Source organism: Protopterus annectens, chromosome 8.part1 (genome assembly GCF_019279795.1).
Source record: "Protopterus annectens isolate FY-2018-M chromosome 8.part1, PAN1.0, whole genome shotgun sequence".
NCBI classification, from domain to species: Eukaryota; Metazoa; Chordata; order Ceratodontiformes; family Protopteridae; genus Protopterus; species Protopterus annectens.
The window spans coordinates 448,844,535-448,916,623 of record NC_056742.1 but is presented as its reverse complement, the minus strand read 5'-3'; the positions used below and the strand labels follow the sequence as shown (position 1 = coordinate 448,916,623).

Genomic DNA, 72,089 nt, shown 5'->3' with positions numbered 1-72,089 from the left:
TACATGGGCTTATTAAAACCATTCTGTTCCTGGCTTATATCACTATACCAGGCCTCTCTTTCAGTCCACAGGTATGCATGGGCTTATTAAAACCATTCTGTTCCTGGCTTATATCGCTATACTAGGCCTTTCTTTCAGTCCATGGGTTGTGATGCATGGGCTTATTAAAGCCATTCTCTTCCTGGTGTATATAGCTATACCAGGCCTTTCTTTCAGTCCACAGGTTGTGATACATGGGCTTATTAAAACCATTCTGTTCCTGGCTTATATCACTATACCAGGCCTCTCTTTCAGTCCACAGGTATGCATGGGCTTATTAAAACCATTCTGTTCCTGGCTTATATCGCTATACTAGGCCTTTCTTTCAGTCCATGGGTTGTGATGCATGGGCTTATTTGTCTTGGCCTGCCATGTGTTCCCCTTCCTAGTATTCATGCAGTGCTATGCACTCCTCCTGTTGTTGTTTATCGATGTTTTCCATAGATAGCTTTTGTCCATTCTGCTAGTAGTGATTTTACAAAGCCTTTACAGTCCCATCCTTCTTTATTTTCTGGTATTCCAACCAGTCTAAAATGCTTCTTAACTGCTCTGTCTTCTTGCTCAGTTTGGGCAGTGTGTAGCAGTTTCATCCTTACCTCTGGAACTTCAACTTTTGGTTTTAGGATTTTATTTTCATTTATAAGTGTTTGGATAACTTCTGTCTGTTTGTTTACAGCTCATGTTCTCTCTCTACATCCCATTGTGACTTTTTATCTAGTATTCTAATATACTGCTCATTTTCTATATCTTCGTTATGATATTTTTATGCTGCGATTTGTTCACGTTGGACGCCGCTGTGTTGCTCCCCGTTGCCATTTCTTTCATCTCTTCTCTTTGCTTTCTCAGTTTTTTTTTTTCGTTTACTGGTATGCCTTGTGTGCCTTTCTTTTTTAACCTTGTTCTGCAACACTTTGTATCTCCATTTTAGCAATCTCCTTGCAGTTTTCATCTGATTTCCTTTGTTATTGAATGGAGCCACGAATGTTTGTGTCTTTACACAATTCATGCCAGATCGGAAGTTCTTATCTTTTGCATATGCTTAGTTTTTGATGTATTTATCAGCATATTATTCTCATGTGCCTAAACAGTCTATTTAGTCAAGTAATTTTGCAGACATAGCCTATCAGTAACAGATGCAATTAGTTTGCCCATTTTAAGTCATCTGCATACAGACTACAGAGCACCTCAGAAGAAAAAAAAGCTGAACGATGCTGCCTAAACATGTATGGGTCTGGGACAGAGCCCTGTGGGACACTCTGACTGTAACCTCAAATTTCACCTGTCCATTTGCTGTATGATACTTGCCATGTCCTATCTGTAAACAATACATCTATCCATCTTATCAATATTACACCAGTACCTTGTTGTTCTAATTTATTGATCAATATTTTGTGTATGACTCTATCAAATGCTTAAATTATCTATATAAATTACATCATAGCACAATTTTTTCATTTATACCTCTTATTATATTATAAAACATCATGTCATGGGTAGTTATAGATCTAATTTCAACATACGCATGCCGATGTATGGTTTCAATTCACAACCTTTCCTGTTCTGACAATGATTTACCAAAACAAAATTTTCAATTATTTTCCATAACAAGAAACCAGACTTATGGTCACATGACTTTGGCATTGTCCAGTTCCCCTTTTCCTTAAAAATGGGTTTAACAAATTGATGTCTCCGATCTTGAAGAATCTTCCCTTACCTTAGTGAATATTAAATATAATGATACTGTAAGTACATGCTGAAGTGTTCTCAGCACATTATTACTAATTCTCTGTTGTCTTTGTGCTTTGAGTACAGTTTGTATAATTATTTTTAATATAAACTTTAGTATCTGAAGTTACTTGGATGTTGCTTGCAGAAATTATCACCTGATTTGAGGATCCAAACTGTTTTGGATAAGATTTTTTAAGTATCTATAATTTTGGGAAATATTTAAGCAATATCACTACCTTTCCTCTTTATACAGTCATTATGAATCATATTATAGCCAGGAGGTATAACTCCAGAGTCTTTTATGCTGTGTTTAAGCCAAGTTTCAGTTGCAGCGAGAGCTTCAGTCTTATGTGGGGTAATCCAGGCATGCAGGTCAACAGTTTTATTTCTTATGCTTCTAATATTTATAGCGGCAAAAATTAGATCACCAGGGTTGTGGATTTGCTGTTGTTGGGTTAGAAAATTGTGTGGGAGAGAATTACCTTTGTGTTCGTTGTGATAGACAGTGCCAGGATTATGGTGTATATCTCCTTCTAGAAGGACTTTCGTATATTGGGGGAATTAAGCATACTTTTTTTTTATAGGGGATTCTTGCAATTAAGTTTGTTTTGGTTTGAGTTGAGGTGCAATTCATCAGCCTATATTTGGAATAAAGGTGAGGGACAGTACATGAAATAGGTTTGGTGCAAGGTGTGGAGAGTGTGAAGTTGAAGTATGGATACGTGGTTGGGATACAGTTGGAGAGATACTACAAGACATTATTGAGTCATGGTAGGATGAAAGCTGGAGGAAAATAATAAAGGATAAGCAGAAGGTTAGCCTAACTAGTACAGGAATCTGTATTTTATAGATGTCGGGTTATGAGGAAGTAGCACTGAAGAAGAAAACAGGAAGTCGCAGGGCAGTATGAGATTCAGTGATGGCGGATTCTGAAAAGGGAAGAGGACAGGTAAGGAGAGAAGTGTTTTCTGTAAAAGAAGAGATGTACGTTGTCCTGATATCTTCTCTGGAATGTAAGGAATAGAGGGGTATTAATGCTAGACTATAATAATGAAGTCAAAATAAGAAAAAATGAGGATTTATTCAGGAAAAGAAAAAGATGCAATGTGGCAATAAATAGGTACTATTAGGGAGGGTTGTGATTATAAACTGATATAGTCCAAAGCAGTATGAGAGGGAAAAAGATAGTAGGGAATGGGTCTAAAAATTAAATAGAGATAGGAAAACAGGAAACAAGAAACAGAAATGTATGCATAGAAGTAGTAAGGTCATTTGGCGAGGGTTTTGGAATAAGAGTCACAAGTGAAATATGTACGTAGGAAGTATAATATTAGAGTAAGAGGGGTTGGAATAAGAGTCACAAGTGAAATATGTACGTAGGAAGTATAATATTAGGGTAAGAGGGGAACTAGAAATTGGGTGCAGGCTAGGGGAGTGAAGTGAAGTCAAGCAAGCTTCCCATCCTCAGGTCAATTTATAAGTGAGAACAATTATTTTTAGTCGGAACACAGCAATTAACAAAGAGTTGCAAGAAAAACAGGTTGTCTCTCATTTCCTGAATCTCAATAGCTAATATACGCAGTATAGTCTACTGGTCAAGCAAAAGGGTGCAATGATCAGCTTAGTTAGAGGTCCTTAGAGTGCACTGACTATTTTACAGAGACTTTCAATCATAGAGCAAACATGCATTTAACTGATTAAAGGTAATACACAGCAATATTTTTCATGATAGACATGTTTACATTAAAGATGACAAAATTCTCAGTAAACTTGTAGGTGTAGCGCCTTGTGGCAGAGCTAGTGCAATATCGAGGTCAGATGTACTAACCACAAGCTATTAAGCAGTGACAGAATTCTCAGTAAATGTGTAGGTGTAGAGTCTTGTGGCAGAGCTTCTGCAATATTGAGGTAAGATGTACTAACCACAGACTATTAAACACTGAAAAAATTCTCAGTAAACTTGTAGTTGTAGGCCCTTTTGGCACAGCTCCTGAAATATCGATGTCTGATGTGGTGACTGCAGGCTCTGCTCTATGAACTAATATAGTGACTGAGTTTAAGAGGAGACAACAGAATCAGAAAGCCTACTTTACATAATGAATGCACAATTATAGCAAAACGACGTAGTTAAAAAATAAACTTTGCATATGATCATTGTCTTTCAGTCCTAAGAAAGTGAGATATTTCTGAGTTAACTCATTAGAAAATTATGCTCTGTGAGCCATTTGATATGTAATAGTCAACACAAATGTTGAGAAATGATACGTGTATGGTAGGGTAGATATCATACATGCACCCATATTTTACATTCAAAAGTGTTTTAATTTTTATTATAGCATACTAATTGTAAATGTCATTAGATTCAGTTCACAAAAATATACATTTTCCGTAGGTTTCATAGGTTTATACTAGGCTAATGACCACCAGAGTCTTTACAAGCCTAGCTATGCAACCCAACACACTTTTATCCCTGAGTTCCCTCGACGCCTATATGGTAGGGTATGTTAGCAAGGAGGTAGCTAAAGGTTATGTCTGGTGCGTACTTCTCAACATCTTAGTGCAAGAAATCTGGATATAGCCTGACAAATTGGGGAGACAAAGGTCCAAAAATAGGGACAGATTTTAAATATTGCTTTTATAAACTTAGAAAGTTGCTAGAGTAACAGGTATTGTGTTAATGTAGATTTTCTGATGATTCTGAAACTCAAATGTATGTCATTATTTGGTGACTTCATTCCTTAGATAATCCCAGTGATTTGCCAAAAAGCCATAACTTTTGTGGGGGACAGACCAAAAATATGAGACAAAAATCTGGACATTCTGTGAAAATCTGGACAGTTGAGAGGTATGGTAAGGGGGGGATATGTTAGCTGGATATTAATTTACTTACTGTCAACCTCTGTCCTTCAAAGACATGGGGCCGAGACTGGGTGTGAATTTGCAATTTCCCATCCAATGATCAAGGTTTCATTTGAAGAGGGTCAGGAATGAGCTCTGCTTCATGTAGATGGGGAGCTTAATCTACAGTCTGAGGATCCTCTGAGATACATATTAGTCTCTCCAGCATGTTCTATTTATGTCTCAGGCAAAGTTCAGGGCCTTGGCTGTAGTGTTTCTGATTATGTTTGTTTTACGGATGTGCAAGAGATGCATCACAGCTGGATCTGAGGATGCCTTACATACTAGGCATAGATTGCTCTCAGTAACCTGAAGGAAACTGAGTACAGAGATTGGGCTTTAAAGTGATCTGTATAGGACAGGGTATTTATACCCTGGATTCCCCTGGTGAGGAACCTTTGAGGGTATTCTAGCTGTTGCAAGTGCCTGGCTAGGTACATGCCAAAGAGAGCATTGTACTCAATGACTGGTCTTATAAGAGCTTAGCAGAGTGGTACTATAATGTCCCCAGTGATGGACGCCATACCCTTGCTTATGAGATGGATACCATAGGATGATTTTCTTCCTATCTTGGCTACATGTTGATTGAAGGCCAGATTACTGTCTACATATGTTCCTGGATCCCTCACTACTGAGTCAGCTCTTAGATGTGATTTATTGATGGAGTAATTAGCACTGGTGATAGAGTTCCCAAACGGCACTGTAATGCATGTATTTAAACTGAGTTTTAATCCATGGCATTTGTTTTTGTAAACCCTTTTTGAAGGATGTTGGTGTCATGGAGGAATCTATGATACCTCCCAACTTACAGTCATCTGCGAACCTGACTAACCAGTGGCCTTTGACATTAGCCTTGACGTCTGAGAAGAAGATGCCGAAGAGGTGCGGGCCCAACATGGAACCCTTGGATGCTCTGCTGGTGACCAGTCTTTTGTTGGAGGTGAACTCATTGATTCTGAATTCTTGGCTCCCATGTGTTAGCCAGCCAGCAATCCATTGAGTTATGTATAGATTTATGCTTAGTTCTGAGAGTTTGTCAGTAATACCAGGTTAGCCTACTAGGCGTTCAATACCCTATCATTCTTAAAAACACTGTCTAGAATTTTCCATCTGAGTAAAAATGTAATAATTTGTTTGTGTATCTGTTTTTGTGTTTGTTTACATCTGTGTAAAAATCCTTTTATTTGTGTTTTATTTTGTGTTATAAAGTGTAAAAATTTAACAGTTTTTTGAATGTCTTTTTGGAGCTTTTCTCCCTAGACCTCCGATGAAAATGGACATGTATTCAGTCGGACTATCCCGGTAAACAAATGTAAAATAAATAAATAAATAACTACATAAATACCTGAGTTGAATATTGTATTGAATGCCTTGGCCAGGTCAAGGTAGGCAGTATGCATTATTTTCCCCTCATTCATAGCCTTAGTGACCCTCTCAAAGAAGTCTATCAGGTTGAGTAGGCAAGACTTCTCCTAACAAAGCCAAACTAGGATGGGTCCCAGTGTCTTTAGGTTGCCAATGTCCCTGTTGATCACTTTCATCACAATTCATTTTATGGCTTTGCATATTATACTTTTCAGGCTGAGGGGTCTGTAGTTCCCCAGGTTAGTTGATGGTCCACCCTTATAAATAGGGATGACCATTGCATCCCTCCATTCACCTGACAGATAACCTGTTTTGAAGCTGCAGTTGTGGATTCTTTCAAGTGGTCCTGCTAGGTCATATTTTAGGCTATTTAGTAGACAAACATGGATGTTTTAGAGGCCCAGAGAAGCAATGTTTTTGGCCTTAGTGAGTGCCACCAGGACCTGCTTCCAGTTGATAGTTGGGGGGACATGCTAGAAGGGATTTTAGAGCAGATAGTTGGGGGGGATGGAAGGTGATGTTACAGCTAAATTTATCAGCCAGTAGGTTCACAATATCGCCATGGTCAGTGAAGGTTGTGCCATTTACCACCAGTTCTGCACACTGCTGAGTGTTATGTTTAAGGTTCCTGACACAGCTAAAGAAGGTCTTGCGACTATCCTGAACCTGGGAGGCTATCCTGACCTTGTAATTAGCCTTTTTAGACTAAGCCCTCTTACTTTCTTATTTAGTTGAATCAGAGAGCTCCTGTTTCGATGAGAGTTGCTCTTTTTGATTTTGGCCATGATTATTTTTTCTTTTTTCATATACTCTTTTAAGGTAAGGATTCCACCAGTGTAGTTTGCTTCTGGTGTTAGATCTGGGCTTTCTTCTGGTAGGTACAGCAGTCTCAATATTTCTGTAAATGATTATCGATAGGTAGCTGTATTCTCAGGGCTGGGGAGCAGTGACTTTTGACAAACACTTTTCTCTTAATAGGGATTAGGAAGTACTTTGTTTTAGAATAGCTCCTAACTGTAATGAGTTTAGTTGAGTTTTCTGGATTCATTTTTTATTTCAAGGGAGACAGCTTTGTGGTCTAACCTCACCAATGATGTTGTGATAGGGAGGGGGGTTCAACATTCTCCTATGTTGGTGACACCTAGGTCCAATGTTTGAGCTTCTGTTTGGAGTGCGAGTTATCTGGTCCAGGGAGTTTGTTTTGATAAAGTCCAGGAAACTTGCCTATGCGTTAGAGGCCGTATACATTTCCAGTTATTTAGGGGGTAGTTAAAGTCTTCCATGAACAGAGTATTGGGTTGGATGGCGAGCACCTCTAGTAGGTCTAAGTAAGAATTGTGAGCTATGTGGGTCATAGAGGGTGACCTGTAGCTGGCCAGTACATGTTATGGAACCTTGACTATGGAGACTTGGATGTGGATGAACTCCAGACTTCATCTTGTTTAACCAACCTTGAGTTATATTTCTTGCTATTGTAGATTGAAGCACCTGTGCATTTAGCCCCTGTCTGTGCTGCTGTTGTTCTAAATGCGTGGAATGTACTGTAGCCTTCCACTGCCAGAGTACATTCTGCTGCTTCAAACAATGTCTCATTAACAGCACAGATGTCTACATTCTCCAGAGTGAGGAGAGCTTGTAAAGTGTGAAGCTTCTTGTTTAGACTCTCAGAGTTGAGCACTAGCATCTGAAATAGTCAGACAGAAATAAAACAGAAAACATAATGGGCAAATCTAAATTAGCATTTTACAATCTGTAATGTACAGGAAGTAGGTTATGTTGTACCAGCCTTCAGGATTACATCTGGGGTCTAACAAGGTAATTTCCTCTAGTAAAGTTGAGGTGGGGAATGTCATACATACCGCAGTTAGATCTAGTTTGAATTATAACTGCATGTACTCTGTTACTTTAACAATTTTTTCTTTTTTTTTCTTTTTTACATTTTACATATGCCATGATTATTGCTCAGTGTATAACTAGTAGTCAATCAGCATTCACCCCAACAGAGGTCATTTGCCCACCCCTTACAGAAAATGAATATAATGCAGTTTGTCATAATGTAATGGTGACTGTGGCCTGTCAATGGTTCTTATCAATAAAGGTAATATCTCAGAAACAACTGTGACATGCTTATGTAGCATAATTGTTGAACAACAAATTTGGATATTCAGTTATAAACTGTTCCTAGTTTGTGATTTTAAGTGAAAAGCTATTGGAACAGCTGCATATTAAAATACTATTATGTTGCATACTTAAATTGGAAAATTATCTAGCAATACTTTACCAGTGCATTACATACTGTGTTCTGGGTGGATTTACTTTGAGCATTCAGATGTCTGAAGGACAAGGTCCTGGGTACAACTCTTAGTTATCACTTCTTTCACTTAACTTAATATCTATGAATGACAACTTAAGTTTGGAAACTGATGAACCTATTCCCAGTTTTAAAAGTAATTTTTTCTCTACTAGAGTGACAATTGAAAATAACTCTCTACTGAGATAAAGGTAGCCAGTTCCCAGCATACATTTAAAACACAGCTGGACTGTTTATTTGGGAAAGAAATGCCATTAAGCCAAAATCAGTAGGATATAGCTTCCTTGAAGGTTTCTTACAAAGTCATGCTTTTGAAACAGACACTGAAGTGTTTAGACACAGACCTGAGGTACAGGAAATAAAATCTGGCTGAAATGATCAATTATTGTTGTCTTGTAGAGAGAGAGCGGTGGAGAGGAACTCTTGAATATTCTGATTACTGATGACCAGGGGGGGGGGGGGGCAATAAAATCTGCATCCAACCTAAGACATTCTGAGGGCTATGTATGAAAGACAGGATAAGGGGGGGGGATTAGTTTCTTAAAACCTTTCCAGACAAGATGAAAAGGGTCAATGTAGAATTTTAACTTAAGGAAGAAGTACTCTGGCTGTTAGGCAGACACTTGAAGGGAATGAGAGATAGAGAGAGAATGAGAGAGAGAGAGAGAGGGAGCGAGAGAGAGAGAGAGAGACAGAGAGAGAGTGAGAGAGAGAGAGAGAGAGAGAGACAGAGAGAGAGAGAGAGAGAGAGAGAGAGAGAGAGAGACAGAGAGAGAGAGAGAGAGAGAGAGAGAGACAGAGACAGAGAGAGAGCGAGACAGAGAGAGAGAGAGAGAGAGACAGAGAGAGAGAGAGAGAGAGAGAGAGAGAGAGAGAGACAGAGAGACAGAGAGACATATCTGGACAAAAACTGTCAGAATTAATTGGCTATGTTGGCAGTAGTCGAGTGATGTAAACTGCTAGTTTCTCAACATTAAGCAGGAATGGCATATTATTAGAAATGTGGTTTATAATTTTTATGACAGAATGCAAGTAATGGAATTCATCTAAATTCTTTTACTGTTGCACAGGCAGGATTTTAATTTCTTAGTGTTCAAAACTTTTCAATGTTGTTGGGAGTTGTCTCCATATAATATACCATTGGGCTTTGTTATGTTAGGGCATGAGATATTTGACATCACAAGTAACCCACAAGTGAGATGAGAACACTGGGTCCATGTGACGGACAGGAGCAATTGAGTTGAAATGAAAGAACATATTGGTAAAGAATTTCAAAGCAACATCCAGTCCAGCTAAAAACTCAATGTATATAATGTATGTAAATGAAACAACAAAAGAAGCCAGCTTAATATCTATCTATCTATCTATCTATCTATCTATCTATCTATCTATCTATCTATCTATCTATCTATCTATCTATCTGTCTATCTATCTATCTATCTATCTATCTATCTATCTATCTATCTATCTATCTATCTATCTATCTATCTATCTATCTATCTATCTATCTATCTATCTATCTATCTTTCTGTCTATCTATCTATCTATCTATCTATCTATCTATCTATCTATCTATCTCTTTATCTATCTCTAGTTATTTATCTCTAGTCATTGTGAAGCCAGAATGCAAAGCCTAGCAAATGATCCCTAAATTTGTCACTCATAACTCTTACATGTCTAGGAAGGAGATAACCTTTCAAAGCAGAATACTTTCTTTATAGAAACTTTCTCAGTTCTGCAAGGTAAAATGATTAGCTGAACTAACCCTTAACAATTCATGGGTGGGAAATGGAATATGTGTCATAAAACTGATTGGAGTAAATATTTAAGTCACCCAAGACAAGGAACTTTAATTAAATAATAATAATAATAATAATTAATAGGAGCATTAATTGATCCTTCCTCCATCACCTCCCTCTCAATGAGGCAGTAAATTCCTTCAATAAGATTTTCCTTGACACACTTGATTCTGTTGCTCCTTCCAGAAAAATCTGAATCAAATCCAACTATGCCCCCTGGCTAACGAAACAAACCCGCTCAATCATGCACAAAAGAGATTCTTCCTGGAAAGCCTGGGTTAAAAACAGATCCCCTCTCTAACTGCAGACATACAGAGAGCTCAGAAACTTGGCTAAAAAACTTGTCAACAAAGGCAATAGAGCTTTTTTTCCTCTAACCAAATAGCTCACACAAAAATCCACAAAAATTCTGGACCACCATCAACAACCTACTCTACCCAGGTAACCCCAGTACTCCCAACCCTTTTCCAAACAGCACTGCTTCTGAAACTGCCTCCCTCCTTAACAACTATTTTATAGATGTTATTCAAAACCTCACACTTAATACATATAACAGTACGTCTCACTCAACACCTCCACTACCCCATAACAAAACTCTCCCCAATGCTTTTTCTTTCCAACCAGTCCCAATTACTACAGTTAAATCTCTCCTTAATATACTTAAACTCTGTTCTCCCTCAGCAGACCAACTACCTCCTCATTTCCTACACAATCCATCGGCTACCTTGTGTCTGTTCTTATTAACCATTCCATCTCAGAAGCCTTGGTCCCAGACATTTGGAAATCCTTCTATACTATCCCTCTTCACAAAGGCAACAACTCTACAGATCCCTCTAACTTTAGACCACTTGTTATTCTGTCCCCCCTATACAAAATCTTGGAAAAGTGCATCCATGTTCAGCTACTCAAACACCTTATAACCACAAAAAGGTGCTACGAAAGTGCAGTCCACAAAATAAACACTAAAACCAAAACAGAATGAACTGCACATAATGGAGGATGAATTGGTTTTAATACCACACTTAAATAAACAAACAAATTAAGTGCTTTCATACATGACAAACAGGCGACTTCATCAGAATCTACTAAAACATGTTAAAAATGGTTTAAATAATTAAAAAACTTTTCCCATTGGTTAGACCGCTACCGGTAGAGAACAATCTTAACTGATCACATGGTCCATTTGTCAATCTTTTCCATATTTTACCTGAAGGGAAAACCCCCCCATGGAAATACAAATGAAAATAAAAATAAGATAAATTGGGTTTATATTATAAAATCGAAGTAGTAAAATGTAGAATGCTATAATATCGAACCCAAAACAGTGAACGCTGAAAATAGCAAAGCTGCACAACATCAAATTCTTTCCCAGGGAAAGAATTTGGTGGGCTGTTTCTGCCGCTTTGCTATTTTCTCCACTGTGGTGAGAAGGATATGGACCAGGTTAAGGTAAGTGTGTGAACGGACCGGGTTAAAGTGAGTGTGGGAATGGGATAGTTAAGGACCTTAGGGTTAGGGAGCGGGTAAGGTGAGTATGTGATAGTTAGGGACATTAGGGTTAGGGAGCGGGTAAGGTGAGTGTGCGATAGTTAGGGACCTTAGGGTTAGGGAGCGGGTAAGGTGAGTGTGCCATAGTTAGGGACCTTAGGGTTAGGGAGCGGGTAAGTTGAGTGTGCGATAGTTATGGACCTTAGGGTTAGGGAGCGGGTAAAGTGAGTGTGCCATAGTTAGGGACATTAGGGTTAGGGAGCGGGTAAGGTGAGTGTGTGATAGTTAGGGACCTTAGGGTTAGGGAGCGGGTAAGGTGAGTGTGCCATAGTTAGGGACCTTAGGGTTAGGGAGCGGGTAAGTTGAGTGTGCGATAGTTATGGACCTTAGGGTTAGGGAGCAGGTAAGGTGAATGTGCAATAGTTATGGACCTTAGGGTTAGGGTTTAGGTTAAGGTAAGGATAGATAGTAGTGCATGTACAGTTTAGTGTAGGGTTAGAAGTAGGAATTTAAGTGTATATGTGTGGATTACTTTTTTTGGTGTGCTTGTGTGTGTGTGTGTGTGTGTGTGTGTGTGTGTGTGTGTGTGTGTGTGTGTGTGTGTGTGTGTGTTTCTTGGAACAGCAAATGTTTTCCCTGGGAAAAAATTCACTGTTCTGAGCTTTTGATTATATCACATTTCAACATTCCAAGTTCGAGCTTATGGTGTTCAATATTTTGGGATTACGATTATGTGGCATACACCCGATAAATGGAATACCACTGTTTACTTGTGACCATTATAAAACTGTTAGTTTAACACATTCCAAATAAAATCTTTGTCCCTCCACTACCCCTACTATAGCCTGTCTGCTTTTTCCTTTAGAACAGGAATTATTGAAATAAATTCATTTAAACCTGGTGGGAAATTTGCAGGTGGTCTCAATTGCCACTGTGTTTCCCCTTTATTTAGCAAGGTTTGCCAATCCCCACCACTAGGATTTATCAACATCTGTTTGATAATGCCAAAAGTGATTTTTTTTAAATGCTTAGCGAATGTTTGTATAAAGCATTAGTCTCTTTTTTATGTTTGAGATCATACAAATGTTCGTAAATCCTATTTCTAAGTGCTCACTCAGTCTTCCCAACATAAAATGCTGCACAGGTGTCACAATTTGCCAAATACACTATTTTGGTGTGTGTTTAAAATTCTAAATTAATCTCCACATTCTTATGGATGTAGCCACACTAGTTGCATGAGCCATAAGGTCTTGCACCTACCCCACTGGCCCCAATAACAGTACTTCTATTTTCCAAAACCTCTTAATGTTTATACTGTTTTTTGTAATGAAGAAAGGCTGGTCACCTACAATACTATTCACTTTTGGATCGACTCTAAAGATGTTCCAGTTCCTGTTTATGATGTCCTTTATCCCCCTTGATACATGATTATATTGAATGAGACATGCCTTCACATACTTTTTACCAAAGCCCATACTCTCGTTGTCATGGTGGACTTCACTAAGTGGACCTTTCCCTAGAAGCAGCTAATACCTAACCCCCTACTTTTTTAAAACCTAATCAACAATGTCTTCTACCAAATTTCTTGGGGAGCTCCTCTCACAAAACATTTCTATAACTTTGAATAATTCTTCCTTGAGGTCTTCAAAGTGTGAGGTCATTCTTGCCACCTGTATGGCTTGTCGTTTGACCAGACTTGTCTTTTGCCTGATGGAGTGACTAATAGAAAAATACAAGTAAGAGTTACAACATGTACTCATACAGTATACATTTGATTTAAATTCATCGTTGGTATGTGTAATTCTAGTATCTAAATACTCTAGCTCACTCTCATGACATCTATAGAGGAATTCTAAAAAAATTGATACTCTGGTTCAAAAATCTTATAAAATTGTCCACTCTCTCCCTTTTACCTTTCCATAATAAATATGTTGTCCAAATATCTAATGTACAGATGTATGTGACACCAAAACTTGCTGTTAAAAACATTTCTCCTCTCCTAGCCCAGAAGAGACATGTTGGCATATACAGGGGTGCAAGCTGCCCCCATAGCTACTCCCTTAGCATGTTGAAAATATTTCCCTTTAAACAATATATAGTTTTCTAAAATTAGGGCCATTATTTCACAAATTAGGGTTATTTGCTCATGGGTCATTCTGGAACATGAAAAAGAGTTTCCTCAAATAATTCTAATCTTTCCACCTTAGGTATACTGGTGAAGACATCCTTGACATTCATGGTCAAAAATAACAAGTCTGCAGACTGAAGCTCTTTTTTGAGTTGCTCCAGAAATTTCCAGGAATCCTTCACCAAAATGTGGAGCATTCTCAACCACATGCTTGACCTGTTGGTCAACATATACTGCTACTGGATGGGTTTTAGAACTATTACCTGATACAATAGGCCTGAAAGGTGGTGCAGTGATACTTTTATGCACCTTAGGTATTCCAAAAATTACAGGCACAATGGGGTTACTATGAAATAAAAATGCATAGATGTCCAAACTAATGCATTGACTTGTGACGTATTCTTCTAAATAGGAATCATTCCTACTATGAGATATATTGATTTGATTTTTAGAAACCTGTGCATAGGTATCTTCATCAAAAAAAATGCTGTTCATGATGTTGGATGAGTCCTCTGTATTGTAGAGGACCATCCCTCCCCCCTTGTTGGGTGCCATGATACGTATAGTTGGATCCCCCCTCAGCTGGTTCAGTAAGGAATTTTTCTCCTTAGTTAAATTACTGGGGAAATTTTCTTTACCTACCCAAAGATTATAGATGTTCTCAGTTACTATTTTCTCAAAGGTACCCAATAATGGGTGAAGGGGTGGATTAAAAGTACTTCTCTTCCTAAGTGTTCCTGGACCACTGTTTATAATCATCTCTGTTCCATTCCCCTGCTATGAGAAAAAGATACTGAGGTTCAATTTCTAGTATATAGCTTGATTTCCTTTAAGATATCTGCTATGTCAACCCTTCTCCTGGGTACAAATTTGAATTGTTTTAAAAATAAGGTAAAAAAATTCTTAAGCGATGATCTTATCGCTGTAATTGTAAATTTTGTACCCGTTTTGGGTGTGTAAAATTGGGTCCCCACTGTTGATTAGTTCCTGTTCTTCCCCTTCCCCCAATGAAAATGTCATTTCTATAGTGAAATGGTGAAACTGAGATAATAATTCTCTTTCTTTGCTCTCCTGTTTGCTAGCCTTCCCAAGCACCTGGGTAGTGGAAAATCCTGATGGATATCATCAGAATTGGTACCGTCTTGTAAACCAGGATAGGGACTGCCTATGGCCTCCTACCCATTTACTTCCAAATCTCCTGTGCTGATGTATTCATGGTGCACCATATCCATTTGGCGTTTATAACCTGCAGGTCAGGATAGCATCCAGGAAACGGAATATGTTGTATTGTTTTTATACTGTTGAATATCCCTATCTAACTTACGCTTCTTTTTATGAAATAGTGCATTACATCTTTTCTCTACTTTATCAAGGACCCTCTCATAAAGCCCCTTGTACTGGTCAAACAGTAGATCTGTTACAATCTTACTGTTTAACTCCTCTCTCTCCTGACTGAGAGTATCCCTCATTTTTTCATTATAGTGTATGCCTTTTTGTAAATATTCTAAACCCCACTGATCAAACATCCCAACAAAATCTTTTATGATATCTTCATTATAAATCAAACCAAAAGGAAATTTATAAACCCCCAAGCCCTGTGGGATAACTTTCAAATTTATACACTCTTTTAAATATGAAATCTCAATTTGTACACTATTGAACTTAAATAGTCTTTTTTCTAAATGAAACACCATATTTCTTAAGGATTTGAAATGCTTCTTACATTCACAATGTAAAAAAAATCAGCATTCAGCCTTTCCAAACTCTCCTGTACTTGAAAGGAATACATTTTTTTGATGATGTTCCAAAGTCTGAAATTGTTAGCAATTTCCCTGATTAACTCATGGCCATTGTCATTTGTGACTGTAACCTGCATAGAAGTAGTTATGTTATTCAAAGTCTTAGGTCTCACATCAGGCCCCGAATAAAAAAAAGAGTACCTGTAGTTTCTTTATCACTGTGGTGTCTGAATTTTCTTGTTTCTCTCGGGGCCATTACTCGAGGGATATAATCCATTTTGGTTAATTAAATCCACTGGAGACAAATTTCTCCCATGTCTGCTATTGTTTCCTTCCTCATCACCACTGGTCACATGACAAAACACCTTCCCAATTACAATCTCCTCACTCCTACCCAAAATGGCTTTAGGCCCCACCATAGCACTTCTACTGTATTAGTCATTTACCCAAATAATAGCTGAAGCCCGTGACAATAACCTCCTCGTCCCGTCTTTTCCTCGATCGTTGAAAGGCCTTTGATACTGTCTCTCATTCAAAACTTCTAACTAAACTCTCAGACCTACATCTCTGTACCTCCTCCATCAACTGGTTCTCTAGCTGTCTCTCCAGCAGGCAGCAATCTGTCCACTGGCAAACTGTCCTCTCTCCATTCCTCCCTGTTAGTACTGGCATTCCCCAAGGATCAATTCTGGGCCCCCTCCTGTTTAATATAGTCACTAATAAACTTAACTCTGCTACTTACCTCTGTATACTTCTACAGTACGCTGAAAACTCCACCCTCATTACATCTGCCCAGAACATGCCTGATCTACTAACTCTCACTCAACATACCTTTTCCTCTGTTGAAACCTGGCTCTCTGATAACCAACTCATATTAAATCCAAAAAACCCAAACTCCTTCTCTTCCTCCATAAAGCATTTGCTCAGCACAAAGCCTCTTTCTCTATATCCTCTCTCAACAACACCATTATTAAACATGAACCCCATACTAAACTACTTGGAGTTATCATTCAGGATGAATTAAAATTTGATTTTCATATTCAACAAAGTATAAAAAAGACCCACCAGAAACCTGGACTTCTCTTTCATAATCAAAAATTTTTGTCACCCTTCTCCAAACCCTCCCTCCCTCAGGCCTACTCCTACCATGCCCTCTTATGCTGCCCCTGTCCTTACTCATGTTCAAACATCTATCACTAAACTAGAGCAAACTTACAACAAAATTGCCAGATTTGCTGCCAAACTTCCTTACATATCTCACCACTGTCTTGCCCTTAAGTCACTCCAATGGCCTGAATTCTCCAAACAGCTATTTATACCCCAGGTTCGTACTGCACACTCTATCCTATATGAACCCTCATTCTGTCCCTCCATCTCCAATTTAGTCCCTTTTATAAACCCCCCCCTCGTCACCTGCCAGTAAACACCTCCTTCAGTTATACAAACCCAGCAAAAACATTCGTAAGACCCTTTACAAATGCTCTGTAGCCCATGTTTGGATCTCAGTCCCGCTCAACATAAAAACATTCAGCATAAATACCTGTTTAAGAAAGAACATGACTTTTTCTCCTGAAGACTCGGTCATGCCCTTGTCCCCCCCCCACTTGAGCCAGTCTCCTCTCGTCTCATCACAGCTGCTTTTCCCTACCAACTCTTCATCCTCCTTGTACTTGCTCTAGCAAACTGTATTCATACTGTACTCCTTTGTGTAATATTCTTTAAACCTTTTAATTGTTATTTGGCCTATGCTATGTTGTTCTCAAATTTTGGAACTTGTACTTCACTGTTATTTTACCTGTGCATTGTACTTTTGTGCACACATTTTTGACTTGTACTATATTTCTGTGACCCTACTTTACTATTTTGTAAATATCATAATTACTTGTATTATTTCTGAAGTTTTTCTTCTCAGGTCTCCAATAAAAATGGGCCCCTGGCTCAGCTGGACTAACTCGGTTAACAAATGTCAATAAAATAAATAAATAAACTTATGTTTTGCATTTGAAATGAACCAGGAAAATGTTTGGTTAGTTCCATTATTTGGAGAATTGGATAGTATATTTATACATATAAATGTTAAGGATTTTGCTTTACTATCACCTTATTGAGGACTGGCATATCATGTCCAATATAGTACAAGATCCTCATGCCATCACACTACAATACTGGGGTTTGAAACACAACCGCCGTACACTGAATATCAAACCTTCTTGTGGGCGTGAGCCATGAGGAAGTGCTGATATGGTTCCTGCAAGGGAAAGGGGCAGATCCATGACTTCACGATATCAATGCTGTTAGCCCAGCTATTGTGCTTTTATGGTGTGCTGGTCTGTAGTAAATTGATACTAAATGAGGGAGTTTGCTTTGTAAATGCTCATGACTACAGTAGGTTTATTGCAAATTAGGCTGTTAGTTCACACTTTTTATAGTACTGGAAGCAATGCAGTAAAGGTAATAAGGCTGATATCAATCATTGTTTCATTGGAATGCAATAAAAAGGTGAGTCTGTAAGAGTAATCCCTCCCCCCTCAACAAACAGAAATCTCCTTTTTCCCCACTTTCAGAGCACAACTTAAAAGACACCTCCATCAAAAATCTTTCTGCAGCTACTTTTTCACTGGACACATTACCTAACACCCCTCCCCACATGACTTCTATTTTGATCTTCTGTTTTCACCCACTACTTACCTTCCATATTTACTACTAACATGAAATCACATTTGTTTATCTACTGTCTTAATAATATTTTTCTGTTGTTTCAACTATCTATAGGATTCTCTGCCTTCTGTGATTTTGTGAATTAATTCTGTTTTATTTTTTGTAATTTTTTTACCTAGGTTGTACCTGCAAATGGTCTATTGTAAGCAGTGTGCTACTTTGGAAACAGATTAAAGTAAAATGAAATGAATAAACATTGCCAAAGGACTTGCATTTTCACTTATTCTAATGATTCCCAAATCAATGATAAGTCCTTCTTCTTCTTTCGGCTTTTCCTGGTTAGGGGTCGCCACAGCGGATCACCTGTTGCTCATGATTGGCAGTGGAGTTTTACAGTGTTGAGTTGCCAGCCCGGCACCCAACCTTCCATAACAGGCACACACACACTCTCATGCCTAGGGCCAATTTAGAGTGTCCAATCCACCTACAGCATGTCTTTGGGATGTGGGAGGAAACTGGAGCACCTGGAGGAAACCCATGCGACCACAGGGAGGACATGCAGACTCCACACAGAAGGCACCCCAGCCGAGGATCGAACAGGGGAACCCCTTGCTGTGAGGCATCCCAAATCAATGATACCAGCAACATATATTTCAGTATATTCTTTCTACTCCCAGCACTAAACATGAAAAGACAGAACTACAAAATGACTGAAAATTAACTGACCTCACGCAGCCTTAGGTGTTTGACATAGGGTTAGAATATTTAATTAGGAAGAGTTGAAATAGTGCAGCTCCAGGACTTGACCCTCTAGAGAAGTAGGTTTTAGTTTTCATTTGTTTTAGATTGTAAAGATTCATATTGTGTGGCTCAGACATTTGTGTATGGCATTTTGAATGAGATTTGAATATATCTGCACTCATTACAGAAGTCACAAACAAAACTGAACAAACAACCTGTCATATGAAGTATCATCTTCATGAGTTTTGAGGAATGAATGTTTCAGCTGGTATTTGTCAAGTGTTAGAAAAATATGTATTAATGTGTGTATGCTTAATACCAATTAATAGCCAAGTGATTTAATACGCTTTTCATTCTATTTTTCATGCTGTGTTATATATAAATTGAGTTTCATATGAGACTGAAAAAGATGCCTTTTGAAAACTGCAGTATGCTTTCTGAAACTTGCAAGATGCCCTCTGACCTAGTAACTGCTAGCACAGCAATATTCATGTTTATGCCTTTTGGAAATGTACTTGAGAAGCAGGTGCTTATCTGCTAGGTCAGGAACGAATGAATGAACAATACTATATTCAGTAAATGTAATGATTTTAAACAATCAGCTCTGTTTGAAGCATGAGAACATGTGCAGCTGCAGTAGCTTAGAGATAAAATAGACAAAGGATTATTAGAGAAATGAACTGTTAGCTTTGTGCTTGAATTAGCCATAGTGCCTTGAATGGTAACATAACATGTATTTAACTGGTAGTAATCAAGGCCATGTTGTTTTCCTCAGGAAGTTTCTCACAAAAATTGTTAAATCAGCAGAAATTCATGGGAATGATGGTCAACAGATGATGATGAAAAAGGTGGTAATCTGTTACGTCAGCTTAGTAGGCCATGACAAGTTAGAGAATGTATAAAAATGAAAGTATTTCCTGTTTCTAGTTAGACAAACTCTGTAATAGCACGTTTTTGTCTCCTTGCTGCAAGATTAAAGTGCCTTAACCTGAACCTACCGTGTTTTGATCATTTTTAAAGTATATTTCTTCCTTTGACAGTTTGGTCTTTTGGACCGGAAAGTACCTCTCATTCTAGGCCTAGGTCAGAATTGGGCCCGGTGGCATGCATCCGTATGGAGAAGAGGCCAAATCGGCTCTTCTCTTTTAAAAGACCTCCGACTGAATTGTCGTTCAAAAGAGGCCAGCCACTGTTTCTGATCTGGGATTGGAGGACGAGTCAACGATCCGATGAATCAACTCACGGAGGGTCAGGTAAGGAGGAATTACCTTATTTCTGTTCTATGATCAGGGACTAGTTACAGAACTGTTTTTGTCAGGAAGATTTGCATGTGCAGATCAGGGACAAAAAAGGGGTTACTGTTTTTGTCATAGATCAGCGAAACAGAATAGGTAGGCAGTTACTCTAGATAAACTGTGAAAAGGTATAGAACTGTGGTACCACGTGATAAGAAGGGTTACGTAACAATTTACAACTTAGCTAAGGCAACGATGGGAAACCGGTGCACGAAAAGTTCCCGGGACCCGCCCCTAACTAAAGATGCGAAATATATGCAATTACATCGTGCCGACAATGTTAAGTATTATAAAAAATGGATTGATAAGTATAAATTCGATGGTAATTTAGATAAACTCGCACTTATTAAACTTGTCAGGCAACTTAAAACAGACACAAAAGGTCAATTAAAAAGCAATGACAATTAGGAGTCCCTCAGGCGCATAGGTGGCTTGAGGAAGAAAATCGCAGGGAACAAAAGATGAAAAATTCAAAAACGATGTTTTTAGACAAAGAAGATAATAACTTGGTAATAGCAACAGCCCCTCCTTCGCCCCCTCCGCTGCCCTTACCAGAATATGAAGCGAGTGGACAAGCTGATCCACCTCCGCTATACCCAGCTGTTTCAACAGCATCAAAACCATTTGTCAGGGATCCTATCGAGACAAGGTCTCAAACACGCGACTTGAGAAGGGAGATTGAACTATGTGAAATAAATAGGAAATCACAAGCTATGAGTGAGGAAGAAATATGTCCACTCATAGAAGTACCAAATCCTCAGGCAGGACAGGCAGGACAGGATCCGACTCTTTTAGTTTATAGACTGTGGACACCGGAAGATATCCGGAAAGCCACGGAGGGAATTCTCCATCCGAAAGTGAATTTTCGAACATTTTTAGAAGACTTACAGGGCATGAGATTAAGTTACCATTTGAATGGAGAAGAAGTAGAAAAAGTAGTTAGACAAATTGTAGGTCCAGATTGGCACATGATCAGTGGCGACTGGAATCCTCATGACGCACAGCTTAAACCACTCCCACATACTAATGTAGAATTGGATGGCAGAGTGAAAGGTCTGACAGACCGAATCTCTGAAAAGTGGAAGCCTAGGGCTGATTGGACTTGCATTAATCAGTGCATTCAACAAGAAGGTGAAACAATTGATAGATATTATGCTAGATTATTAGAGTGCTTCAATAATCAAAGCGGAATGCAGGTACCAGAAAATCAGACACAGGATTCCCCTTATGAGCAGCAGTTGAAGAATGCATTCTTGAAGGGTAGTATAACTCCCATTAGCAGCTTTATTACAAAGCACATGGTAGATCATCGTACGAGTAGATTGCAGCCATTACTCGAATATGCAAGACATGCAGAGAGACATTTTAATAGTAAAAAGAAAAAGAAAACTCAAGTATTCTCAGCAGAAGATGGGTCAGAAGTATTTGTAGTACAGACTGGGAGAAAGGGTAAGAAAAATACCCAGGGAAATAAACAATCTGACAAGCGATCAGAAGATTTTGAAGAAAGGAAAAAAAAGGTGAATGTTTTAAATGCGGAAAAAAAGGAAATTTAGCGAGGGATTGCAGGCTAAATAAGAAAGTGACTACAGAAAATAAGGAGGATAAGGAATGACTATATGATAGTCAGGATTCATCAAATGAAAATGAACAAGAAAAGACAAGCACAAATGTGATAGCAAGGGTAAAGGATGTGATAGAAGGAGAAGAGAATGTACATGAATTTGTAGACATTGAGGAAAGTGAAATTTTGGACCTAGCCTTATTGAGCCTAGAGCTTTACTTAGCAGATACAAAACCGGAAGTGACGCTTCTAATAGAAGGGAAGGAAGTCAAATTTTTTGTGTGACTCAGGGGCTTCACAAACCCTGATAGACCCTTCCAAATTACCAGAAGATTCAGAATCACCAGATTATATACTAGCGAAAGCAGCGAATGGACAGCTGTATCCGGAGCCACTCTCCCATGACATAGCAATAACAGACCCCGTTTCAGGAATGACTCAGAGAAGTAAAATTGTAGTTTCTGCAAAATGCCCAGTAAATCTTTTGGGTAGAGACTTAATGCAGATATTTGGCATAGCCATAGTTCCAACCATGCAGGGTATGGAAGCACAGCGACAAATGGATACTTTTGTAGTGCGACTGGAGGGTGAGACATATTATTGGTGCAGCCAGGACTTGGTTACGACTGGTCCAGGGGCAGTAACCAAAGAACTGATGAACGTAGCCATCAGTAAATCCCCCTCCCTCGACATTGACAAACAGCATTTGTTGCATTGTACTCTATATTACTGTAATAGACCAGGACCTGATAAAGAGTATGAGCAAGAATTGTTTCAGAACCACGCAAACAGACTAGTGTTGTGAAACTTGTACTGGGATGCAGAAGGAAACAGTGTAGTAAGCTGTTCATTGCCCCAGGAATTTTTAGGACTTTACAAATCTAATCGATTGCCATATATTACCTTAACTAAGAATAGAAATTTGAAATGGGCAGACTTAGGAGAAAAAGTTACAAGGTGGGAAAAGCAGACAGAATTAGAACTCTCCGAACAAGGAGTACAGAAACAGAAATTGAACTGGATAACACAGACACACCCAGCTGTGCACTCACAGGCTAGTGAGAATAGCTGAGAATTACTCTTACTGAAGGAAGAGGAAAAAGCCTTGCAAAACATACCAGAGACTCTTTGGTCAACAGGGAAATCAGATGTAGGACTTATTCGTACAGCAGGACCAGTTACTATTACGCCAAAGTCAGTATTTAGACCTCAGAGAAGACAGTATCCCTTAAGAAAGGATGCAGAGATAGGGATCAAACCTATAATAGCAGCCTTACTTAAGGAAGGAGTCTTAATAGAATCTCCTGACTCACCGTGTAATACACCCTTATTTCCTGTTAGGAAAGCAAACGGGGAGTGGCGTATGGTCCAAGATTTACAAGCTGTAAATAATGCAGTTATACCCAGGGTACCAACGGTGTCAGATCCACACACCTTACTGAATGATTTAAAACCTCAGCAAAAGTATTTTTCTGTGGTAGATATTAGTAATGCATTTTTCTCAATACTGATACACCCCGAAATTTACATTTCAGGGGAAACGGTATACATACACGAGATTACCACAGGGATATTGTGAAAGTCCAACAATATTTGCACAAGAAATGGCAAGCAACCCGGTGGGATTTATCCCACCGAAAGGTAGTCAGATTCTACTTTATGTAGAAGACATTTTGCTGGCAGCCCCCACCCAGCAAAAATGTAAAGAAGACACAATAGCATTATTACAGGTTTTAGCTACTCAAGGACACAAAGTAAACAAAAACAAACTACAACTTTGGAGAAAACAAGTTAAGTACTTGGGATATGTAATATCCAAGGAAGGTAGAATATTAGATGAAGATAGAAAAACAGCAATATTACAAGCACCTAGACCAACTACCAAGAAGGAAATTATGTCCTTCCTGGGAACTACTAATTTTTGTCGGAGTTGGATACCAAATTATGCTTTGGAATCTGCTCCACTGGCCAATTTAATATTTGAAAAGCCAATGGCAGCACAGGATTTATTACAATGGACACCAGAAGCAGAAGCAGCTTTCTGCAAGATGAAACAACTGATCGCATCATCCTTAGATTTAGGATTACCGAACTATCATAAGCAATTTTTTCAAACTGTAGACTGTAAGCAGGGTTATACGACATCAGTATTGACACAGCAGCATGGGGACAAGCAGCACCCCATAGCTTACTATTCATCACAATTAGACCCAGTGGCGCGGTCCCTGCCCCACTGTGTACAAGCAGTAGTTGCAGCTGCAATGGCAGTGCAGGCTTTGACCTCAGTAGTGTTATTCCACCCTCTCACATTGAGAGTGCCTCATGCAGTTGCAATTATTTTACTGCAAGAAAAAGTAGCATATCTTTCTCCTACTAGACATCTTTCCTGTATGACTATACTGTTGAGCCAACCTCATATGACAATTGAATGATGCACAACTTTGAATCCATCAACCTTGCTCCCAACCCCTGCAGATGGCAAACCACACTGCTGCCTGCAGGAGATTGAGCAAAAGACATTACCCAGACAAGATCTTACAGATGTTCCCTTGGATGATGCCGAGGTGACATACTATGTGGACGGCTCGTGCAGGAGGGGTCCTACAGGACAGATCCTAGTGGGGTATGCAGTTGTTTCTGATACTGAAACTTTAGAAGCAAAATCTTTGCCACACCATTTATCTGCACAAGCAGCAGAGTTGATTGCCTTGACAAGGGCATGCACCTTAGCAGAAGGTAAGAAAGTGAATATTTATACTGACAGTCAGTATGCGTTTTCTACTGTACATGTTTTTTGCGCAGCAGTGGAAAAATAGAGGAATAATCACATCAACTGGTAAACCAATTAATCATGCGCAATTCATTTTAGATTTGTTAGACTCTATTCAGTTACCTCAAAAAATAGCTATTTGCAAATGCGTAGCACACACTAAGCAACAGAATAGGATTTCAAAAGGTAATGCGCGGCTGATACAGCTGCGAAACAGGCAGCTTCGGCCTCAGAAGCTTTTCTTTTGAGTGAGGAATTACAACCCTCTGAGACTTTAGATTTAGAAATGTTAAAAACAATGCAGACACTTACTACAAATGTAGAAAAACAAAAGTGGATAAAACGAGGAGCAATCCTTGAAAAGGGAATGTACATCTCCAAGGAAAAGAAACCAATTTTGCCATCTAACTTGTTTAGATATGCAGCTTTGTTGAGTCATGGGCAGAGCCATGTCTCAACAGGGGGGATGGTACAGTTAGTAAATCGAGTATTTACAACCTATGGATTTACAAATTATACAAAAAATGTGCAGCATGCCATGTTTGTAACAAGCATCACGCACAAGGGGCATTAAAATCTAAGCAAGGGAGTTTCCCTACATCACCGTATCCATTTCATACTATTTGTATGGATTTCATAGAACTGAATAAATGCGAGAATAAAAAGTATTGCCTTATCATTATAGATATGTTTTCCAAATGGGTGGAAGCTTTTCCAACTAAAAATCCAGATGCAGCTACTGTTGCAAAGGTCCTTGTTAAAGAAATTATACCCAGATTTGGCATACCGGAAAAGATTTATAGTGATAACGGTACACATTTCGTGAACCAAACAGTACAGCAACTTAGTTGTTATTTTGGGATATTGTTAAAAAATCACTGCGCTTACCACCCCCAATCTGCAGGGTTAGTAGAGAAGCATAATGGGGTGTTGAAGGGTAAGCTTAGGAAGTTGATGAGCGATACACGAAAGAACTGGGTACACTGTTTGCCTTTAGCACTGTTGAGCATGAGAACTGTTCCAAATGCAAAGGAATTAACTCCTTTTTAAACTTTGTTTGGGAGGGCATATTATACACCTCAGTGGAAACCTCTCATGTCTGCAGAGCAGGAGGCTGACAGCTCACTTTCAAGGTATATGAGACGATTTTTGAATAACAAACTTTTGCAGTTAAATTCTGTTTCAGATAAAGAACAACTGAAATTGGAAGCACCAGTAGCCCCAGGCACCTGGGGCTGGGTGAAGATTGTGAAGAAAAAGAACTGGAGTGCTCTGAAGTGGGAAGGACCATACCAGGTACTGCTCTCGACACCCACTGCAGTCAAGATCGCAGAGCGAGCTTCCTGGATTCATTTGACACACTGCAAATTGGTCAAGAACTTTGAATTGGACAAAAACTTTGTTACTGTTAAACAACGAGGACATAATGACCAGGTACAGAGTAAACAGAGACACTGAACAACCTCAGAAAACTTGTATGATCATTTTGATAGCTATGCTAATCACATTGTTCTTTTTGTTGTGGCCACTCCTTTTTCCTGCCACAAAGGTTGAACTGATTAAACGTAATGAGTCAAACATAGACTGGCATCTGAACTTTAACACTTATCAGGCAATTACACGTGTGTATGCTGAGACTTTTAATGTTTCGAACTGTTGGGTCTGCATGGCCATACCAACAGCATACGGGGGTTTATTGATGACTGCTATCCCCCTGGGGGTCAATGAGACCTGGGAAAATCCATTTTTTGACACAGCTGCTATTAAAGCATATGATAAGGTAGCACTGTATTTGCCTGTAACACAAAAAGGTATTGTATGTTTTTACAAAAATGATACCATCCAAGTGGGATGGAGTAAGTGTAACGTTACTGTACAGTATGTGTTATACAAAAGCAAATGGTTTAGGTGGAACTTGTAATACAGATTATGATTCATTTTTAAAATCTATGCATAAGACTCCTGATCAGGTACAACGTAATCCTGTACTTTTTAAACAGTTATCTGTAATAGATAGGAAAATGTTTCATGCAGGGCAGTCATTTCGTAACAAAGTAACAACTAAAGTAGAAGACTGTTATTTTGTGTGTGGTAAAAAGGCATATAAATGGTTACCTGAGAATTGGTCTGGCAGTTGTTTTTTGGGATACCTGGTCCTGGCCATACGACACACTGCAGTTTTGCCTCAGGGAAATATTCGGAATACCCGAGATGTGACCAAAAAGACTGTTAAGAAACCTGAGAATCCAGTGGGACAGATCAAAGCAGGCTGGAAAGACCATCGCAATGTGGGAGCCAAACTTGTGCACATGGACTTGAGTGATGCTGTCATATCATGGGCAGGCATATTACAAGCATACAGTGCAGTTAAATCAATTTGGGAACTGCAGAAACTGTCTAAGCTTCTCAAAGTAATGAGCAATGTGACTTTTTCTGCTCTTGAACTGATAACTGATGAACTGAATGTCATGAGAACTGTAGTACTCCAAAACCGAATGGCTCTTGACTTCACCCTAGCGGCGAGGGGTGGGACGTGTGCTTTAATCAAAGAAGAATGCTGTACATTTATTCCTGATCATCAGCATGAGATTAACGATCTTCTCGAGGTAATTCAGCAAGTGTCAGCCATGACCAAACTAGGCCCAAACCCTCTGGCAGACTTTTTCCAGAAAGTATTTGGGGGGGTGGGGTTCCATCCTAATGAACATATTGATTGCCATTGGGGTAGGATTACTCCTAATAGGAGTTTGTGTTTGTTGTGGAATCCCCTGCATGAAGAAATTAATCAAAGAATTCATAGATATAGCAGTATCTGAGACTATGTATCAAAGTACTGAATTTGAAGAACTGCTAGAATGTGAAACACTTTCATAAAAGTTTAAACTGAATGACTTTCTTAACTGCAAATCCTAATTGGAAGAGGTTAGGAAAAGAAGCAAACTGTTTATTTTTTTTTGAAAATTGAATTAAAAAGTATTAACAGGAGGGAAATGTTAGAAAAATATGTATTAATGTGTGTATGCTTAATACCAATTAATAACCAAGTGATTTTAATACGCTTTTCATTCTATTTTTCATGCACTGTGTTATATATAAATTGAGTTTCATATGAGACTGAAAAAGATGCCTTTTGAAAACTGCAGTATGCTTTCTGAAACTTGCAAGATGCCCTCTGACCTAGTAATTGCTAGCACAGCAATATTCATGTTTATGCCTTTTGGAAATGTACTTGAGAAGCAGGTGTTCATCTGCTAGGTCAGGAACGAATGAATGAACAATACTATTTTCTGTAAATGTAATGCTTTTAAACAATCAGCTCTGTTCGAAGCATGAGAACATGTGCAGCTGCAGTAGCTTAGAGATAAAGAAGACAAAGGATTATTAGAGAAACGAACTCTTAGCATTGTGTTTGAATTAGCCGTAGTACCTTGAATGGTAACATAACATGTATCTAACTGGTAGTAATCAAGGCCATGTTGTTTTCCTCAGGAAGTTTCACATAGAAACTGATAAATCAGCAGAAATTCATGGGAATGATGGACAACAGATGATGATGAAAAAGGTGGTAATCTGTTACGTCAGCTTGGTAGGCCATGTCTAGTTAGAGAATGTATAAAAATGAAAGTATTTCCTGTTTCTAGTTAGACAAACTCTGTAATAGCATGTTTTTGTCTCCTTGCTGCAAGATTAAAGTGCCTTAACCTGAACCTACCGTGTTTTGATAATTTTTAAAGTATATTTTTTCCTTTGACATCAAGCATGAGTTGAACAAGAATATGGCAAATATTACATATTGCGTAATGAAATATTTGCAAAATCAACATTTTTGTTTAGAGAGAGATTGAAATGTATTTATTTGTTTATTTATTGCTTTTGTTTACTGGGAATGTCCAACTGGGCACAAGTCTCATTTTCAGTGAAGGCCCATGGAAAATGCTTCATTTTACAGAATGAGTAAGAAGCAGCTATACAAGATTTACATAATAAATGTACATACTGCTTTACACTGAACTCAGTATAGAATATCGCAGCCGCGTGTAATGAGGCATATCCTTCCACATTCCTTTTTCATTGTTTTCCTTCACGCTAGAGTACCACCAGAGTCTTCAGAACCAGTAACTCCAAAATGCACAATGCCCAACAGTGAGTAAAACTTGTAAAACTCAAAATAAAGAGCACACAATATCTCTACTGAAGCTATTGTTTATTTAGCACTTTCATTGTAAGAGCACAATAGACTTCTTCAGAATCTAAAAACAATCCATACACACTCTCTCTCTCATATATGTGTCAAATAATTATGTGATCAAATAAATTTTAGCAAATTAAAATGCTGACGCTGAAAATCCATACTGATCGGCTAAGCGAGCAGTTGCAATAACAAAGAGCAATACATCAGAGAAACTCTACCAGCTTCTGGAAAGTGACTCAGCAGATGGCACGAAGAAACTGTATCAGGTTGTAAGACAAAGACAGAAGGGTAAAGAGATAGCCATCTGACACCACTCATAAAGGATTCCAGCAACAATTGTTTCTCCACTTCACAGGACATCAAAGACAGGCAGAAGGACTACTTCCAGCAGCTTCTGAATGAAGGAAACCCCATAGAAGCTTTATTGGCCTACAATGATAATGAAGAAGCATTCATCCCAGAACAAGTAAGAACAGCAAAGGAAACATGACGTTGGGGAAAGCACCAGACTTGGATGAGGTCACTGCAGTTATGATCAAGATAATGCGTGCATTAGAAGAGAAATGGATTCCTGGGGTTATTCATAGCATTTTAGAGAGAAAGGTATGTCCCATGTGACTGCAAAATAAGCATTCCATTGCCAGTGTACAAGAAAAAAAAAGAGTACGTTCACAACTGTGGGCAGAATAGATGTATCTGACTCCTGTCACACTGTATGAAAGTCCTGGAGAGGGTGAATAAATAGACAGAGTAGTAGAAATTAAGATGGGAAATGAGCAGTTTTGATTCAGATCAGGATGCAGCACAACTGATTCAATGTTTGCAAAGAGACAGTCTGATAGTGGAGAAGAAGCTAAGGATGAGGAGTCCAACTGGGCATTTTTAGACTTGGAGAAAGTATATGATAAGGTCCCAGAAAAGCTGATTTGCACAGTCCTTTGCTGGTTTGCAGTCCTAGAAATATTAATAGAATTAGTGCAAGCAATGTATAAGGACCCAATAACACAGCTATGAACAGTGTTTGGACTCCCATACTGGTGATAGACTACATTAGCAAATTGGTCGGAGTGGAGATAAACAAAGCTGCTGTCTGCAGACAGTGTGACATTATAGAATATGAACGGGAACTTCAGCAAATGATAGGGGAATGGAATGAAAAAGTGAAGGCACATAGGGGCAAACGTTTCGTCTTGGCAGCAAATGAGAGCAATCAGAAGAATCTGAAAACTGAGAAGGGAAAATAATGGAATGAATTAACAAGTTCAAGTATCTGGGAAGAGTGTTTGAGGAAAAGGGAAGTCTGAATGAAGAGGTCAAAGCTAGAATCAGAGGTGTTGTAGAGAACTGAAAAAGGGTGTTAGGGGTAGTATGTGACTGAAGAATGCCAAAGAAGATGAAGAGAAAGTTGTACAAATCAGTGATGCGACCACTGCGTCTGTATGATACAGAAACCTGGGTAGTGAAGGCAGAGAAGCTGAGGAAGTTAGAGGTGTAAGAGACAAACTGCCTGAGACAGGTGTTAGGATGCACACTGCAACAGACAGATAAATGATGGCCTCAGAGCAGAAGCCAAAATAGGACCACTTGCGCAGAAGGTCAAAGCACAGATTACAGTTGTATGGACACAAGTGCAGGCTAGCTAAAGATGATTTGGGGAAGAAAATTTGGGAGCGAGAGGAAGAAAGAAATAGGAAACAAGAACATCCAGCAAAAAGATGGATGGACTGCATGAGAGAAGACCTGTGACAGTCAGGCATGACTGTCGATGAAAGTAGGAATGTGGCATTGAATCAAGTGAGGAGTCAACAGTTGCAGCAACATCCTGACCTCATGAAGAAAAAATGGGAATGGCTGTTGATGATGATGATGATGAAGTCTCTAAATTCAAATTTAACTGAATTACTCAAGTAACTGACACAGCAAGTATTCATGCAAGCAAACTCTATTTTCACCTGGATAAATGCATTAACTTGGCAGTACAAACAAAATACAAAGTTTAAAAGTAACCATCCTGGTGATTCCTATGTTAGAACTGCAATAAAAGAAAAAAAGTTTCTTAAACTACATAACAAAATAAAAACCCTCAAATAAAGATTAACATTAAAAAGCTATCAGGAAATCAAAGGCATCCAGTGAACCAAGATTAGCAACAGAAGCTAAAGATGATTAAAAATCCTTCTTTAGCTATGTTATAAAACTAAGGAATAATATCCAACAGTTCTCGGAACAACCAAAATGAAACTATCTGCTTGGATCCATTAGATATAACCAACCAAGGATAGATAATTCTCTTGCCTTTGACAAACAAACAAAAACATTCTCTGCAAATATCACCCTAACCATATTGTCCATTGATCATGCATCAAACTGGCTAAGGCTTTTCACACCATACCACATGCTAAGAGAGCTACAAACTGAACCATGTGTAGTTAGGTGGATAGCAACTTGGTTGAGGGCTAGAACCCATGTAGTGAAGGTGACAGGTGCTTTTCAGGTATGAAGCTAACCAGTCATATTCCTGAGGGTGCTGTACTGGAACCTCTGTTATTCTGCATATACTTCACAGATCTTCAAATTATAAATGGGGGTATCTGGCTAACTGAGTTTGCAGACAAATGCAAACTTTGTGTCATCCATAATTCCCTCTCTCATACACAGGTGTTCCATTTTGAACTCACATATCATCCACGGTGGTGCAGCGGTAGTATTGTTGCCTCACAGAAAGAGGTTCTCCCATTCGATTTTCGGCTGGAGTGCGGGGAGTGCCTTCTGTGTGGAGTCTGCATGTCCTCCCCATGGTTGGGTGGGCGTTCAAAAGACATGCGTAAATGGGCGTGCCTTCGTTGAAGGTTGAACGTTGAGCTGGCACCTCGGCATTTGTGAAAAAGATGGGAAAAGCCGAAAGACAACAACAACAACAACAATGTATGTCAATAACTGGAGCTTAAAAAACAGGTTAAAACTAAATGCTAAAAAAGTATAACATCATTATATTCGATATACAATCCTTTCATCCATCTTATAGTATAGATAACACCCTGCTACAAAATGAAAGTATGGTGAGAGACCTTAGAACAAGGATAGATAATTCTCTTGCCTTTGAACATCATGTTGCAACAGTGGCTAGGAGGTCTTTTTAGCTGGTGCAGCTAATTGCAAAAGGTATTTCATGTAGATCTCTGGAAGTTTTAACCCATTATATTACACACTGATCAGACCTGTTATCAAATGCAGAGCCCTATTTGGGATGTACCTTACTAGGCGTATCAAGCAACTGGAAAGATCGTAGAGGTTCCTATATAAAAAGATCACAGAATTAAAAGACAATAAATGCCAGGAGAGGCTGGAAGTACTGTCCTTATATACTCCTTAGGAGAGATCTGTGCCTTTTCTTTCAGGACATTATAGATCTAGTAGTCTAAGACCTTTTCTATCTCCATAAATCAAACAATCCCACTTACACTAGAACTGGTGATCTAAATTTGCTTCAGCAAATAAACAAAACATAGAGAGACAGATTTCTTACTCAATGCATATCCTTTCTCTGGAACAAACTTCCATTCTCTCCAAATATGCCATGTGGCACACTTTCCCCCTTGAAAAAGGAGTTAGACAACTGGATGAGTGTCCACAAACACATCCCTATCATGACTGGCCAGTTACTTCTTGAAAAAGGAGGAGATGTCTAAGGGTGGGTGCTGGCAAGGTAGTAATGGCCCTTGGGGCGCAGTTGCCTTGTATATTCTGTGATTCTATGATTCTGTGATATATGTGGTCAGTATAAAGTAGTTGTTGTTACTCTCATTGTCATTCTAACCAAGAACATTCTGTGTTTAATTTAATTTGCTAAACAATTCATTGTACTGGGTATTTTTCAAGTCCTCTCCCCTCTCACTTTTCATGACATTCTCCAAAATAAAACAATGAAATCAGTGTATAGTATTGCAGTCTGCCCAAAACCCATGTTGTTTTTGAAAATGAAATTGGTATTGTTGGATGTATTTTGACAACTGTGAATACATTATTTTACCCTGGGGTGGGTATTATTGAAATGGAACAAAAGTAGTAGTTGTTTTGAGGATTGGGTTGCTTTGGTAGTGGTTTATTTCGAACAGTTTTCCAGATGTGGAACATGGTGTTTTTACAGAGACAAAGGTCTCTACAGTGGTAAATGAGCCATGGTTTGAGATAGTCAGAGATGGGGCATTGCTTATTGAGATGTTTAATAAGATGAGGATTTTTTGGACTTTATGTGTTTAAAGAAGAATGCAGTGATAAGTGGAGGAGGTGAAGGGAGTTGGGGAGAAAATAATTTTAATGCGTCCATTTGCAGACAACTAGAACATTTGCTTTATGTGATCATTATGCAGAATAGGTTCTTTTTAAAAGCACATGTGGATGCCAAACATTAACTAATCCATTCAATAACTTAACATTTTAATAGACCCAGTGATTTAAACTGAAGCTGTAATACCCTGGTCTTGATCAGTTAATGTAAGACAAGACAGTGCACAGTCTGAGCTGATCTCCTACCATATATCCTCTGCTTCCATTCCTTTTCTGAGCACGTGTGTCTGGAAACATCCCCCTTTCCCTTCTTTTGGTTGATTTATAGTTGCATCAATCTGAGTAGTTATATTTAGCTGGTTTCATTGAGCCAGTATTTATTATGTTATATTAAAACACCTGAAGACATAGCCAACAAATTTAACAATCATTTTATAAACTCAAAAACCTCCATAATAAATTCTCCACCCCCCCAGAAACAACACTAACACCCCCACAAACTCTATACTTCTTCCAAACCCCCCTAACTCCTTCTCTCTAAAAGCAGTATCAACTAACTATGTAAAGTCATTACTCTCTAAACTTAAACCTTGCTCCCCATCTGTTGACAAGCTACCCTCTTATTTCCTGCAGATTGCCTCTGAACCTCTTGCTTATCCTGTATCCATCTTAATCAACCGATCCCTTTCTGAATTCTATGTCCCCACTGCATGGAAGAATTTCTTTACTCTACCCATTCACAAAGGGGGCAACTCCTCAGACATATCCAACTTCAGACTGATTGCCATACTCTCTCCACTCTCAAAAATCCTAGAGAAATGCATTCACAAGCAGGTAATGCATTACTCTCACCAGGAAAACCTTCTCACACCCACACAGCATGATTTCCATCCCAAGCATAGTACAACTACTGCACTCATATCATTCATCAGCATAGTCTCCCTAGCGTGTAATAACAATAAACTTGTCTCATGCCTATTCCTTGACCTTTCTAAAGCCTTTGACACTGTCTGTCACCCACTCCTTCTAGATAAACTCACTAACTTACATTTCTCTTCTGGTTTTCCAGCTATCTCTACCCACCAGCAATCAGTTAAATGTCTCTCTGTACTATCTTCCCCTCTCACTGTACAAATGGGAGTCCACCAAGGGTCCATACTTGGACCACTACTCTTTAATATTTTCACCAACTTGCTCTACTCCTCTTGTCCCCAGTCATCTCTTGTGCAATATACTGATGACTCAGCTGTTATAACCATTGCTGGCAACCCATCTGACCTCCACTCAACTACCCAGGCATCCTTCCACACCATTGAGACTTGGCTTAGTGATAACAAACTAATACTTAATCCAAAAAAACTAAGCTCCTACTCTTCCTCCCTAAAAACATCACCACACTCAAAAGTACATTTACCATCTTATCCTGCAACAACACAATCATCTCAGCTGAATCTAGTACTAAATTGCTAGGTGTTACAATAGATGATTAGCTTAAGTTTGATCTCCATATTACTAACTCAGTAAAAAGAACTCATCAGAAACTTGGACACCTTTTCCGTAGCAACAAATACTTAACTAACACTGCCCGAATAACTCTCTCCCAAGCTTTATTACTCCCAATACTTCTGTACAGCTGCCACATATTCACAAACCTAAATTCTACACTTATTTCCAAGCTTGAAACTACCTATAATAAGATCACCAGATTTGCAGCTAACCAAACCTACAAGTCACACCACTGCTTAGCACTACAGCAACTAGACTGGCTAGAATTCCCTCAGCTGCTCCAACTATACCAACTACAAATCATCCACTCTATCCTCTATCTACCCTCCTTCTGCCCCAGCCTCTCCACTATCATATCCAAATATTCCCCTGCTGGAATGCTACACAGCTGAAATCAAGAATTATTAGATATCTACAAACCCAAAACCAAAATAGGCTGCATTCACTATAACTATAATCCAGCTACATCCTGGAACCAACTCCCCTTGGAAATAAAATCCCTCCAGCATAGCAAAAGTTTCAAATTAGCCACAAGGAAATACCTAAAAACAAAGTGGTCTTGCCACTGTAGCCAACCACCCTGAAACCACCATCCTTTCACCTATTTCACCACCTCACTCTTAATGTATCTCTAACACTATTCCCCTGCCTCTTCTACCTCTTCCCTTCCTCTGTCTCCAACCACTTTTACTTCTTACAATCTCAAAATAACCTACCTGTCTAGTCTGTCTCCTATACTCTATCTCGCCTACATCTCCTACAAGCCATTCTTACTTTCCTTTCTTGTTTCCAAACTCCTATACAACTTGATCCTACCCACTTTTAATAAGCATCTGCCTAACTATTAATTCATTTTGCTCTAAGCAGCTTAAATAACATTGTAACTAGTCACATTTTCTTCTGCTAATTGTTTAAAATCTTGTTTGTAACAACTCACATACCTGTCTGCCAATTGTTAATACTCTGTATAATTGAATTGCCTGAGTATGTTTTTTTCTCTCCAGGTCTCTGCTTGTAAGATCCTATAGCTGATTGTTACTACTGTGTTACTAAAATGTAATAAAATGTTTTCTAGTCTTGAGAAGCTTTTCTCCCCGAGTCTCTGCTGAAAATGAGCCAAAAGCTCAGCCAGACTAACCTGGTTAACAAATATAAAATAAATAAATAAAATAAAATAATAAAAACATAGGCCACTGCTTTTACAGCAAAAATGTTGCAGTAAGTGGAGTATTAATGCAAAAGGCAAAAATATTCAAAACACATAAAGCAGATGTTTTCATATGTAGTCAAATCTTATGACTGTGCAGAAATTTACTAGACACGGTTCAAGGGCATGGTTTGCAAACAACTTTCTGCAAACATTTTAATGCAGAACTCATTTTTAGTGTACTTTCTAAATGCTTCCAAGTTCTTCATCAAATTAGGGTATTTTACCAGTAAGAACATTATTCTTAAATGTGTCAAAAGGTGCAGAAATGAATACTGTGCTGTCAGAACCACTAGCTCAAATCACTTGGAGTGGATCACACAATCAGGGCCAGATTCCAAAAGATCAATGCAACCCTGCAGAATGTGCACAATAAAGCATAAAAAATCTAATGAGCAATGTAATGCATACATGAGAATCAATGCAGAATCAACATATAAATGAGCAGTAAACAGTGATCATTAAGGTAAGACACATAAGTACCCTCGATAAACCACAACCATGAAGATTAAAACAGAAGTGTGCTGAAAGGAACACTGCAAAGGAAATAGCACTGCAGTAAGAAAAAGGTATATATGTTGTAAAATGACACATGAGGTAGTGCAGGTGAAGGCATGACATAATGGTCACATAAGTAGGTAGTTATTTTAACATGCAACCTATGTACAAACTGTAGCAGCATTAATATGTGAATATGTAACTATGTGCAATGTTGGAACAATGCGGATTCTGCTATGTAGCTGACTATATTAAAAATGTCAAAAATGTTTGGTGATGTAGCATGGTATGTCACATCACCAGCATCACAGTAGTGTATCTAAAAGCAATGTGTGCAGTGCGATGTGTGGGGGACACATGCAGCAGCATCACAGTAGTGTATCTAAAAGCAATGTGTGCAGTGCGATGTGTGAGGACACATGCAGCAGCATCACAGTAGTGTATCTAAAAGCAATGTGTGCAGTGCAATGTGTGGGGGACACATGCAGCAGCATCACAGTAGTGTATCTAAAAGCAATGTGTGCAGTGTGATGGGTGGGGGACACATGCAGCAGCATCATAGTAGTGTATCTAAAAGCAATGTGTGCAGTGCGATGTGTGGGGGACACATGCAGCAGCATCACAGTAGTGTATCTAAAAGCAATGTGTGCAGTGCGATGTGTGGGGGACACATGCAGCAGCATCACAGTAGTGTATCTAAAAGCAATGTGCGCAGTGCGATGTGTGGGGGACACATGCAGCAGCATCACAGTAGTGTATCTAAAAGCAATGTGTGCAGTGCGATGTGTGGGGGACACATGCAGCAGCATCACAGTAGTGTATCTAAAAGCAATGTGTGCAGTGAGATGTGTGGGGGACACATGCAGCAGCATCACAGTAGTGTATCTAAAAGCAATGTGTGCAGTGTGAACTGTGGGGGACACATGCAGCAGCATCACAGTAGTGTATCTAAAAGCAATGTGTGCAGTGCGATGTGTGGGGGACACATGCAGCAGCATCACAGTAGTGTATCTAAAAGCAATGTGTGCAGTGCGATGTGTGGGGGACACATGCAGCAGCATCACAGTAGTGTATCTAAAAGCAATGTGTGCAGTGCGATGTGTGGGGGACACATGCAGCAGCATCACAGTAGTGTATCTTAAAGCAATGTGTGCAGTGGGATGTGTGGGGACACATGCAGCAGCATCACAGTAGTGTATCTAAAAGCAATGTGTGCAGTGGGATGTGTGAGGGACACATGCAGCAGCATCACAGTAGTGTATCTAAAAGCAATGTGTGCAGTGCGATGTGTGGGGGACACATGCAGCAGCATCACAGTAGTGTATCTAAAAGCAATGTGTGCAGTGCGATGTGTGGGGGACACATGCAGCAACATCACAGTAGTGTATCTAAAAGCAATGTGTGCAGTGCGATGTGTGGGGACACATGCAGCAGCATCACAGTAGTGTATCTAAAAGCAATGTGTGCAGTGCGATGTGTGGGGGACACATGCAGCAGCATCACAGTAGTGTATCTAAAAGCAATGTGTGCAGTGCGATGTGTGAGGGACACATGCAGCAGCATCACAGTAGTGTATCTAAAAGGAATGTGTGCAGTGCGATGTGTGGGGACACATGCAGAAGCATCATAGTAGTGTATCTAAAAGCAATGTGTGCAGTGTGATGTGTGGGGGACACATGCAGCAGCATCACAGTAGTTTATCTAAAAGCAATGTGTGCAGTGTGATATGTGGGGGACACATGCAGCAGCATCACAGTAGTGTATCTAAAAGCAATGTGTGCAGTGTGATGTGTGGGGATACATATAATGCACACACTTCAAGGAGTGGAGAGATGGGACAGTAGGAACTGAGTGAGGGTAATGAGGGTAAAGATGGTTGACACACATGGAAGAAGGGAAAGGAAGGTCAGATGGAGAGTCAGAGGGCATGTTTTTTTTTTGGAAATAGACCCTTTTTCATTTTGGAGAAAAGAAGGAATGGTAAGTTATTGAGAAGTTGCAGAGGAGAATTGGGTCAGGAAAAACATATTACATAAAGAATATTGCAAAATGCAAGGTGTTACAATACAAAGGAAGGGGAGGTTGCACACAGACAGTAAATGTGTAGACAAACAAAAATCTTGGGTAGGCTTGTAAGGGCCTCAGGGCCATTATCCTAGTAACCTCCCATGATACTATGATCCTATGGACAGAGTTGGGGAACTGGACAGTAAGAAAACAAAGGAGGGGTGCAACCTACACATGGCATCCATTCTAACAAAGATAAAAGTAATGCACCAATGATCACAACCTAATTGCTGTGGTGTTGCTATCTATATGTGAGCACCTTACTGGAAGATCAAGCGTTACTGATGGCATGATATGAGGAGCAATGTCTGTCCAAAAAGGATGACACAACACAGACACACACATATGTGTAACAGGACACATGTCCTAAGTTTACAGCTCCGGACACATGCACAAATGACATATGCTGCTGTTATACAGATCCATAAACATATAAGATCACAAGGACAACAGTCAGGATAGAACCATCAATCTTTGGGTAGGAGGCAAACATCAGTCCTCTAAGCCACAACGTAACTGTGTCAGTTGCTTGTTTACATCTTAGTTATTCTGTTAAGGTTGCAGCTGTGTCAGTTGCTTGTTTACATATTAGTATTCTGTTAAGGCTTTAGCTAACTGTGTCAGTTGCTTGTTTACATATTAGTATTCTGTTAAGGTTGCAGCTAACTTTGTCAGTTACTTATTTACATATTAGTATTCTGTTAAGGTTGCAGCTGTGTCAGTTGCTTGTTTACATATTAGTATTCTGTTAAGGTTGCAACTGTGTCAGTTGCTTGTTTACATATTAGTATTCTGTTAAGGTTGCAGCTAATTGTGTCAGTTGCTTATTTACATATTAGTATTCTGTTAAGGTTACAGTGTAACTGTGTCAGTTGCTTGTTTACATATTAGTATTTTATTAAGGTTGCAGCTAACTGTGTAAGTTGCTTGTTTACATATTAGTATTCTGTTAAGGCTGCAGCTAACTGTGTCAGTTGTTTGTTTACATATTAGTATTCTGTTAAGGTTCCAGCTGACTGTGTCAGTTGCTTGTTTACATATTAGCATTCTGTTAAGGTTGCAGCTAACTGTGTCAGTTGCTTGTTTACATATTAGTATTCTGTTAAGGTTGCAGCTAACTGTATCAGTTGCTTGTTTACATATTAGTTATTCTGTTAAGGTTCCAGCTGACTGTGTCAGTTGCTCATTTACATATTAGCATTCTGTTAAGGTTGCAGCTACCTGTTCATGCAGCAGCAGAGCATCATCACTGCATAAACACAGGATACTACAAGCAAATGCCACTGAAATAATAGACCACATGTCATCTGTGGACATTAATATTGCCTGCTGCATGCTCAAAACACTTGTACATGTTTACCTTACCTGATATACTTTGGCTACTTGTATTAGTACAACATGTACAATGGTTTCCATTATGGTCCAGTGCAGTACATGGTGATATTGGCCTACTGCTGCTACAGGATAGTAGCTGTATATCAGCGATGTGATGTGACTTATTTGACACCACTGTGACAGGACTATGCACATGCATGACAAATAATGCCAGGTGTGCCATGTGTATAACACAGATATGGGTAACGTACACCTGTGTACTGGTGTTCAGTACAATGCAATGCAAACAATAATCACCTAAAGTGTTGTTACAGCAAAGTACCTCTGCAGGTTGTATGTGCAACATTAACCAATATATGGACTAGTACATTGCACACACATGCACGTCATGCCTTCTTGTGCCATATGTGTCAGAAATGCTGTGGATGTTGGAGTGTAACTGGGTATGTGCAATACTAACTATGGAGGATGTGTAGCGCATAAAGGATGACATGTAACCTGATGCCTGCACATATCCATGTGACAATGTGTACAGTAACATATCACATGGACAAAGCCTAGAGTGCAGTCATTGTAACTGAAGTGGTTGTTTAACTGCATATAAGGAACATTTGCATGTAAATGAGCCACATATCACGGCATTTCTTTACATCTGCAAATATGCCATCAATATTGGTGCATGTACACATGTTCAAACCAGTGTTGTTATATAGCCATATGCACAGTCAAAACACATGGAAATAGATGTCATGGCTGCAAATATGTGTCACAGCATTCCTGCATGAGCTTGTGAAGGCACATTTGGAAATGTATGTGGAGAAAGACAATTTAACATTTTAGGGGTGGAAAGAACACCTCTGCAACAGAAAGAGCAGAACTTGCCCCTAAGATAAAATGATGCCAACATGTAAAACAGGAATGTGTAATGCAGCAATCTGACACTGTATTCTTAGGATATCATGTCAACAGTTGAAGTGGCAAACACAAAAAACTCTACAGTGTACCTCATGTATAATGTAGACAGTATCAGGATGTTAGGAGCCCTCTAATAGTACTCATACATGATGATGTGTGCAACTCTGAAAATACATTGTAGTACTGCACACCAAGAATGGCCCAGCATTCACCTGCAATGTGGCACAGTGCAACATGGCTCAATGTAATGAACTGTGGACATAATCTGTAGGGAAACACAGCACACTATAGCGATGAAAGACAAAGGAGTTAGAAGAATGCATGGATATATTGGGGTTCAGGACAGGTGCACATGCATGGTGCATGTGTTACTTATGTGCACTTTAGTATAATTACCAAAGTAGTACCATCTGTCTCTGACATGGATGAGATCCAACAAAGGGACTTCTTGCAGAAAAAAGAAGAAAACTCCCATGTAAACCATTGTCATCAATGCAGGTACATATGATTGCATATCAGTACTACATAAATGGAAAATATATGTCTGCACAGAGGATTCGATGCAATGTAATGAAAGGCAGACATATGCCACACCAAAACAGCATTGCTATTGCACAGGTGTAAGCACACATTCAATATGACAGTAATGTCAACGCAGGCAGGAATCAATGCAGACAACGATTACAATGTTAGCAATGGGCACACTGCTCCTCGATATGCTGTATGTATCTGCAAGACGCAATGATAAAGGAGATGTTTCAAAGTTAAAATGTATTACATGGCAGACATGTATGGAACTGTATCTGAGTGACACTATGGAATTTATTTATTTGTTTTTTTTTCATTTATTTGACATTCATTTATCAATAAAGTTCGACTGGGTTTTACCCATTTTCAGTGGAGGCTCAGGGAGAAAATCTCCAAGAACATATACGTTCTACAAAATATACAATGAAATAAAAGTATTCATAAAAAATAAAACATCATATGTTGATTACAATGTATACATAAATAAAAGTATACTTAGGTCTTAAAAAACATAATACCTACTGAGTTATAAGAAAATATGCACAGGAACAACCGAAAACTGTGGGCATATGATTCAGCAAGGACTAGGTGGAGAGTTGTTAGTAGGGAATTGGTTAAAAGGGAATAATTATGAAAGGAGAAACTGAGTGATAGAGAAATGTGAACACATACGTTCAGAGAGAAATAAAGTCAAGAGAAGTTAGTGGGTAAGAGTAACAGAAGAAGCGTGGAGAGAAGTTAGTAGGTAAGTGTAATTGGAGAGAAGGGATGATATTATTAAAAGAGCATGATCGGCAGGAGATCAAAAGGATTTAGTGATATAGGGTAGCAGAAGAGGTTAATTATAAATAATGGAGGAAGATTGTTATTAAAAAACTTGAGTTGAGCGGAATGGACAAACATTGTGAGTTGGGAGAGGTAAAGGAGGACTGACAGAGGAAATTAAAGAAAGAAAGCTATTGATATATAAGACAGGTTAAGTGTGAGAAAGAAGGCACTGAAATGTCCTGCACAGGACAAGGGGCTATCATATTACAGGCAATAGCAGACATCAGGCATATTCAGCAAATGGTAACGTGCAAAGATACCATTGGAAAATAGTCTGTGGCACTGTTCTGAAGCAACCCTGTGGCTGGGTCAAAGTTTCCGGATGAGCTCCATTGTGATCTGCCAGAATGTGTTACACATGGAACATATCATGTCCCTAAAGTTTTCCATCATGGTTCTCATCTGAGTATGGAAACTATCAGAGACAGCTTCATGAAGCTGCTCCCTTGTATCACCTACAGGTGGTGGGGCACTGTGTCACTGTGCCACTGTGCCAGTGTGCCACTGTGCCACTGTTCTACTAGCTCAGTACTAATGGATGGTCTTGGCTGGTTGTCAGCTGGTGCAGCACACTCCTTCTCAGAATTTGACTCCTGAGGCAGTGGCTTGGTATTTCATTGTTATCTCTTCATGGGCGGTGTGGATAGGGTAAATCCCAAGTCTTGAAGAGTACCTTCATGTGGTGGACAATGTTTTTACAAAATCTCCCCAAGGCAATATTGATATATATAGTATATTTTTATATATCATGGGGAAAGGTAGGTCAAAAATTTAAAAAGAAAATTGGTTACACAGGTCCCAGTTTAAAATAAATGCCAACCCTTGGTGTACTCACTGGTGTCAGGACTGGAAAAAAGGCAGTGTATAATCTTCAGAACATGAAAACATCCTATCATAGGGTTAGGCCAGGCTTAGGGGGAGGATCACCCCCATGGTAGAAGGAGAGTAGTTAACAAAAAACACAGAAACTGACAGATCAAGAAAGAGGCATAGAGATGATAAAGTGAACTGCTGACAGTTAAGAAAAAAGTATGTATTACTAATATGATGTCAAATGCCCAGAATTTTGAGCAAGAGGATATTTAGTAAGAGTAAGACGGAAGTTAGAGGAATGAAAAATACTTACACAAGAAAAACTGTCAAAAACTACAGACAAAAATGTTCCATAATACAACAGGTCAAAAAAATAGACAAAGAAACACCTAGCCATCTGGAAAAGCAACAAAGTAAGAAAACATTAAGCACCGAAAACAGATTTTTGAAATGTATAAAAAAGAAATATGGATATGGAACAACAATGAAAAAGTGATCTGATATGGTGCAATATGTATGCAAAAGAGAAAGCCAGTCTACTCAACACAAAATGCATCTCCAAAAATCTTTGAAAAGAAATACAGGCAAAAAATTCACAATACAAAAAATAAAATCGCAAAGGAGGAATGTAGAAAAAAAGATTGGTGAGACAGAAGTTAAACAAATAGAAATTGAAGTGATGGACTTTCTATGGAGTGAAGGCTTTAGTGTGAAAACTCCAACACAAGTAGCATTGCAATGTGATGGGACAAAGGGTCCCCATATGAAGGAGCAGCTGGCAGATTGGGGTGCATCTGAAGAAGACCTACACAGAAAGATGTTCTAGAACTCACAGGATACTCACAGGAAGCAGAAAGCAATGAAGGTGTTCTTAATCCAAAGACAGTGACCTAAGGGAACACCTGCTTAATTTAACAGGGATGGATAGACGTATTAAGATAAATGAAAGAAACAGATTACAGAAAGTAAATAAGACCCAAAATGTTGCAAGGCTGGTAAAGTAGATGAACACAGTAATCAGGACTATTTAGAGAAATTCATGTGATATAACAAAAATAAATAGGATATACTGGTGCATAGCTAAACTCTAGCTAAGTTATTAATGGATAAAGTGTTACTACAAAAATAATGTAGTATGACAAGAGCAAGTAAGGGAAAAATCAGAATGTCACCATGGAAGCATCGGATAGAGAAAACTGTAAAGCAGTGGAGACAAGCAGTATCAATGTTGGAAGAATACAGGAATAGCAACAGATAAGCAAAAATCCCTAGAAAGACAGATACGTTAAAAATAATGTACAATATCAAAAAGGACCGGGAGTTATCATGCACTGTTCCCAACAGTAAACTAAAAATATCAGCACAAGCAAAACCACTTAGAAGTTATGTAGAGAAATAGAAATGAAAAGTACAAAATAAGCATTCAGTAATAGTTTTATAGAGAAGGAAAATAAAGCAAAAGGAATAGAAACATCATCAAAAAAGAAGAAATGGGTACATTTTAGAGCGCTATTTATGAATATCCTGTTGAACATAGCAAAGATGCTAAGTGGATAGACAAATTAAAAGAAACAGTAAGAAGCTGTAATGAAGAGGAATTTATGTATTTATTTATTTACTTATTTATTTCACATTTGTTAACCGGGTTAGTCCAACTGAGTTTGAAAAACAAACCCATTTTCAGTGGAGACCATTGGGGAAAAGCCCCAGCAAACATAAGTAAAGATAAAGTGACAATATACAAATATTAAATAACAACCACAATACAAAATAATTGTAAAAAAAGAAAAGGTTATTAACTATTTGCATTGCATTGATAGTAAGCAACCCATTATCGGTGGAGACCCAAGAGGAAAAAGCCCCAGCAAACATAAGCAAAGATAAACATACAGGACAAAAACTATTAAAAATAACACTGGAAATATGAAATTAATTATAAAGAGAAAATAAAAGAAAAAAATTATGAACATTAAGGGTCGCACTGATAGCAGTGGTCTAAAATTTTACTATGTATGAGAGTAAAAACAAAAAGATAATTGTTGTTCAAAAGAAGGAAAATTTACAGACGTTGATAGGAAGTAGGGGGGAAAAGATAAATAGTGTGGAGAATGGGAGTTGGGGGAGAAAGGAGGGGGCTATAGTAGGGCTATAGTAGTAGAACTGAGGGTTTAGGAGGTTAGTTTAAGCAGAAGTTCCTAACAGAGAAAGAAAGTTAGGATGCACCAGGTTATACAGTAGGACAGACTAAGACTACATGTGGTCAAGGCAACGGCATAATTTCAGGTTTAGTAGGTAGGATTTAAACTCCTTTTTAAAACAGGGAAAGGAAAGGTTCGATCTAATATGGAGAGGGAGTTTGTTCCAATTTAGTGAGACAATGTTTGTAAAGTAGTTTGCCAATATTCCTTTTGGGTTTATAAACTGAGAGAAGATGCTGATCAGCACTCCAGAGAGGCCGGGGGGGGGGGGGAGTAGAGAGTAACATGGAAGGCGAGAGCAGGGCAGGCAGAGGGGTTGTTGAGTATGAAAAAGGTAGTGTGGAGTTGTGATTGTAGGAGAAGGTGCAGAAATTCCAGCGGCTGAAATTTGTTCAGTGAGAGGCAGTGATGTGAAGAGAGTGGTTGGTTTAGAATAAATCTGGCAATTTTGTTGTGTTTTATATGCATATTTATTTATAATTTATTATTTATTTATTTGACATTTGTTGATCAGATTAGTGCAACTGGGCTGGAGCCCTTTTTCAGTGGAGACCTAGGGAGAAAAGCTCCACAAAATGAATACACAGACATATACAGTAACAAGAAGGTGAGACACATAATAAAAAATCAAAATGATAAAAAGTAAAACTAGTACAACAAAGAGTAAAAATCATAGAAAGTAATTACATTCTTCATCATCCCTCATTCAGTACAATAACGTCAGAGGGTAGAACTCACTATACATCTGTAGGACTCCAGTAGAATCTTTTGGAGCCATAGAAGTTCTTAGACGTAGAGTAGACCTAGGGCTGAGTCAATGTACATTTAGGGGTAAAGATGGAAGAGAGAAAGGAGGTCGGGTGACTGAGAGGTGAAACAGACACTGACTGACTGCCGTTGAGTGGCAATACCTACAGATTTAGTAGAATTCTGCACTGTGTTTATGTTAAAGTTAATAGAACTTAGTACTGTTTAGCATAATCTGCCCCAATAAAGCACCCTTATTCATGTGCACAAACAAAGCACCCTTAATAGATTTTTAATTCCAGTATACCCACACCTCATAGATCACAAATCGAAGGACTGGACAGTATGGATATGCAAGTTCCCAACGTCCCTTTAGCCAACTTGATGGACACGGGCATCTTGAAACAATGTAGCAAATGTCTCATGTCTACTGACAACCACTTAATCCTTAAAGAAGCAAACACAATATGCAAAAGATGTTCTTACACAATCACACTGGAGGCTAAACTCTCTCATACAAGTGCACACCAGGTTTTAAAACCACGCACACAACACCTACCTCACATGGAACACAACATACCCATAGACCAATGTATGCTGAGTCACTTAAAAGCAATCTTCATAAACAGCAAAGATCACCTAGACCACCTGCTGTCAAAGCTAGGCCTCAGCAAACCCAAAGGCACTCAGAAAAAACACCTAACATCACAAATACTGCACTCTCAGTGGAGCCCCAAACACTAAGCCCCTAAGTCAAACAAACACACTTCCCAGGACTCTCATCACAGGGGATTCCATTTTAAGACATGCTGATACCCCTCTAATCAGGCTGAATAAGGAGAAGAGACTGTTAGTTGCCTATCTGGAGCCAGAATCTGCCAAATCATGCACTCACTCAAGATATTATGCCAAAAGTACCAGCATGATTCCATCATAGTCCATGTAGGTGTAAATGACCTGAGCTGTACCTCCCTGGACTTTATGAAGAGACGCATTATGTAGCTTTCAGACCATGTGTCTCAGGCGGTATGAGCCTAGCACTGAGCAGCATATTACTACCACTGAGGATGATGTGACAATATGAGCAAAAAATTATTTATTTCAATAACTGCCTATCTTTCTGGTGTCACTCTAAGGGGATCCAATATTTGTCAGCTTGGGAGGCCTTGGTCAACAGACCACATTGCTTTGCCAAGGATGGTCTACACCTTTCCCATCTAGGCTTTTGAATACTGGCCAAGGCTTTGTCTGCCCCCATAGTGCCTTTTTTAGGCAATACCAAGCTGACAAACCTACCGACATAGCAAAATCGAATAAACAGAAACGTTTACTGCTCAACGCCAGGAGTCTAAATAAAAAACTACACTCTTTCCAAGCCTTCCTGACACTTGAGAATATAGATATCTATGCAGTTATCAAGACATGGTTTAAAGCGGCAGAGAGTACCTTGACAGTACAAGGCTTCAGTGTCTTCCACACTTTTAGACCAGTAGCTACACAGACAACGGCTAAAGGTGGGGTTGTATCAATATACATCAATAACAAGCATACCTCTAGGGTGGTCAAACAGGATGCCATGCTCGAGTTATTCCACATAAATATCACCATAGACAAAATCCAGTACCGTATATTAGCCAGCTATAGGTCACCCTCCATGTCCCAAAAACTTACAATGCATACTTGGATCTACTGGAGACACTTACCATCTGACCTAACATTACTCTCTCTGTAGACTGGGAATCTGACACAGCTTCAAATCTATAGGCACAGAGATCCCTGAACTTCATAAATATAAACACCTTAGAAGAAATAGTGAATATGCCCACTAGAGTCTCCAACATATTGCACCTTATGCTCACAAATATGGGAGAATGCTGTCTCCCCAATGTATCTTACTCCTAATGTATCTTACTCCCTGGTAAGCTCCAACCATAAAGCTGCCTCCTTTGAAATTAAAACTCAGTAATTTCACTAAAACCAATAACAATTCTGAACTATTCCAAGGAAAATTACACATTATTAAGTGATGGTTTGTCAAAATTTAATGCCCCTCTAAACTTCGAGAACACACCAGCCTATGCTGAATTGCTCTCTGAGACTCTGTACAACCATGTCAATGGCTACATACTGGCTACTGTACCTACCAGAAATAAGCTCAGAACTAGCCCCAGAAACAAATCCTAATTAAACAGAATATACAACAAAATGAAAAAAAGGAAAACAATTATGGCAAAATCAGGAAGCGCAATTCTCATAAAGATAAAAAAAAACTTTATCTTCATCAAAGAAAATAGACAACAAAGAGGGCTAATTAGGCCAAGCAAGGCCAGCCTTGAGATTAAGTTATCCTTCCAGGTGAAAGGTAACATAAGGCCTTCTATAGCTACATCAGAAACTTCAAGAGCAGCACACAGCAATGTGATGAACCTGCGGTTAATGCCACGTTCACTGAACCAGGTGATATAGTGAACTTGTTAGTGGACAAATTCAGTTCCAACTTTAGCCCCTCTTACCCCAACCACCCGCCCATAATATACTCAAATATAACACCTCCAGCTATAATTAGGTTGAAGGTTCTGGCTGCACTCACTAAAGGCAAGAGCATGGCCTCAATGGGCCTCAATACCATCCAAGGATGCCTCCAGAATAATGTAAGATATGGCTTAGCAGGAGCCCTTGAGTCATTATTTAGCAATAGCCTTAAAACAGGCTTTGTGTTACATGAATGGAGGATGTAGATGATCATTCCCCTTCATAAGGGAGGACCTTCAAATGATCCTAGAAACTACACACCCAGAAGGCTGACTAGTTTTATTTGCAACGTCATGGAAAGAATTATCATGGAAATTATCAACAAGGACATAGGGGACCTCCAAACACTGGATCCATCCCAGTTTGACTTTGTCAAAGGAAGGTTCTGCTTACTGAATCTGGTGGACTTCTTTGAAAAGATCACTAAGACAATGGATGAGAGGAAATGGTACATACTGCCTACTTAGATCTGGCTAAAACATTTGATACAGTACCTCATTTGGGCATAGGTAACAATCGTACAGAACTAGGTATAAAACCCTTTACAGCACACTGGATAGCTAGCTGGCTCACTGATAGGAGCCAAGAGGTTAGAATCAACGAGGCTACCTCCACAAAGAGCCTAGTAACAAGTGGAATCCCACACTCCTCACTGGCATCTACTTCTCAGGTGTCAAAGCCAATATCAAAGAGCTCTGGCTAACCAATGATTGCAAACTGGCAGAAGTCATCAAGTCCTCCAAAATGAGAACACCCTTCAGGAAAGTTTAATACAAATGGTTGGTTCCAAAGCCATGTCTTAGAACTTAATGCCAAGAAATGCATTATAGTATGTTTTGGGAAGTCTGCCACCCCAGGTAGATACTTCATCAATAAAACATACCTAAAAGTTTATTCAGTAGTCAAGGATCTGGGACTCATATAGAAAGTAACCTTGCCTTCAATAAACATGTCCAAGATAGTAAGAAAATCCTTCTAGGTTGCTCAACTTATAAGCAATGGCATGACATCTAGGTCCAGAAAGGTCATCATATCACTGTACGCAGCCCTCATCAGGTCCACCATAGAGTTTAATGCCCCCTTCGGTGTGTACCTGACCAGATACATGCAGCAAATGGAATGTCCACAAAGATTTCTTACAAGAAGAATACAGAGAGTAGACATAAAGTCCTATGCTGATTGCCTGAAAGCTGTGTCTCTTTACTCGGTATCATACAGGCTTTGGAGAGATGAGTTTTGTCTGGCATACAAGGCATCCCTGGACCCTGTTTTGATGAATGTTTTGTACCTCCACAAAACAAACTGCATCACAACTACTAGATCAAAAGACCGACATTCCCTGGATAAAGGAATTCTTACAGACATGTCAAATACATTCTGCATAGATCACTTACATTACAACCTATATTCCCTGGATAAAGGAATTCTTACAGACATGTCAAATACATTCTGCATAGATCACTTACATTACAATGACAAACCGCTTTGCACCTAAACCATGATAAAGGACAAATTATCCCAGGGAGGGAGTGGTTTAATTAGGATAATTTTCCAGATGTGGAACATGGTGTTTTTAGCGAGACAGGGGTTATTGATATGGTTGATGGGGAGTGAGGAGTGGTCTGTAGATAGATAGATGGCTTGAGATTGTCAGAGATGCAGCATTGCTTACTGAGATGTCATTTATTTCAGCTTCTGTCATTATTATTTTACATTAAAAGTTAGGTCATTGCTTTTACACCAGACATGTTACATTAAGTAGAAAAGTAATGCAAAGCACAAAAATATAAAAATATTGAAGACACAGTAAGCAGATGTTTACATACATAACCAGATCTTATGACTATGTAGAAATGTACATGACGTGGCTCAAGGGCATGGTTTGCAATCAACTTTCTGCAAACATTTTAATGCAAAACACATTTTAGTAGTAAATCAAAACACATTTTTAGTGTTATTTCTGAATGCTGCCAAGTTCTTCATCAAATTAGCATTTGTTTTACCAGTAAAAACATTACTCTCAAAGATGTCAAAAGGTGCGGAAATGAAAACAGCACTGTCAGAACCACTAATTCAGATCACTTGCAGTGTATCATACAGTCAGGGCCAGATTACAAAATATCAATGCAATTTTGCAGAATACACACAATAAAGCACAAGAAAGACAATGAGCAATTTAATACAAACAGGAGAAATAATGCAGAATTAAAGTACAGGAGCAGTAAGCAGTGATTATCAAGGTAAGACATATATGTACCCTCGATAAAGGCAACCATGATGATTAAAACAGAAACATGCAGTGTGCTAAACGGAACAATGCAAAGGAAATAGCAGTGCAGTATGGAAAAGGTGCAAAGGTTGTAAAATGACACACACATATCCAAACAACCTTGTCTAGAGAGAGCTCATCTATTTTTGTGGATTATTTAAAAATTGTATAGTAAATGAGGCAAGGATCTGGATGCCCAGCTACAGTTACTACTTTTTCAGATGAAATAACATTTGGCCTTGATAAATAAGCAAATTCAACATTATAAAAGTAAAGCTGCAGCATCAAAAAATATCAGCTTGAGACACAAATGTAATATAAAAAAACTTGATCAGGAGGGAATGTATAAATTCCTGGAACAGATGAAGGGTGAAAAATAAAACATGAATTAATAAGAAAGCTAAGTAAGGAATACTTCAGAAGTCTAAAGCTAATCTTGAAAACTGCTTTGACATCAGGAATAAAGGGTATGTATTAGAACACCGAACATTCAAAATGTCGAGTGTTCTAATATCAAACCCTAGCAATCGAAAAAAAAACATTGAACATTCGGAACAGCGAATTATTTCCTAGGGAAAAAATGTGCTGTTCCAAAACACATACACACAACACAAGCACACCAAACAAACAGCAATCCACACACATACCCCTAAACTCTTTCACCTAACCCTACACTAAACTATACATACACCACTAACTATCCACTTACCTTAATCCAAACCCTAACTCTATGGTCCGTCACTATTGCACAGTCACCTCACCCGTGCTCTATCCCTAACTCATCTACCCCCGCCCTAACCCTCATGTTCACACAATCGCACACTTACCTGAACCCGACCCGTAACTTTCCACCAGAGCACTGAAAATACTGAAGCAACAGAAACGGACAACCAAATTCTTTCCCTAGGAAAGAATTTGGTTTCCTATTTCTTTGATATTTTCAGCGTTCAACCGGAATAAAGACTGAACTATAAATTAATTCCTCCTGTTCTGTCTTACAGATTTGGTGTAATTGACTGACCACAAAAAACACAGAACCAGTTAGACAAAATAAATCAAGAAAAATACTTCAGATGATATTTACCAAGATTATGTATTCCTCGTTCTGAAGGGGTATGGGCCGCCTCAAAAATGGCTATGTGTATAAGATCTACAGTTGTGGGCTACATACATATCTACTGACCTTTTAGATCCAAACATAGTAAAATGTCTAAAGAATGAAGAGAAGCCTTAGATGACATATTTGTTAAGTTTATAGGAACATTTCAGAACAAAGTGAGAATGAATATCAAGCCAGAAGCAAACAAAAATCAGACTGCAACTGAGAATGCCAAAAGAGAAAATAAAAAAATATAAAGAAAAGGATCAGATGAGAAGGAAAAAAAAAACTGGAAAGTCCACTAAATACATCAACTCAAAAACATCTAATCGCAAAATATTGACAAAATCAAAGTTATACCAAGGAAGAGTTTATACTCTTTTCTCAGTGTTGTGTGAGTTTAGAGTTGGTATTTAAAATTAGCAGTGTGTGTGTGTGTGTGTGTGTGTGTGTGTGTGTGTGTGTGTGTGTGTGTGTGTGTGTGTGTGTGTGTGTGTGTGTGTGTGTGTGTGTGTGTGTGTGTGTGGTGCATGGTGGCTTGCTCTCCTTTTTGGATTTTGTGTTAATTTTGGGTATATGTTTGTGATGTTATTGCTGTGTAGTCAAGTAAAATTTGCAACATATGCTACAGAAAACCTGAAAAATGTTGCTGCCTAGATGGCCTACGCTTGCATCATTATATGGATTTAAAAACATGCACTGGTACTTCTGCGTGAAAATGTAATGCAATGAAATTTGCAGGGATGTTAATAGTCATGAATATATCAAGTTCACTTACTTGCACAGTTATTATCTTCTAGGCCTATTTATTCAACTTAGTTATCTATACATGCTCTGGTATTGCATTTGTTATACACAACTGTGGTGAGGTATATGTTACCTTGATTTTAAATCTTGAAACCAGTCATTTCAGTACATAGCTGAGAAAACAGAGTACCTGTTATATTAAGCCTATACTTATAGGGCGAAGCTGTTAAGGTGTGGAACATCTCCTTTAGTTCAGGGTTCCTGAGCAGCTCCCTTAATGCAGGGTTTCTGAGCAGCTCCCTTATTGCAGGATTCCTGAGCCACTCTCATACTACAGGGTTCCTGAACAGCTCCCTTACTGCAGGGTTCCTGAGCAGCTCCCTTACTGCAGGGTTCCTGAGTAGCTCTCTTACTGCAGGGCTCCTGAGAAGCTCCCTTACTGCAGGGTTCCTGAGAAGCTCCCTTACTGCAGGGCTCCTGGACAGCTCCCTTAATGCAGGGTTCCTGAGCAGCTTTCTTACTGCAGGGTTCCTGAGCAGCTCCCTTACTGCAGGGGTCCTGAGTAGCTCCCTTACTGCAGGGTTCCTGAGCAGCATACCAAACCTTGGTGATTCAGTCTCCCGGTTGCAGTGGCATCTGCTGGTACAAGTCATTGCACCAATGGCGGACTTAGGCACCAGTCCCATGAATCCCAGTTCATGCATGGTGTTGGTGTTCCATACATCAACCACTGTGAAGGTCCACATGTGGACTCACATCCTTCCTTCTTGTATGACATGCACATGCAGCAATTACACTGCAGAATATCTAGACCTGTCCATGTGGGCACTTTGCTGCATCTCAGTCATCTCTCCATCAATAACATTTTCAATGAAATGCAGTTAATAAAACGCTGCATTAATTCAGTCTCATTTAGATTCTGCTCAGATTGCAGGTAAAGATAGAATGAACTGGAACACTCCAAGAGTAACTTTTTAAATCTGGCACAAGGGGTTGTGGTGGTTTATTGGTAGACATCAGGAACATCCTCTATAACTGATCAGAAATTGTTAGTTATCCCTCATACACACTGCAAGCACATGTCCTATATATGTAATATGTCCTATATATGTCATATGTCCTATATATGGCATATGTCATATGTCCTATATATGTCATATGTCATATGTCCTATATATGTCATATGTCATATGTCCTATATATGTCATATGTCATATGTCCTATATATGTCATATGTCATATGTCCTATATATGTCATATGTCATATGTCCTATATATGTCATATGTCATATGTCCTATATATGTCATATGTCATATGTCCTATATATGGCATATGTCATATGTCCTATATATGTCATATGTCCTATATATGTCATATGTCATATGTCCTATATATGTCATATATCATATATCCGTATGCTGAGCTCACCTAGTTTATGCCAACAAACACAAATGCAGTTTCAAAACATTGTATGCAAATGAACTGCAATTATGATATTGGGTGTAGATGGTACACTGTTCACAGTATTCCTTCCAAGGCTAGCATTGAAAGTCGTAAACCTTCCAGAGGTATGTGCATTGCCAATTGTACTGTACTTGCAGATGTGTCATACATATTCATAATGTTCATTAATAATGTAAATTGCTTCACATTTAGAAAAATCTACAGCTATACTGGAATTTACTGAGGCATATTGGATGTATATTTGACTTCTTATAATGCAAATTGTGATATATCACATCTGTTATTGAGGTGTACGTGTCTTTGAGTAGTGCGCACAAATATATGATTCACAGGTATGTTCATAGGTGTTTACTAAGCTAATGGCCCTTGAGCCTTTAGATGTCTAGCACATAGGATTACCCTGGCATCATGCCACCTGACCTTAGTTCCCAGTGCATCTGTCAAGAAGAGACACTGGAGTGACCCCCAGGGTGAATTTTACATTTCCCATCCACTCATAAAGATTTCTCTTGAAAACAGACAGTGAGGTGCTCTGTTTGACAAGTATGGGAAGTCTATTCCATAGCATGGGCAGTCTCTGGGTTATGAACCTGTCCCTCCAGCTTGTTCTGTTTATTGTGGTAATGAGGTTGAGGTCTCTGGAGCGTGTGGAGCAGAGGGATTGGGATTTCTTTTGATGTACTGATATGTACTGTCTTTTACTCATATTCTTTGTACTGACAATGATGGAATTAATGGTATACACAGAGTTTTACATGATACTGCATTTAGGCAGCTCATGGAGTAGTCATTACAAAAAAGCAGGTATGGACTTGCAGTGTACTGGATTGCTGTTGTTGGTCTGCTGCTGTTCTGTGGGCAGACAAGTTGCTGATGTCCGTATTTGTTACCATACATGTCCAGTAATGCCCTGTAATATTACAGATTATTACCTTATATCCGGACAGTATGGTGTGTTTACATTTAGAGATCTTTAGGGGATGAGTTTATATTTGATGATCTTAGGGGTGACTCATGACTTATTTATAGTCCAGAGACCTAAATCTACTCCTATAAATAAATAAGACAAGGAGGAGAAGAGATAGATTTGCCATGCAGTGCCTGTTCCTTCTCCAGGACAAACGTCCTCTCCAAATTAACTAGTGTGACACTTACTCTGCCTTTACAAAAGAGATGAACAACTGGATGGATTTTACAAATTCAACTCTGGTACCCTGGTATAACTGGCCTGGCCCTCCTTGAAAAGAAAGGCAAGGCCTTATGGTGGGCATTCACAAGACAAAATGGCTTCATAGCTCATTTGCTTTGAAACTCCTATGATTCTATGATATTGTGTGTGTGTGTATGTGTGTGTGTGTGTGTGTGTGTGTGTGTGTGTGTGTGTGTGTGTGTGTGTGTGTGTGTGTGTGTGTGTGTGTGTGTGTGTGTGTGTGTGTGTGTGTGTGTGTGCATGATATTTTATTTATTAACCGTACTTTAAATGTGCGTGTGTGTGTGTGTGTGTGTGTGTGTGTGTGTGTGTGCGCATGATATTTTGTTATGTATTAACCGTACTTTAAATGTGTACCTCCTGCAATAAGTTTCATTATTTTATAACATGGGGAAATTGATTATCTGACATGATTCACTCAACTTGACACAGATAAAAGTTTGTTAACATTCCTCATAAAATATCTGCAGCATTACAGAGATGTCAGTGCAACAGTTTAAATGCATGGCTTATGGTGAGTAGGGTGTCACTGTTCGGGGTTTGACACCCACATCCACTGCTGCTGTGTTACTCATGCACAGCTATGCAGTTGTATGTGTGTGTGTGTGTGTGTGTGTGTGTGTGTGTGTGTGTGTGTGTGTGTGTGTCAGTTTTGTGAGGTGTTTATCATGCTATGCATTTTATACACATCAGCTGCAGAGCTGCATTGATACTGCTCAACCCCTACAGTACAGCACATGATGTATGTTGACATGAAGTGAAATTGCAATGCATATTTATGTTACCCTACAAACAAGAATTGTATAAGTGTACCACAAATGGTATTCATACTCTTTACACATACACTTTTGTGTGTTCTAGATGAGTCCAGGACACTCCAGGAGGCAAAACTTTTTCCTTACATGAGAATCAGATTATGATTTATGCCCCACAGCAGCATGGCAGATGTCTACTGGGAAGGACAGGCCATGTGATCTGGAGGAAAAGGGTGTGAAATAACATTGCCTGCTTGGTAGGTGCTGTGGTCATCCATAACAGAACTCCAAAAGGATACTATTGGTGGCACAAAAACATGGTCCTTCATTTGGCAGACTGTGTCAGCCACTATAGATAGCAGAGTGATGCCACAGGGGGCCTGTAATTTCTCCAGCAATTAATACACAGTTGTTTCTTGCACCCGAGCACCACATGTGCAAGAGATGACATATTCCAGTGGTGGAATTGAGCCTGGCCTATCTAGATCCCAGGAGTTTGTCATTAATTAAGCTGCCTAAAGTATTACACTTAAATATCTGTCACATATTAACAGTAATTTTACTTTACCTCTATCATAGCATGCCACACTTTAAGAGTGGTGTCGTCTCCTCTGATGATGATGATGATATGCCAGTAAAGTGCATCCCTACCTTTAATATTATTATTATATCTCTATCTTTCCTTTGACATCTTCCAACTCACATATCCTACATTTTAGGATGATTACACAATGAACAGGTACAGCGAAGAAAGCCAGGTCTGTGTTGCCTTACCTTACTATAAAATGGAGGGGAACATGTGGTGTTTAGTAAGTTACGTAACATTACACTAATGTCATTTGTAACACACAATAACAGTAATTGCATATTATGTCTTCTATAGCCACTGTACTATTAGAAATTATGTTGTCTCCCCTTATAATGACATGCCAGTTAATGTGCCCCTCCCTGTCCTTATAATGACATACCAGGTAATGTGCCCCATCTGCCTTATAATGACATGTTAGGTAATGTGTCCCATCTGTCCTTATAATGACATGCCAGGTGTGCCCCTATCTGTCATATCATATGTTGTCTCCCCTTATAATGATATGCCAGGTAATGTCCCCCTATCTGTCATATCATATGTTGTGTCCCCTTATAATGACAAGCCAGGTAATGTGCCCCTATCAGTCATATCATATGTTGTGTCCCCTTATAATGATATGCCAGGTAATGTGCCCCTATCTGTCCTTATAATGATATGCCAGGTAATGTGCTCCTATGTTTCATATCATATGCTGTGTCCCCTTATAATGACATGCCAGGTAATGTGCCGCTGATGGTCATATCATTGTACCAACATCATTCTTGTGCTGCCTTCCAGTGCACATGATGTCCCATGTTACAGGACCATCAAACACTGCACAGCCAGGGACAAGATGACCAGGTAAGTAAGGGATTATATTGCTAGGACATGGGCAGTTTAATCTTCCAAAAGGTATTTTGACATACATCTTCTTAGGTGCACACGGGCCATATGTGAGTGTCTTTTTGCCTCTGTGCTTGCAGTTTATATATTTCCCACTTCTTCCCTGAAGTCATCCACTGATCCTGACAAAGGACATGGGTCTACTTCTAATTATTGAAATACCACTTACTTGAATCTCACTTGATCAAGGCAACAACACTGAACATTCACTTAAATGAATGTTCACATCAACAGAATTTTAAACCAAGAAAAGAAGCAGTTGGCTAACATGGGGATATGTGCTCTTTCCCCATTATAGTACGATCTTGGAGTTGGTATATATAGTTGAGGGGTTGTGAGGTGAAGCCTCCCACCTAGGTTGGTTTCACATCAGTGTGTTTGTTGTTGAATGTAGGACAACTGCCTCCATTCCTAGTTTAAAATTTCAGTGATGTGAACATTCATTTAAGTGAATGTTTGGTGTTGTCGTCTTGATCTAGTGAAATTCGGGTAAGTGGTATTTCAGTAATTAGAAGTAGATTGAGGACACAATGTGGTACAGAGAAGCAGCACAGCCAATAATGAACAGCACACTGCACTTGGGTTTACTTTGTCCAGTCCTGATGACAAAAGTCCTTTATACCAAAACATTTCCTCTAAAACAGAAGCCAGTTCACATGGCCAGTCTGATGGTAGTGAAACTTCAGGTACTGGTCAAGAAGACCTTCAGCAGCTGCCTGACTGTGGTCATGACAGTGGTGGTGAGGCAGCTCTGCAATAGACAATTGGCATTCCATGGACAGTAAGTACCCAGGTGATGGCAGTGTGTGCACATGTGTCCAAAGTCTTACACCTGCTATTACAGGCACATGACAGGTCACAACACTGTCATGGCACATATCTGTGTTGCATGAGATTCAGGACTACAGGCATGTTGAGGTCATTGCAGTACTGGCTGAACAATGAGATTGTGTAGTATCAGTGGCATGGTCAGTAGAGCAGCGTGTTCTTGAGCTGTGATGTACTATTACCCAGGCCATATGTACCCTGTCCCATATGGACAGTATACCACTATGTTGCAGAGGGACGTTTCCTTTTGCACACCCTACCCATAACACTCATTCATCCATAACACATGCTGCAGCATGCATGTACAGTTGCTGTGGTCACCATCCTCAGAGCGAAACCAACACATCATGTCACACACATTCTAGCACTGATAGTTGCTGTTCTTCTGTTGCCACTTCATCTGATAGTTTTTATTCTTGTACCTCTGAAAATGATGTTAATGCTTATTTTAAATTTGATACAACGAAAGTACCTTCATGTAGTCAGTTTGTACCATGTATTTTAAATACTGATGTCACTAACTTTGTTAAATTGACGAATCATGCTACAGAGGTAGCTTATGAGAAGTTTTTTAAAGATAAAAGGAATATCAATTATAACATGAAATATCAGGACTGGCAAACTTTTTTGTCTCTGAGTAAACAGAAAAATATTATTTTTAAGCCAGCTGATAAGGGCAATAAGTTAGTAGTGCTAAATGCTTCTGATTACTTGGATATGTGCATGGAGCATCTTAGTGATGCAAATATTTATGAAGTAGCCCAGCTAGAATGTTATAATGAAGTGATCATTTCTTATAAAAACCTTTTATACAAGGGAAGTAGATTAGGTTATTTTAATTTGCAAGATGTGAAAAATAGGTTTAAAGTTGATAAATGTTCTATAGCATATTTTTATTTTTTGCCTAAAATACACAAAAAATCATCTAGTTTATCAGGAAGACCAATTGTTTCTATTTTTCACACAATTTGGGTATCTTTTGCATTACCATTTATTACCTTTTGTTAAAGGATGCATGTGATTTGCTGGATAAGTTAAGCAACATTAGCTGGAACAACAAAATGTATTGGGTTACAGTTGATGTCAAAAGTTTGTACACCAACATAAGTCATATATTTGGCTTAGAAGCAGTAACATTTTTTTCTGGGAGAATCACCAGCTACCGAATATATTGTGGAGCTTCTTTCATTTTCTTTGTATAATAATTTTTTTGAATTTAATAATACACTATATAGCAATGGGCCTGTTTGAAACTGAATACATATATAGACATCAATTTTTTCATAAGTATGTAGTTAACTTGATCTTTTTGGTAGAAGGTGGCACTACACTAGTTCATCAGTTTGTTTCGGATCTAAATTGTAATAGATTTTCTTTACAGTTTGATGGACTTAAAATTGGTACTATTATGCCCTTTCTGGATATTGTCTTAAACATCAAAGAAGGTAGTCATTTGATTTCTACGGTTAACAAGAAATTTGTAGGTGGTACTCAATATGTTCATGCCACTAGTGGGCATCCTCCACATACCATTGGTTCTTTGCCTTATGCAACAATATAGAATCTTTTGATTTAGAACTTAAATTTCTCTATGACTCCTTTATATATAGAGGTTATAGTGACAATTTGCTGTCTGAATGTTATGACAAATTTTGTACAAAAAAATGGCAAAAAAACTAAATCCTCATTTTTTGGTAATATTTATAATAATGACAAAGTGAATGAAATAAATGAAAGGGAACAGGAAAGTTTACATTTAGTTACTACTTATGGATGTTTTACACCAGAATTTAGGAAGATATTTACACAGTTTTGGGAATATTTTTGTTCCCTTAACAGTGTTCAGTCTTGGTTAAATGTTAACTTACAATTCTCCTATAGAAGGGGAAAGAATATTAAAGATTTTTTAGTTAAAAGTAAATTTAGTTTTCCCCTTCCCATTATTTCTAAACAGTTGGGTAGCATTGGAACACATCAGTGTGGTAGATGCAAAGCATGTCAGTTTGTAATTGCATCTTTTCCATACATTAATAATATGTCTTTTAAAGTTCAGGAGAGTTTTTGTTGTAATTCAGAAGGTGTAATTTATGCACTTAGTTGTCCTTGTGGAAAATTCTATATTGGAGAAACAAAAAGGTTATTTAAAACAAGACTGCTTGAACATGTGAGGGATATTCACAATAAAAAAATAGAGAGCCCAGTGGCTATGCATTTTTTAAATTTCCACAATAGTGATGCCAAAGGTTTAAAAGGCTGTGTACTGGAACAAATAAAATGTGGTAAATATGGGGACTCAAATATTAAACAACAACTGCTATACAAAGAAGCTGTATATATTCATAAGTTTAAAACTTTGTGCCCTGAAGGTTTGAATGAAGATTTTAATTGGAAAATGTTACTAAATTAGTTAATTGTTTAATTGTTTTAAATAATAGGTTGATTGAGTTAATAGATTTATTGATAAATGTATATATAGAGATGCATTTGTATGTTTTTTGTGCTCCTTGAAGGCTGTGGCCGAGACGTCAGAGATACAATAAATTGTGTGGTGGATATACCTGTTGTTCCTTTTTTCCTTGGTATTTTGCGGTTGTTCCTACATCATGTCACACACCTTGTGCCACTGCACAGACATTTGTGTCCTAATCTATACAGGGCAGCTCCAATGGATTTCATAACAACACTGTAGGGCAGCTAAGATCACATTGTGAGCCATCAGCATGGCTGACATTATCTAGGTTAGTGCTAGAGTGGGTGATATCCCAGACTGTGTGTGTGTGTGTGTGTGTGTGTGTGTGTGTGTGTGTGTGTGTGTGTGTGTGTGTGTGTGTGTGTGTGTGTGTGTGTGTATGCATGTGTGTGTGTGCGCGTGTGTGTGTTTATGTGAGTGTGTGTGGTGCATGTGTGCATGTGTATGTACGTATGTGTGTGTGTGTGTGTGTGTGTGTGTGTGTGTGTTACCCTGAACCTGTGGCATTGATGACCACTGTGCTGATTATGACACACTGTGCATATTAGTGGTCTTTGACATGCCTGATGCCACAGGAATACTACATTTGTATTACTTGACTCACAGTATGTTACTGCATTTTAAATGTCACATACATTTGTTGACAGGTTTGGCATCTTGTGAAAAGGTGTAATGACAATTTAAGACACATGTATTGTGGTGTACACGGTTTTATGACTCCAGTCTTTAACATTTTGTTGCAGCTGCATTTCTTTACATTTGTCATACAGTCACATTGCCAGTGGATAATAGTAAGTCATTACTGATAAAGCTCTTCCTGTTGTTTACACCTACTGGCTACACAGGTAGGTATACATGGGAAAAACTTACCCGTGTTTCTCATGGCATTTCCTTCTGTAGGTACTGCCAGTGTGTACACTTCTCATCAGCATAATACCTGCATATTACAGTTTAACAGCACATACTTGTGCAATTTACAGTCGCATTAGCATCAATCATGACATGTATGCAGGTTCCATGTGTGCTTTTATACATTTCCCAACATGCACAGTACCCTAGTAATCCAAGATTTGTGTTTTTCCTCATATTTACAGTTTGAATTGATTTTCAACACTGCAATTCTATTTATGAGTACACAATCAACTGTTGTTCAGCTGTGACATAGACAGTCAGTTGTATTCTGTCTTTAGTGGACTTAAAGTTCCCATCCGGTATGCTGTGCTCATTCTTTGTCACTGCTGTACACTGTTTGGTACATGTGCAGCATGAGGTCTTTACATTTCAGATTTTGCCTGGCAACATTTCAGGAACATCCCACTGGTGTTATGTTATGTGACTTATGCATTTCTAATATGCTTCAGTTATGAATCCTTATCTGCTTGTTGTGGTGTACTGCTTCCACTCCACCCTTGTCCCAACAGCCAGCTTCCTACACACAACTATGTCACATGCACACACTACAATCCATACATGTAATGACTATATCTTGGCATTATTTCTTACATTGGTATTGGCCAATTGCAGGTCATACACATCCACAATAGTTTGTACCTGTGCTACATTCCACCCCATGTAACATTTGTGTAGTTCCCTACAGACATCCTTAGAAATGTTTTCTGTTGGTTACCAAATGGTATGTATATGTTTCAGTAAGACACAATTTAGATATGTGCATGGCATGTATGATGTTCCTCATGCAAATGTCATAGATGGAATACTGAGTCTGTCACATGTTGTACTACCATGCTGTCTGCAATATGAGCATGTCTGTTGCTCTCTGAACATGTGTACATCTGGCATGTCATGACTCAAAGTTCTGATGCATTTATTGCCTTCCTGCTAAGCCAGCATATATGGCCGCAGCCTTCATCACCCATCCCTACATATCCTGTTCCTTGTGTCCTCCTGATCATCTTTTGAAGCATGTGAAAGTTCCTCTTCAAACATCTGTGGTTTATTTGGGAAGATCACCCACCCCTAGGGCTAACAGGCCACTGTGCTTATGGTGTTATCATATTGTGCTACATGCCACACACAATGACCATTTGTGAATCTTTTGTGGTATGCACTATAGTGCACCCCCATATGTGTCCAGGCATCTGAATCATGTTTTCAGTACTCCAGTCATTCAGTAGTGTTCCATATCAATGTGTGGACTCTGCTGAATGCATCCCTAGTGCACATGGATGAGGATCTAAATGGTGGCATTAGCCAGGGCTCCAGTAGATTTCCACAGTCACTTGTTGGTATAAATGTACAGAACATAAGAATAGCTGCATTTCAGCACAGAATGAGTACCAAATAGTAGCCACTCAAGGATCTCACCCTCTTGAAAAAATGTCCCTAGGGCACTTTCCCCTCAATATGGCTGCATCATGGACACCACCAGAGTGTTTTGCCATTGAGTTTAAAAGTGAGGCCATCTGCTGATCACACTACATGACAAATGAGCAATGGTCACCCCTGTCTGTTAAAGTACCATCCTGTACCATCTCCAAAAGGGGTTTTGATTGGTACATGGGTACAATCAACTATGTCAAGGATATGAAGGACATTTGCTATTGTATAGAAACATTCCATTGCAACCTGCCATTTATGCAGTGCTGATGGAAAGAGGATTAATTCATCCATCTTACAGCACAACTTCCAGAAACTGTCCTAATATGTGACTAACAGCTGTCTGGGACATCCCTATGGTGCCAGACATGTGGTGGTGAAATGTTCTGGAGGACAGTATACCAAGACTCAGACCACCTTTGTTTCTTCTGATACACACATCTCACATGCAGCTTGTTCAGTGTCTAATCTATACCTCTCTACTATTTATTGATCAGAGATCTGTCTTAAAGTTAGTCTGGCTCCAGTGATGTGTCGGTTTTCAGTGGGTATATGGACACATTTGCAGATTGACTTCTAAGGTTACCTGCAGAATGCTGTCCTGCTGTAGTGTACTGTGCACATAATTCTTTTTTTTTCAGATATTATAAAACCATCTGCAGTAGCATATTTTAATATTGTATACATTTTCAGTATTTGCTACAAGCAAATGAGGTCTCTCCTGAATGCTTATTGGAATCTAATGGCATATACCACCAATGCACATTTCTCACTTTTTATTGCCATTGGAAACATGTATAGTGTTTTGGAACTGGGTGCAACTGCACAGGGTACACAATTATCATATACCATACTAATTAGCATATGCCCCTGTCCTTGACTTTTTTTTATAGGTTCATAGGTTATAGATTCAAAGTATGATACTAAGCTATTGGCCCAGAGGCCCTTATAAATCTAGCCAAGAATTTTGCCCATGTTCCCTCAAAGTTAGCACCTGTATTTTTTTTGTAATCATGTCTTCCTTTGGGTCGCTGAATCCGTCCTTCAACTCTCTGTGTTGAGTGCAAGTTTCTTCTGGAATCTAGGGGTAAATCTGTACGATATGGCATGACTTTCCAGTTACCCATATAACTTGACTTGTGTGTCTTGTTTTTTTTTTCACTCTTACATAAAACTCATGGATGAATGTTACCAATTTCTAGTAACCTGCTACTAAAACCATTATTTTACAGTCTGGATACATTGCAACACACCTTTATTGATTGTTAATGATTAGATTATACAGTTTGTGTTACTATTTCACTGTGTGATTCATAGATGTCATCGTGTGTCTTATTTCTCAGTATGTGTTGTCATCAAATGATATCCTATAGACAAGTAATAAGTGCCATTTTTCAAAGGTCTGTCTCCATTGTTTAATTATTGTTATAAATACACATTTGTAATAAAATTATTACAAAATTATAATGGCTAGAGCAAGTGGACTCTGAAGGGTTTGTCAACAAGTACAATGGCTTCCATAGTACAAAATGATTGAAAATTACTGATTTATCTAGACTGCATGCACTCACTTCAGACTGCCTTGAATGCATCACCTTTTCTCACCACAAGGTGGTAGTGTAGCAAACAAGCAGGTAGCATTATCTATAAAAAAAGGAAGCAAGCATATCTCAAGATAACCTTACCTGGTCTATTGCCTATTAGCAACCGATGTACCTATAAGGCTATAATATTAAGCTTTTGTTTGAAATTGTCAGAAAGCAATGCCCGTGGAACCAACCAAAAAATGTACTATAATTTTATTTTAAAGTCAGCTCAGTTCAGGTTCTTCTTCTGTTTTTCTTGTTTAGCATCAAAATCAGACAAACTAGAAAAAAAGAAACAAAAACAGAAAATAAATGTTGCATGTCATTTGTCAGCTAAACACGGCTTTACAGAACACAGGCTGTGAGACTGACAGTAATTGGAGAAAATTCAAAAGCAAATGAACAAATAGTATCATTATTAATCGCTGACCTTTCTCAAATGCTGTAAGTGGATATACTGCTATTAGATAGTACAATCTGAAACTGGAGCGTAGCTAAACAGATTGCCATCTTCATGAAATTACAACACTGATAATGTAACAAAATAGTGTGTTCAAAGAAAAATCTGCAGGATTTAATTGGATTAGAATCACCCAAGTTCTGTAAATGCAATTTTAAACTTTATCTTCATAGATTTGCAGAGGAGGATAACTTCATTAGTTTTTTTTTTCTCAAAGAAGCCCTGTTCACATATCCAGTTGTTCAAGGACTGACATTTTCATTTAATGTACAAAAGCTTAAAATTATAAGCTGATAGGTGCATTGGATACAAATAGGCAATAGCTCACTTAAGGTAGCCTTTTGAAGCCTACTAGCCCAGCCATTGCAGTTCTTTTTGAGATAAATGTGTTATTTCATCAAACAAGCATGTTCTTCCTGTCTAAGTTCACATTTCTATTTCCTGACTATGAGAACCTCTGTGAAGAAAGTATTGGCTACCTAAAGTCATTATTAGAGTGCTTATTTCTTGAATTCAGAAGTGATTTTTGATTAATAGTCAGTAGCTGCTGAATTTGGCACTTGGCTTGTAGGATTAAAGTGTTGCTAGCAAGCTGTTTTGTGTGGTCCAGTGGTGCAAGGTTTAATTCCTCTCAGTCTCCATTAAATAACTGTGTGACTGTGACCAAGATACTTAACCATACACTGCTCCCAGGATGAATGTGAAAAAGTCCTTGGAGATCAGTGCTCTACCCCAGAAAATAAATATAAATACAAATCTTTTCCTGTGATACACTAAAGTTAACAAAGGCACATTGACACTGTTATTACTGTAACATATACTTAAAAACATATATTTAACATTTTAAGGAAACAACCCTAAGTCAAAGGTGCTTAAATGAAACTGCATTTAGCAGTTAACATTTTCTCATATTCACACATTGCCTCATGTTTCATGTGGCATATACCTTCTTAAGATGGTTTAAATATAAACTGCCTTTTGAAATGCCTCATTTCTCATTTCTGATTGTGTTATTGTGCAGTTGTTGATGCTCGTTGTTACTGTCAGCATTTTATTTTCCTCTGCTTCTTGTGTTCAGGTGAAAGTCTGTCAAAACCAATGACTGTATAAGCACATACATTTTTAAGACAGGTGTATATCAGGTCTTTAATTCTGCATATGCATTAGTTTCTTTGCATTACAACTTAATGATTTATTCAGTGGTTTGTGAAACTTTTATTAATTTTGCTTTGTGCATTTGCAGAAAGAAAGAAAGCAACAACCAACAAATTTTAGCAAAGTCCAGTCCAACACAAAGGGACACTGGCTGACAAAGTTCGCAGGGAATTGCAAGTTGGGTGCCATTATTAACTCCCCAAGTGATGTTGACATCCTACAGAAAGGCCTCACTGAGACCAACGACTGGTGTCAGAACCATGGCCTTAAGTTCAATGCTAAAAAATGTGTTGTCATCCACTTTGGGAAAAACTCACTTCCCATGAACTATCACATCGATGGTAGTCCACTGAACACAGAAGGCATTATAAGAGATCTGGGAACACAGGCTGACAGCAACCTCTCTTTTGACCACCACATTGCCACTGTGGTCAGAAAGTCCTTCTATGTGGCACATCTCATTACTAAGGGTTTTGCATCCAGGAAGAAGGAGGTCATTATCTCCCTCAACTCTTCCGTCATTAGGCCAGTCATCAAGTACAATGTCCCATTTGGCATGTACCTCACTAGACACCTGCAAAAAGTGGAGAGGCTGCAAAAGTACCTCACAAAGAGGATCCTAGTCCTTAAACACTTGTCCTATATGGAAAGACTCAAAACCCCCAACTATTATCTGTCTCATAGCCTACTTAGAAGTGATCTCTGCTTGACTTATAAAGCCATGTCTGACCCAACTCTGATAGAAAAGCTACATCTAAAGAATCCCCAATCCCTCCACACCACACACTCCAGAGACCTCAACCGCATTACCACAATCAACAGAATGCTGGAGTGACAGGTTCATGACCCAGAGACTGTCCATGCTATGGAATAGACTTCTCATACATGTCAAACAGAGCCCTCTTCAAACCACCCAACACTACAACCTGTGAGAGATGCACTTATCTAGCCAAACTGGAGGTAAAGCCCTCTCCAACCAAGACTGAACTTGATAGTCAAGAGGAGAAAGTAAACACTTGCACCACACCACACTCATCACATAGTCCCACTAAACCTACACCACCAAAATCCACACATAAAAACACAAAAACATTCGAAGAGGCTCTTAATAATAATCTGCTCAAGCAAAAGAGACCTCCAAAGCAGAAATGCAAGCAACATCCCATCACCAATACAACCCATATGACACATAGCCCACAGACTCAGTGTGCCACTCAACCACAGCCCATAAGGCAAAACAACGTACCCAACACTCTAGTCATAGTTGACTCTATAGTCAGGCACATTGATGTCCCACTCACCAAGCTAAACAAGGAGAAGGTTACTGTCAGCTGCCTGTCAGGTGCCAGGATCCGCCACATAACCCACTCACTCAGATCACTCCACAACAATTACAAATATGACTCTGTCATTGTCCATGTTGGTGTGAATGACCTGAGACATACCTCCCTGGACTACATGAAAAGAGAAATGGAAGAACTCTCCGATCTTGTAGCCCAGGCAGGTATGACCCTAGCCCTGAGTAGCATCCTGCCATCGCCCAGAATGATACCGCAGTACAAGGACAAAATGATTGACTTCAACAATTGGCTAAGCTTCTGGTGTCATTTTAAGGGGATCCAGTATCTGTCTGCCTGGGACGACATGGTCGATAGACCACAATGCTTTGCCAGAGATGGCCTGCACCTGTCACCCCTGAGATTTCGATACTGGCAAATGCTCTTGTCACCGCTATAGTGCCTTTTTTAGGCAAGGTTCAAATGACAAATTCACCACCATAACAGGAACAGGCAAGCAAAAACTGAGGTTAATGCTACTAAAATGCTAGAAGCCTATATCTTAAAATGCACTCACTGGAGGCGCTCCTTAAAATGGAGAACACTGATGTCTGTGCAGTGACTAAGACCTGGTTCAAGGCTCCAGAGAGCACCCCTGCATTACCAGGCTATAACTCATACCACACTTTTCGGCCATCTAACCTGGACCAGAACACCAAAGGTGAAGGTGTATCCATATTCGTTAATGATATCCACACCTCCAGGCTAGTTGCTCAGCATAATGCAGCCGAGGTTATCCAAGTGCAACTAACTCTGGGCAAAACTGTAATCCAAATTTTAGTTTGCTACAGATCTCCCACCATGCCCCAGGACTCCCACTCCTCTTTTCTTGATATACTGGAAAATATTAGGGTTCACCCAAACACCCTAATAATGGGTGATTTCAACTACCCCACCATTAACTGGGAAAACTACTCATGTACCAACTCCTTCACTCAGCGCTTCCTGGAATTCATAAATTCCAATGCCCTGGATCAACTTATCCACACCCCCACCAGGGGTAACAATATCCTAGACATAATCATTACCAACATGAGTGACCGGTGTTCCACACCTGAAGTCAACTCCTCGTTGGTCAGATCTGACCATAAGCTAATCACCCTAGATATCGACATCCCACCCCCACCCCCCCACCCCATTAAGGAAACCATGGTAAAAAATTTCTCCACAGCCAACTTCATGCTTCTTAAGACAGAAGTGGCGAACATCATGACACCCATGCAGACACATAATACAGTTACAACTGCTGAATCCTACACAAATGTACTCTATAAGCACTTACACGAGTGCATGGATCATGCTATCCCAGACAGAACCAAGACACTATCCTCCAAAAAAAGGAAGCCAATCTGGTGGTCCCCTGCCATAAACAAACTCTACAACAGAAGGAAGAAACTGTTTCAAAAGAGAGTAAAATCCCATGACTGGAGGAGCTCCCTGGTCAATCTCAGCAAGAAGTTGAGATCCCTTATAAGATCCTCCAAAGCTAGCTATGAAAACAAGATTGCCACTGATTCTAAGGACATCCACAAAGCATTTTATAGCTATGTCAAGAATCTCAATGGCAACACCCAGATCTGCTCTGAGTTACAGCACAATGGCACAAAAATTACAGAACCAACTGATATTGCCAACATCCTGGCAGATAGGTTCAGTGCTAACTTTACCCCCCCTCTCACCCCCTAAAGGGCCCATATATATACAGGAAGAATGCAGATTCCCTGTAATCACAAGTTCACAGGTAAAGGCAGCACTCTCTAAAGCCAAAAACACAAGATCCATGGGACTGGACAACATTCCAGGCTGCGTTTTACACGAACTTCAGAACAAACTGGCTCTCCACCTAAGCACCATGTTCAGTCATAGCCTCACATCAGGCTTTGTGCCCACTGAATGGCACACAGCAACAGTTATCCCACTCCACAAAGGGGGAACCACCACTGATTCTAGGAACTATTGCGACATTAGCCTGACGAGCCTGGTCTGCAAGGCCATGAAACGTATCATCATGGAATTCATAAACAAAGATATTGGTAACCTCCAGACTCTGGACCCCACCCAGTTCGGGTTTGTGAAAGGCAGATCTTGCCTCCTGAACTTGGTCGACTTCTTTGAGGCAGTCACCAAAGCCATAGACAAGGGTAAGGTGGTTCACACAGCCTATCTTGACCTTGCCAAGGCTTTCGACAACATCCCCCATTCTGGAATTATAACTAACCTCACTAAACTTTGTATAAATCCCTATGTCACAAGATGGGTTGCCAACTGGCTCACTGACAGAACCCACACTGTAAAAGTTGCAGACTCCAAATCTGACTTCAAACCAGTGACAAGTGGAGTACCACAAGGTTCAGTTCTAGGACCTCTCCTGTTTGGTATCTACTTCTCTGAAGTACAGGCTAACACAGAAGGCCTCTGGCTAACGAATTTCACAGATGACTGCAAACTAGGAGGTATAGTCGAGTCCCCAAATGATGTGGACATCCTACAGAAGGGCCTCACTGAGACAGATGCGTGGTGTCAGAGCCAAGGCCTCAAGCTCAATGCCAAAAAGTGCATTGTTATCCCCTTTGGTAAAAACTCTGTACCCATGAACTACCACATAGGGGGCAGTCTTCTTAACACCGAATGTGTGGTAAGAGACCTTGGGACCCAGGTGGACAGTAGTCTCTCCTTTGATAATCACATTGTCACAGTAGTCAGGAAATCCTTCTACATGGCACACCTCATCACAAAAGGGTTCTCATCCAGGAAAAAAGAGGTCATTGTTCCCTCTACTTGACACTCATTAGACCCATTATAGAGTACAATGCCCCTTTTGGAATGTACCTCTCAAGACATCTGCAGCAGCTGGAAAGGCCACAGAAGTACCTCACAAAGAGAATTACTGGCCTCAAACAGATGCCCTACACTGACCGTCTCAAAAAACTCCTGCTTTACTCTGTAGCATATCGCTTACTCCAAGATGTTCTCTGCCTAACATATAAAGCTATGTCAAACCCAGAGCTGTCGGATATGCTACACCTAAAGAAATCCCAATCCCTCTGAGCTACATGCTCTAGGGAGCTAAACCTTGTCACCACTATAAACAGGACTTGCAGGAGGGATAGATTCCTGTCCCAGGGACTTCCCATACTCTTGAACAAGCTACCCATCTATGTCAAGCAAAGTTCCTCATTAACACTCTACAAGAATCTTGATGAGTGGATGGGAAATAGGAAATACACCTCAGGGATCACTTCTGTGGCTCTGCTTGACAGGGGCACAGGAAATTAACTTTCTTGGGTTGGCGTAAGCCGGGGAACTTTGTTGGATAGGCTTACTTAGGCCCTTGGGTCGATAGCCTAGTACCTTCCTATGAACCTATGAACCTAAGAAAAATCTTGATGAGTGGATGGGAAATAGAAAATTCACCCCGGGGATCACTCCAGTGGCTCTACTCGACAGAGGCACTGGAAACTAAGGTCGGGTGGCACAATGCCAGGGTAATCCTATGGGCTAGGCTTGTAAAGGCTCCAGGGCCATTAGCCTAGTACACACCTATGAACCTATGAACCTAAAATTCCTCTTAAGAAACTGACACAGAAATTCAAAGGTATGAGGTGGAACATACTGATAAGTTCAAAGGTTTCTAGGCTTTTACGAAGCTTACAGCAAAACAGAACATTGAGACCATCAGCCACACCACACAATACTGGTAGGAAATGAATACTATCTCCAATTAAGTATATTTCTCCATATATCTTGGGTGAAAATTTGTAGTAAAACATTCAGTCATCCACACTTTCTAGGTTGTTAGGGAAGCGCTCTGCTTGATTTGCAAAAGCAACCTATTCTAGAAAGGCAGGATGCATTGGGTAAGGTATGTGCCATGCAATCCAATGTTATTGATGTGGTAGTAAAGGTTTAGGCCTGTAGAGTCGCTATTTGTTTTATTACTGATTTCCCTTAGGTGAAAGAATTCAAGAGTTTTAGTCTTTTATAGCATAGTAAAGTAAGAAGATATCACCCTCCTCCACGAATCTGCATGACACCAAGTAGAAGGACAAGGATTTTAATTTTAATCTATCAGAGCAGTTAAGTCTACTGAGATAGTCTTTGAGCAGGAAATGGAAATGTGTCTCAAGCTGGGTTAGTTGCCTCATGATGTACATGCCAAACGAGACACTATATTCAACAATATAACTAATAAGAGATGAATAAAGTGGAAACGTGACTGTGCTGGATGTTAAGGAGGTACCACAAAGGATAAGTGGCAGCACATATATAAAAACTGAAATAATACACAGAAGATTAGCATGACCTCTGCATAAGGATGACACACATTCATGAAGTGCTCCACATTTTTTGGGGATTGAGAGCTGGTATAACTGTTAAGTTGTTTGCCTCACATTCACAAAGTGCAGCGTTTGATTCTCACCTTTGCTCACTGTCTGGTTATTGGCCAGACATGTCATAGTGTGCAGACTGATTTGTCTAATATTCACCTACAAACAACCACCTTCAAGGTACACCAAGATAAATGGATGAGAAGCCTCAAATTCTCTCCCAGTCTATCTTGTTTTGCCCTTATTGAGGGTAGAACAAACTTTTGAATAGGGCTTTTTGGCTTGGCTTGAAATAATCTGCAGATTGATTGTGTAGTAATTACTTAAGAACGTATGTATGGTATAAAGATTGTTTAACCACGTAAGAGACATGGTGGTCAAAGGAGCTTCTATTAT

General features: G+C 39.1%; 1 pseudogene; it reads left to right on the top strand.

The window, feature by feature from the left end:
* The first annotated feature begins 71,617 nt into the window (after positions 1–71,617).
* On the top strand, positions 71,618–71,713 carry LOC122810464 (annotated as a pseudogene).
* The last annotated feature ends 376 nt before the right edge of the window (positions 71,714–72,089 follow it).